Source organism: Siphateles boraxobius, unplaced genomic scaffold (genome assembly GCF_051911475.1).
Source record: "Siphateles boraxobius isolate OS27281-9 unplaced genomic scaffold, OSU_SipBor_1 13, whole genome shotgun sequence".
Classification (NCBI taxonomy): Eukaryota; Metazoa; Chordata; class Actinopteri; order Cypriniformes; family Leuciscidae; genus Siphateles; species Siphateles boraxobius.
In genome coordinates, this window is record NW_027508733.1 from 10494553 (window position 1) to 10566641 (window position 72089).

Genomic DNA, 72089 nt, shown 5'->3' on the forward strand with positions numbered 1-72089 from the left:
AATGTGGTGTTAAGACGCACGGTGTCGAAGCTCCGCATTATTTCATGTAATCTCTTCAGAATACACCCTATTTTATCAGCACATCGTATTCATTTAATCACTTTTATATGTTTGAAACATTCCGCCTTCGGAATCTTTCACTTAAAATGAGCAAGTCTACGAGGACAGGAGGCAAACAACAGACTCAAGTTCAACATGCACAGGCCTGTCAAGAAAGCAGCAAAATGGCGGAAAAATAAGAATGCTGATTTGTTTATATTTCTGTTTATTCTTTTATGTTTTCCAGCTCTTCTGCCTGTTCCTGTCATCATCAGTAACTCTTCACAATGTTATTCATCATCATCATCATCATCTTCATCTAACTGTTCATTAGTGTGTTCATCAGTGTTGAATGTGAGTGATGCGACTCTCTCCTGGTACGCAGGAATGAGTGTATTGTCCAGCTTCAGTGTGTGTGATCTCAGCATCAGTCTCTCTCTACCTCTGGAGGTGGAATATCAGGATAAAAACACCTACAGCTGTGTGCTGAACAATCCCATCAGCAACCAGACCACACATCTGGACATCAACACACTCTGTCACACATGTGCAGGTACCACAGCACTGATGAAATATGTGTGTATTTACTGACCTGGGGTGCGTTTCCCAAAGCCAACTATGGTCGCAAGTTCCGTCGTTACCAATAGAGTTCAATGGAAATTGCGGCAAACAATGCTTTTGGGAAACGCACCCCAGTTCTCTGTCTTGTGACTCATTCTTTCTGTATCATTACAGCACTGGACACACAGTCTTCTTCAGTCTCTCAGATAGTGTTGATCTCTGCCGTTGCTGGAGCTCTGATGATTGTTGTTATAGTAGTAATCTGCAAGAAACACAGAAAAACTGACCGAGAAGGCAAGTGTTTTACCTACATCTTTTAATAAAGTACTATAAAAGAATACTCTAATTGTATTACAATTATTTTCATAATTTTCGTAGTAAATGTCATCTAGTTCCTTTTTATTAGAAGAAACCAAAATCATTTTTGCAGTTATTGGGTTTGGCACTTAAATTGAAAAATGTATTCATGTCATAACATGTCACTGGTCCGCACTCTTTACTCGTCTCACTCACACAAACTGCATTAAAACACTTCAAATGCAAACACAGAAATACATTTCTACATTATTTCAAGAAACAAAACAACTTTTTCCGATTTATGAACCATCTTGCATGTGTAAAGATGCAGTCTGTTCCTGGTGTTCAAATAAACGTTGTTTTTTTTTTTTTATTATTGTTCAGCTTTAATGAAAATTATATGAAAATAATTTAATTATATATGTTGCATACTCTGAAGACCTTTGTATGCCTGTTTAAAAAGTTGTCAAATTGAAATTTTAAAAATTGCAGTGTTAAATATTTTTTAATTAATAGCATTAATGCTTACATTTCTTGATAAGAGTCTTGGTAATAATGCATATGTTGTTAATAAACAGATCTAGTTAAGATTGTTTGTTTAATGCTGCATCTTTTGCATCTATTCTTGTTTAAACAGTTCAGACTTGTGAAGAAGGGATCACTTACGCTGAGCCAAGGTTCAACAAAAGAAAAGAACAATTGGTAAGATCATTTAATCTCTTTATTTATGCTGCCTTCACATGCAATTGGAATTATTGTAAATAGTTTCCTAGTTAAAAATTGGACATGAATGCCCTTCAGGTCAAAATTTGAATGAGATGAGTTTGTAATCATGACTTCAGAAGTAGGAAGTACAACATTTTTGATAGCACATGAAAGTATCATTAGTCTCAAGGTTAAATTCAGCTGTGAGTCGCATTCAGATGTGTGGTCTGTAGGAGGGCAATGGGTCATCAAGCGAGACACCGAGCGGGTCCCCGGCGTTCACTGGCCACTTGGGACGGGTAAACGGGAGGACACTGGCTCTACACAAGGACTATAAAACCTAGCAAGCATGTTGGGTGTCGCCTAGCCTGCAGCTCTATGTATATCTGTCAGTGAGGCGCCGGCGTGCGCCAATGCCCAGGAGAAAGCAACAATTCTGGTAGAGTGAGCTCTCAACCCGAGGGGGCAAGGCACGCCTTGGGTCTGATACGCCAAGACGATGGCATCCACTATCCAGCGGGCCAACCTTTGCTTAGAGACAGCCTTTCCCTTCTGCTGGCCTCCATAACAGACAAAGAGCTGTTCTGAGGTCCTGAAGCAAAGTGTGGACGGGACAGCTAGGGCGGGTCTGCCTCCTCCACGGGCAGCACTTGCAGGTTCACCACCTGGTCATTGAAAGGAGTGGTGGAAACCTTGGGCACGTATCCGGTCTAAGGATAATGTGAGAGTTGGCCAGCCAGGCAAGTTTTGTTGACCGAAAATGCATGTTAGTATCAATAATATTATAATAATAATAATATTGTTAAAATGTAGGTATCCCCAACTAAGCAAGCTAGAGTGGCAAGGAAGCAAAACTCCATCAGGAGAAAAAAACCTTGGGAAAGTCCAGGCTCAGTCGGGGGGCCAGTTCAATGGCCAATGAACGAACATGGTTCATTAAGATTCAGGCTGAAAAGAAGCACAACACTGAGCATTTCCAGGGGGCTTCTCGGTCAGAATAACACCTCTCAACGAACAGGTTTAACTTCAGCATAAGCGCACCTTGTAGAGGGGCACTCTCACTGAAGTAATGGTGTCTACCACTACTGAGGGTAGACCACGTATGTCCTCTGCATCCCGTCTAGAAACCACACGTGGAGGTTCCAGAGGTCTGGACGTGGGTGCCATAGTGCCCTGTCTCTGAGAAAGCAGGTCCTCTACTGAAGTCTAAAACTATTGGATCTGCCCAGAGTCACTCTGGATATGCATTAACCACTCGCTAACATTTGGTCGTGACGTATGCCTAGTGTTCGCCTTAGCCAACTCATTCGCCACTTACGGAGCAAGCTGGACAATCAAACATTGACCATGATTGGCCTGGTAAAAAATTGAATGGAAAAAAACAAAGACTACAGCACAATCCCAGACGTAGTACTGAAGGAAAATGAAAATTGAGCGGAAGTACGTAGGAGGGCGGAGCCAGGCTAGTCCAGTTGGGGCAATACAGGGCAACTAACAAATCCTGCTACATGTCCTCCCTGACTTTGCACAGTGTCTTTGCAAGTAGGCTCACTGGGGAAAATGCATATTTGCGTTGGCACCGGTGTCAGCTGTGTGCCAGTGGATCCGTGCCGAGGGTCCCCTTGGTCAGGGAGTAAAACAACTGGTTATGGATCGAGTCCGTAGAGGCAAACAGATCTACCTGTGCGGCTCCAAAGAAGTTCCATATCAGCTGGACCGCCTGGGGATGGAGACGCCACTCTTCCGGAAGCGTAGGCTGTCGTGAGAGCTTGTCGGCGGCATGATTGAGCAGGCCGGGAATGTGAATAGTCTGAAGATTTGACAGCAAGCCAGGGTGATTGTCACTCAGATTGTCACTGCCATGCCCTGATTGTCACTCAGATTGTCACTGCCATGCCCATCTTGGGACTCAGCCATAAAGCTGGTGCTAAAGCCACCTCATATGAAGCGTTACTGCTGCTGCGGCTGCCATATGTCCCAGGAGCCTCTGAAAAAGTTCCAGTGTGGCCGCCATCCTGCCTTTGAACAAATTTAAGCAGTTCAACACTGACCAAGCATGTTCCTCCTTGAGGCATGCTGTCTGGTTGACTAAGTCCAACTCCGTAACGAGAAACCCTCTTGCAGCGGCATCTCTTCTCTTCTCTGATGACGAGGTCAGGGCAACCTGTCACTCACATGAGATCAACCAATAGCAAACCACAACCAGCCAACCATCCAATCAATTCCCCATGGACAAAATCAAGTCCCGCCCTAGATTTCTCTTGTTTCACTTGATATATGTCACAATATGGAAGAATAGACAATCGCAACATCCATTTCATATCAACTTTAAGGGTACATGTCTAATGTATTAATATGCACTAGGGGTAAAGAAGGGGCGGGGATAAAGTATTTTGAGGGTACTGCGCAAGTGACAAGCAGTTGTACCCCTAAAGGCACACATTTTGCATTTTATTTTCCCTGACAGTGAATAATATAACTTAATTGCAGTATTTGATTGTAAAGAATTTGTTTATTTTTTAAGATTAACAATTTTGCAACTATTGCATCACCACTTGATGTCCAATGTAAAATGTAGGCCTTGAAGCAAAACCACTGAGAATCCAATCTTAATCTACCTTATGTTATCTTAGCAGTTCGAGGGAGATATAGCCCTTTTCAGGATGTCACATTTCTAATATAATAACTTTGCTATTATTGTATCTTGTGTGATGTGTTTTACAGAAAGTTGAAGAGGAGGATCACGTAGAGTATATGCCTATTACCGTGAGAAGATCATCAAACTTCAGTCTTTAAGTATCAGATTCATACTGTACAGACATATTTGATCTTTTGGGTGGATGATCAGCTTGTGCATGAGAATATGTCTCCTGATAGACGTTTGTATTTGATGTCAGTTTGTTAGTGTGTTTAAGGTGTCAGTAATGTGCCTGTATAAATAGCATGTGGTTAAAGGTGTTTTTTCCATTCCTGCTCATATGATGCTCAGTTTTACTTCTGCTCTACACAAAACAACTTTCAACAGATTAACTCAAACCAAACGTTATATACAATATATAGTGTAAGATCTTACTGTGTAAATGTGAAATATGAAATGTCATAAATTTTGTGTATAAGAAATATTAAGATATTTAAATCGATTTGCATCTCACTCTTCAGTTCTGAAAGAATTAAAAGACCACTGCAAAATTGCTAAATTTCTTTAATTAAAAAAACTGGTAAAGTTTTTTTGTATTTAAAACATGATTCAGTTCAGTAATATCACGAGTGATGTTTTCCTGGATATCAGCATGATTTCAAATGTGATATCCACTTTATGCAACAGTTCAATAAACTATAAATTAATATTGACAGTTGTTGCTTTAATTTGCCAACGAATGTTCCGGAGCAGAACAGTTTTGAACAGAACTCTTGAATTAACCTGTTAAAAACCAACGCCCCCGGTACCGGGGGCAACGGGGCGCCCCCCCCCCCCCCCCCCCCCCCCCCCCCCGCGAAAAAAAATTCATATTCAAATTTCTAAGCAACCACTGAAATGGAATAACAAAATAGGTATCATTTTAAAGCTTAGAATCTCAGCTTTTTAATGCATCTAATCACTTTGATCAACTCCAAACGAGTGCTGAGTAATCCCTCTAAAACGGAGTGTACCGCCAGCTGGCGCCACCTAGCTTCGATAAAAAATAATAATAATATTTTGCAAAAATATTACCTTGATCAACTTAAAATAGGTGTCATTTGAAAGCTTAGAGTCTGAAATTTACAATGAATGTAGCCAATTTTATAACTTCCTAAGTAGTGATGAGTTATTTGCTGATAAATAGAAAAAATGTTTTCATAATTTATGAAGTAGTACATACTACAATATGTCAAATACATCCTACAGCTCAGATAGTCATGTGCCATATGTCATTTGAAAGGTCTCAATGAGTAGAATAGAACAAGCATAATTGTTTCGGGCTTTTTACTAAACTTGTGTGAGGTTTTGTACAAGAAGCCCCTCAAGAGACCATATGTAAATCATATAAGGATGCATAATTTAAGGCACATTTCCGTTCGTAACTTCATTAAACATACTCCGATTGTGGGAAATGACACATCATTATTTACAGCAGATTCTTACGATTAAAATGAGTCCAAACTTAACATAATCCATCACTCAGAACTAAAGATATTCCTCATGGATTTCTACCACAACGAAAATCCAAAGACGCACGTAGCCAAGCAAGGTAGCTTAGACTTGGCCTTTTCACTCGTATCTTCATGAAAGATACCCAGTAGGGGTAAAATCTTTGCGTGGCAGGGGGAGCTGCCACTCGACCAGTCACGGATATATGCGCCTGCCACTGCGTTATATGCGCCGGCCACTCGACCAGTCACGGATATATGCGCCTGCCACTGCGTTATATGCGCCGGCCACTCGACCAGTCACGGATATATGCGCCTGCCACTGCGTTATATGCGCCGGCCACTCGACCAGTCACGGATATATGCGCCGGCCACTCGACCAGTCACAGATATATGCGCCGGCCACTCGACCAGTCACGGATATATGCGCCGGCCACTCGACCAGTCACAGATATATGCGCCTGCCACTCGACCAGTCACGGATATATGCGCCGGCCACTGCGTTATATGCGCCAGCCACTCGACCAGTCACAGATATATGCGCCTGCCACTCGAACTTACACAATATGTAAGGTTAAAAAAAAAATGCAGCGCGCGTCTCGTGGTTCTATTAGCATCGCGCCGGCCACTACCAGCCACACGATCTCTCACTGTTTACATCCATCAGACACTCCTAATGATACACAAAAGCACACATACAGTGCAATACATATCTTATTTACCTACATCTCATCTTATCTGTTTTTTTATTTGCTATATTTTTACCCGTATGGGAGCGCGCTCGTGGCTAAGCGAAGCGTCGCACCAGCCACACGAGCTCTCGCTGTTTACGGCCACTACCAGCCACACGATCTCTCACTGTTTACATCTATCAGACACTCCTAATGATACACGAGAGCACACATACAGTGCAATACATATCTTATTTACCTATATCTCATCTTATCTGTTTTTTTATTTGCTATTTTTACCCGTATGGGAGCGCGCTCGTGGCTAAGCGAAGCGTCGCACCAGCCACACAATCTCTCGCTGTTTACGGCCACTACCAGCCACACAATCTCTCACTGTTTACATCCATCAGACACTCCTAATGATACACAGAAGCACACATACAGTGCAATACATATATTATTTACCTAATTCTCATCTTATCTGTCTTTTTATTTGCTATTTTTACCCGTATGGGAGCGCGCTCGTGGCTAAGCGAAGCGATCGCACCAGCCACACAATCTCTCTCTGTTTACGGCCACTACCAGCCACACAATCTCTCACTGTTTACATCCATCAGACACTCCTAATGATACACAGAAGCACACATACAGTGCAATACATATCTTATTTACCTAATTCTCATCTTATCTGTTTTTTTATTTGCTATTTTTACCCGTATGGGAGCGCGCTCGTGTCTAAGCGAAGCGTCGCACCAACCATACTATCTCTCGCTGTTTACGGCCACTACCAGCCACACAATCTCTCACTGTTTACATCCATCAGACACTCCTAATGATACACAGAAGCACACATACAGTGCAATACATATATTATTTACCTAATTCTCATCTTATCTGTCTTTTTATTTGCTATTTTTACCCGTATGGGAGCGCGCTCGTGGCTAAGCGAAGCGATCGCACCAGCCACACAATCTCTCGCTGTTTACGGCCACTACCAGCCACACAATCTCTCACTGTTTACATCCATCAGACACTCCTAATGATACACAGAAGCACACATACAGTGCAATACATATCTTATTTACCTAATTCTCATCTTATCTGTTTTTTTATTTGCTATTTTTACCCGTATGGGAGCGCGCTCGTGGCTAAGCGAAGCGTCGCACCAACCATACTATCTCTCGCTGTTTACGGCCACTACCAGCCACACAATCTCTCACTGTTTACATCCATCAGACACTCCTAATGATATACAGAAGCACACATACAGTGCAATACATATCTTATTTACCTACTTCTCATCTTATCTGTTGTTTTTTTTTTTTGCTCTTTTTACCCGTATGGGAGCGCGCTCGTGGCTAAGCGAAGGGATCGCACCAGCCACACGATCTCTCGCTGTTTACGGCCACTACCAGCCACACAATCTCTCACTGTTTACATCCATCAGACACTCCTAATGATACACAGAAGCACACATACAGTGCAATACAGATCTTATTTACCTTTTCTCACCTTATCTTGTTTTTTATTCACTCTTTTGACCAGTGCCGCGCCAGCTACACGACTGTTGCAGCTGCCTGATACTCATTCTGAAGAATGATTTTGACCACTTTTAAGTTTTGTATAAAGTCTTTTTTTAAAGTCTGATTAATTTTGTGTAATTGTATATTAATTTTAATCAATGTTTGACCAAACAATTCCCTTGATTTAATAAATAAGAAGCATAGAAGAAGGCATTTATAGCCTATAGCAATAAAATCGTGGCATGGTTTCTGTGCGATCACTTGCATTGTACGTTCCTCACATGCACAATAAATATATATATGGTGATTTGCCGGGGGGGATGCCTGAGATTTCCCCCTTTCTGGTCAATGTGCCTCTGCTTAATTATTTTTATAAATGTACCCCCCCCCCCCTCAAAGTGATCAGTGCTACTACACTAGTGGCGAGACGGATAACAAAACTTATCACGGATCCGTGGTTTGATTAAAGTCAATTTTATTTTAAAATGCGCTACTTAGATATAGCTGCCGCAGCCTCTCTGTACCACTCTGCAGACTTGATCAATGTCCCGCCCACAGCGCTATCTGATTGGTTACACCTCACGAGTAATAGCCTATCAACACTTGTGTTTCGTGTTTCGAAAGGAAGGCAGCCGCATCTTATTCAGCATATTACTGAAGCGGGAATAAACATCACAATCTGATTATCTGTTTCTATGCAAGCAGAGACAAGCAGAGTTAGTGTGTCCCAGTCATGAGTCACACTGAGAATGGCCGAAGTTACACACGGTGTTTCACTCAATTGAGGCTAAAGTAAAGGTTTTTTTATTACTCACTCACTCTTGAGCGTCTGGCGCGAGTGATTTAAATTTCAATGTAAAGACGCGTTTACGCCAGAGCCATAGAGAGAAAGAGTTGCGACACTCCCATAGACCATAGACATCATGCCATAGACCGCCATAGGAACTTTGGAATGCGGAAGTAACGCGTGTCGTGGAGCAGCCAATAGTTCCAAACACTGATAGTTCCAGCACTGAACCCCATTCATTTTCAGTGTTTCCGAAGTACGCTCGCTGGTAAATTAGTGAAATTACTGTATTTTTTTACTTTTACACACATTAGCCGACCTCTCGTGAATCTAGTCAGTAGTTATATTTTATGTAGCCAGTTTTAGTTAATGTTTATTGGAAGATAATAGGTTAATTGCAGCTATAGCCTAGCTTACATGACACTTACGTTAGCTAACTTACGGTAACTTACTGATGTATATAATATATAATATTATTAATAATAATATTTTATATATATATATATATATATATATATATATATATATATATATATATACACACACACACACACACACACACACAATTAATTTATTTAAATGGGTTAGTGTTATGTGTGTATATATGGATATTTGTCAAAATGTGTGTTTGTGTAATACATATAGGCCTACATAAATACACATGCATTCATATATATATATATATATATATACAAATAATATATTATGTGTATGGGTTAGGGTTAGTTATGTGTGATTTGAAATATATATAGCCTACATGTGTAGCCTACTGTACACAGTACATCGTGTATTTGTGTGCGTTTTCTGATGAATGGTTTAGTCTATGATTAGGGTAGGATGAAGGGGTACATTAGCCATACTGAAATGAATCCCGTTAACAGTTATTTAGCTACGTATTTAGGAACATAGTTAATTCACTCATTAACTATCTCTCCGGTTTCATTTTATGAAGTTAATATTTACCGAACATTGCTGCAAATATAGTCGTTGCTTTCTACGTTATGGGAGCAGTCCATTTCCCTCCTAAATCATTCATTTGTACATGCACAGCGTAATTATTTATATTTTATGTTGTTTGGAAATTCTGAACGGACCGCTACTGCAGACCTCTTTGCGTAAACACGAAGGTAACGTTAGGCTAAATCGGAATTTATAAGCAAGATCACGGATCAATAGCCTAATACAGCCCAGTTGTGCTAAAATAAATATCATGAGACGTCCATCATCAGATGAAAGCCGCTAAAGCCAGTGCTACTACCCATGCGAACATGAATACTAAGCTTTTCCCTCCAAAAAAGCTTATCTTATATACAGTATTTCGTTGTCACTCTGCCTCAAATGCAAAACTGACATTAACTAAATCCAATAATGCAGTAACAGCTGAAAAAGTACTTGGGTGTGTGTTTTATTTTATATTTACCGTTCAATAATACAATCGCTGCTGTCTGTCCATAGAAGAACATGACAGCCAGCGTATGTTTTGGAACTATTGGGGCTTACATGAACCACGTGGCAGCCATAGCGGCGACATCAAAGCGTGTCGCAACTCTTTCTCTCTATGGCTCTGGTTTACGCGCGTCTAGAGGTCTTTAAACGCGAGGAGTTTAGCGCGGCGCGGGCGCGTCCAGTTCGCGCGAATGAGGCGAATTGACTAACACAGATAATGCATCTGTCTTTTCTATCATTTCACTGTAGCTCAGCATCGCGATGTAAAGTTAACGTTGTTACTTTAACAGCAGCAGTAAAACTGTTTCTACCGTGATGGTTTAACTTTGCAATCAATCCGTGGTAAGCGCTGTAATGTGAACCATAAAATGAATATGAATAAAAAGGTTTCAAAACATCCCCCCTCCCCCCTCTGTTTTTTTTTTTTCACAAATCGCACCCTGATAAATAAGCTAGAAATGTCTAGCCTACTCTTGAAACAATTCAAAACGAAAAGAAATAGGCTATTCTCAAATTATGGAATCCATATTCAATAAGCATTTCTCTCCGCGCGTTCATTACAAAGATGGCGTCCTCAACTTGTCCACTGACACAGAAATCATTTTGGGAATGGGTTGGGGTGGGGGTTGTGTCACCCCGTTACTTTGAACCCCCACCTAGTGAACACAGGTAACATCGACGACCCCCACCTTCAGATGCTACATCTGAGTTTTTTATTGGTTGATTTGGATTGGCATTACATCCAACAATCTAACTGGTTGACAGCAACAAACAATGACGATGCATTTCAAGGCTCACGGTGATTTTCCATCCACCGTTTTTGCGTAAGTACACCTGTTTTTGATACAGCTAGATGTTTTGCATGCAAATTCGTTATTTACACATTTTATAGACGCCATATATTTAAACTTGCCACTGATTATCGTTAGTTGCTTTACTTAGTAGCTACTAAATGCAAAGTTATTTTTTTTTAAAAGTTTTAATGACTGAAGTGTTGATCGTTGACGCCATGGAAGGTATGCAAACTAATTCAACATTTGGTAACACTTTATAATAATAGATAGCCTATGTTTAACGCTTTAGATTACAGCTCGGAAAGTACTGCGTAATTAAGATGAATTTACAATGTAACTTTCCGTAATTGTAGTGTAGCTACCTAAGAAGTACTTGCATGTAAGTATAAAGTGAACAATATGTAAATTTTGGGGAATAAAGGGGTAACAACCAGGAGAATAAAAAAACATATGTATACTTTAAGTATTATAGAACTATATAGCCCAATTTATACTTCTGCGTCGAACTGCCGCCGTAGCTGTGTGTTGCGCGCGTACCTCTCCAAAAATGTAACAATTCAATACAATTTTATTTGTAGGCCTATAGCACATTTTAAAACAACTGGCGTTGACCAAAGTGCTTAACAAGGACAAAAGATATACAATACAAGCACAATAGCAACATAATAAACAAGAAACAGGAAGAACACACGGTAACACTTTATTTCAGTGTCCTTGTTACATATGTTACATGTACTTACCATAGTAATAACAGTAAATTATGCATAATTACACGCAACTAACCCTCAACCAAATCCTACCCTAACCCTTTAGTAAGTACATGTAGTTGCTTAATATTACTCAGTACATATATAATTACACTGTAACAATGACACCTTAAAATAAAGTGTAACCGAACACACATATCAAGATATATTAAAAGCTAATGAAAATAAATGCGTTTTCAAAAAGGATTTAAAAAGTGACAGAGTTTGTGCAGATCTGATATGAGGCGGTCAATTCTACGCGGACGCAAGCGCTGTGATTGGTCTGCTAGAACCCCTCCCTCGGGTTTAACATGCTCCTTCTGTATGAGTAGTTGCGCGTAAACGCGGACACCGACGCAGAAGTATAAATTAAAACCAACGCGTTGCCTACAGAGTAGAGGCTGCGGCGTAGGTCTGACGCAGAAGTATAAATTGGGCCAGCCGCCCGGGGGAGGAGGAAACGTTAATGTCTTTATTAATTGATTTATATAGGTGTATATTTATGGGTACTTATTCTACTACTATGGTACAACAAACTTACATTTGGGAGCAATTAAGCGAGAACGTACCTTTTTGTTATAATTGTGTACACATACATACTGTATAGGCTTTTAAAAAATACAGGATACATATCTTTAAAAAAAATATAGGGAAAAAAATATATATTTTCCCTGGGAAATATAGCCTACTTTTGTTCCATGTAGTTACAATAAAAATACATGCACAATCTAATATCACTGATTCAGATTTTTTTTATTCTACTAATTGTTACCCCTTTATTCCCCAAACTTTATAAATTCTTACCTTATACTTACATGTAAGTACTTTATAGGTACACTATAATTACTGAAAATTAGACTGTAAAATCACATTAATTACGCAGTACTTTCCGGGCTATAATCTAAAGCATTACCGATATGTTTACTCAAAATCAATTTTTCTTGGTTCATTTATTCATAAATATCTATTTCATTTTCAGCTAGGAAGTTTGAGTTTGTGACTCAACAAGAGCTTTTAAGTCTGCAAGGAGATCAGGACTGTAGCTACTGCAGTAAATCAGTAAAAGCATCCAAGGATCACATAAATCTAAAACATTTCAGATTTGCTGTCCACTATAGTGCTGGTGGCGTGAGTAAGTAAAGAATTTTAAAAATATTTGTATCTGTTTTTTTATTTACATAAAATATATGTAAAAACCATGTCGTAATGCTGATTAATATCCATAATATTCATGATCCATAATTTCCTTCCTTTGTAGAGAAGTTCTCAATACCATGTTACTGTCCTGACAAAAAGAGTGGGATAAGGAGCCACTGGCACTGTTCAAAGTGTGACAAAATAGTTATAAGATCATTCGATTTTAAGTGTCACTTAAAAAAACATGGTAAGGTTATTTCTAGCTGTGAATTGTGTACTCTATATTTTTAGATGCTTAATTTGTCTTTTTGTCATTCATTTTTGTTTTGTTTTTGTGTTGTGGAAACAACAGGTCTGGTGGTAGCTGAAAGACCCTCAGGTCAGCACATAATACATAAACATCCTACACAGTTATTCTACATCAATGTAACTGCAATAAAGTTAAAAATATCATAAAGTTATTTATCATGATCATTTCTTAGATGATGGAGAACCCTGCCAGGACACCCCTGTTGATCCAGTCCAGACAGGGAACTTGTTCTGCAATATATGTGAGATTCATTTTAGCAACACATCTAATTACAAAAGACACGAAAGACAACAGCATGGCAAGGAGGAACCAATGTTGTGTATAGATTCTTTAAATGGAATCTATGTAACAACAAAAGAGTCCCATGGGGTGAGACTACCCATACATGTGCAAAAGTCTTCAGTAATTAGTTATTTTGCTTGTGAAGTGGAGTCATGCATGGACTTCATGAACATAGCAGCAAATAGTGGAAACCCTGGGAAAGAATGCTTTCACTTAGAAAGGACTAAGACAGCAACATCGTATAGTCCCCCAGAACCACTGTGCAATGAGTCCTTGGATGAGATGATAGAAAAAGGACTGATTTCCAAACCCAGACAAGAAGAATGCACATCGTTAAACCGGAAGGCTTGCTCTGAGGATGTTGACACCGTCTTTCCGATTTTTTGGGGTGAGCAAGGGCTCTCTGAACGCTATATTTACTTTTCTGTGTATACTGGCCAAAAGGACAATTGGTGTAGGCTTGGACGAACAATCTGCACCTTTGACAGTAAAACTGGTAAATGGCACTGCAGGTGCAGAGGCACAAAATTCAAGATCAGTTGTGCCCATCGATATTTGTCCATGTGGTGGCTTTTTCAAGAACATCCTCAGCTGCTACAAAATGCAGTGGACAATTCAAATGAGGAACTTGAAGAGATGGAGGAGAATTTCAGTGCCACAGATGACATCCATCAACATTCAGAAAATTCACATAGTGGTATCATCACACAGACTAACTACTTTTGGAGTTCAAAAAGAATCCCAGAGGACCTTCCAGTGGATTTAACCACAGAAGTAAAGCCCATTCCAGAACATTTTGAACCTCAAGAAGTAGAGTGCCCATACTGTCCTGGGCCATCTCCGCCAAATCTTGAAGACAGACTACTAATCACCCGACAAGCAACTGTTTACGGCATATTCAAACAATATAAAGGTAGGATGAGTTCTGTAATTATTTACATGGTGAATAACATTCTGTTCTTATAAAGGATGTAAATTAACAAATTGCATTGATTTATTTATTTATTTTATTTATTTTTCATCTAGGTGTATCTGTCTATGCAAAAGAATGTCCTGTCTGCAGAAACCTGGTCAGGTTTCAGGAGTATAAGAGTGGGTTCCACAACTATAACAACAGAGTGTTCCTGTCAATCCCCTTATGCTCTTTTCTGACAGCTGGAATTTCAGTAAGTATGCACATTGCACAAACTTATTATTTCAATTTAAATAATTAGAGGGCATATTTCAAGATATTTAAACGGGTGGTTATGAAAACTGTTGATTAAATGTTTACAACGTTATTATATTCACTTTCCACAGAATCACATTGCTGTGGGTCGCATGATCAGAACAATGGAATCCCATTCCCGATCTAAATTGCCAGTCAATACTTTAAGAAAGGCATTTTACCATTTCTGTGCGCTAAGACAGTACTCGTACAATTTTTTTTGTTACCGATGTGGACACCACCCATACATTGTCATAGCAGATGCCAACTGGAAAGTTGCATTCGATTTACCAGGTGAGTGTAACATCTGAACAAAAAACATAATCTGTAAAAAAAAAAAAAATAATGCATTCACCTTAACACACATTCTAACAGCTTGTCAATACCCCTTTTACGTTATAATTTCTAGTCAATCTCATGAGACGCCCAGACATAGACAACATCGGCCCCCAGGACACTCAGGCTAATGTGGAAACAAGATGGGAGGACCTAGAAAAAGAGATCATTGCCACTGGATTTTGTGATGGTAGCCATGAATACCCTGTAATTCTACTATTGGCTTTAATGATAATAATGTCTATTAACAATGTCAATGTGTTACATTTGTAAAAAATCAGGGTAAAACTATATTTATTGTAGTTTTGTAGCTATAGTGGCAAAATTAACTGATGTTGATCTAAAAACTTATGTTCCTCAGATTCATCTAACAACCCTTTCACAAGTCCGCTGACATATTCAGCATTTGCACCTTGGATTGGGAAACACACCAGAGTTGATGACAAGGTTCCAAAAACTGAAATTAACAAAGGTCTCTCTCAAAGTGAAAGGGTGAACTCTGCATGCCGTGAAGTCCGGGAAGTTGATGAAGACCAGATTTTGCAAATACTGGACTCAAGATCGGTAAGATATTTAGCAGTATGCCATATATAATGAGTGCACTAGGCTCACCCGCTCATACTTACCGGAGTATTAGACGCACTTGCAGCTAATTACCTTCTTTGAACTCAAACTGAGACCCCACATGCACATTTATTCTGGCTGGCCTCACTGAAGGAATTCTGGACTCTTCCTCTCAGCTGTCTTTGTAAAGAACTTTAGTAACCTGTGATTAGCATACATGAATTGTATTCATCATCTTTGAGCTAAGTGATGATCCTGTGAATTATACTTACCTGATACGATTTCCTTCTCAATCCTCCACAGTTTTAATGTGTAATATTCCTCTTCATCCCTGTTGAGATTAATGTGTAGTTAAAGACCATCATTTTACATGTGAAAGACTTTGGATAATTATTCAAGATATTAAGAGGGTGTACCATAACATTGGTCCCACTTTACATCAGATGGCCTTTACTACTATATAATTACATTTAAATTAATAACTTTGATACAATGCAGTTATTGTTTAAATACATGTTTTTAAACTGTAATTACATTTAAAAAATACCAGCATGTAATTACATCTATAATTACACTGTTGACCAATCCATTATACCTTAACTTACTCTTAAACCTAAAAATACCACCTAACCTGTCCTAACTTTAACTGTATCCCACCTCAATAGCAGCAAAAATGTGTTGCAATACAATATGAACTTAATACTGTACGTATATTGTACTTAGTTTTTTGATGCAAGTACTAAAGTAGTTAAGGCCACCTAATGTAAAGTGGGACTTTTACCTTTATACTGACCTTGAAAACCTACCTGCCTTAAATTTTTACATAATATATATAATTTGATCCATTGAATGTTCTTTAATAATCTTTGTTTTTTTTTCATTATCATTATCCTTCTGAGAAAGTAATATGACCTGTTTGCCTTTTTAGCATGCCAGAACTTTTTTTCCCCATAAACAATAATAATCGTTTATAATTTCTCTACAGCACAAAAGAGAAGACCTGGTGAAGGCATGCAATTGTCTTGGAGTGTCTTCAACTGGCTCGATAACAGACCTTATAAACAGGCTGGAGGAACTTCTCCTTTATAAGGAGATTTACCCCAAAATGTTTGTGAAGCTGAAGAAAGCTGGAGGTAAGATATTGGTATTCCATGTCATATACATTATTTAGTGCAGGGAATTGTTCATGCTTTTCTTGTTTTATTATCCATAATTATGCAGAAAACATTTGCATAATAACATTTCTGTTATTATAACACAGGTGGAGTGTTACATATGGGCTGCACCCATGGTGTTGTATATTATGCATCACCATTATGGTGGCAGGAATCTGCACGGGACCACGGGGATGCTCTCCTAAGTTTTAAATATCCACCCACTGTGTATATCTCTGACATTGCTGGACGTGTTGCCAGACATGTGAACAATCGAACACAGCAGAGATTCTTCCAGCCAAATGATGGACGGGTATGTGCACCAACGGAAGCCAACATATCACTTGCAGCTGAAGGAAAGTTAACTGTAGATCTTGAATGGATAAAGAACATCAGAAGGAAACCAAGATTTGCAGGAAAAGCCAAAGAAATGGACAAGTTCTCATATCCACACCCTGAGACTGGGACATCAGACCGGTACTCATTGTATGACAGATTTCATCAAAAAAACCAGAAGCGCCCTGAAGAGAGACTACGCAGCCTTAAAGTGATCCCAGACCTGGCTGCTCTGATTAATTCTGCAGCAGCAGAACAAATAAACAGAGAGCTTTCCTCAAGCCGCTACTCACTGTGCCAAATGAAGGAAACCCATTACATGTTCTCACTGCGTCTCTATTTTCACCTCCACAATGAAAAACTTAATAGTTCCTTCATGAAGGAAATGGAAAAACAAAACACATCAGAGGCCATACGCCTCGGATTAAATGGCAAACTAGTATGTGGCAGAACAGGTAAGAATGTGAAAATTTAAAATGACTTTTACATTAAATTTAATACAGGTTTGACACTTACCCCTGGTTTCACAGACAAAGCTTAGGTCTAGTCTCAGACTTAAATGAATGTTTTAGCTGTCTTAACTAAAAAATAACTTGAACTGACAATTATTAGAATCAGTGTCATTGTTTTGTCACAAGATGCATACTAATTATGTTGTATTCTAGGGCATTTTCCTCTTCTAAGGCATTTTGATAAACCCTGCTTAATGTTCCATACTTATCTAAGATGTACTCCTGACTTAAGTTAAGCCATGTCTGTGAAACTGGGCCATTATGTATTAATATAATGCAACTATTCAAAATTAACTCTAGAAACATACACAAGAAAAACTGACCAAGACTCCAGAAGTCCTCAGGGTCCAGCAAAAGAAGACAGTTCTACTGTTGATTGTTACCAGTTTTCAGTGTCAATGTTTCCAGTTAATGAAACAAACAAGGTAACGTGTGCTCGTTTTCAAAGCTGTATATATATATATATATATATATATATATATATATATATATATATAATTTTTATTTTTTTTCAATAGGAAAATAAGAATATTAACATAACTTTTTCAACCTTAGGACAAAATCTCACATCTCTATTCTGTCGAGAAGAGAGACACCACTGTCATTGCTAAAATCTCTCACTACACCTCATTGGAACTACGTGACCTGAAAAGCCTTTGCCCACCTGATCTCTTGAAAGACACCAGTATTTGGATGCCATGGCTGACTGATAATGTGATTACCAATTATTATGACTAATATTAGTTTAATTTAATCCAATTGATAAACTCATTAGTGAACTGTTACTTATCTAAAATGTGATGTTAAACTTTTAAGACATGTACAGTAGATATTGAAACTCACATTACAATTTCTACAATGCATTTTCATATTGTGCTTTAAAGGCAGTGAATTGTCGGGTTGCACAAATTGCAGCAGAGACCCAGGATGTAAGTAATTACTTCATAACATATACTTTTTTCACACTACTTTTCATAAAATATTTTTTTTGTCAATTTCATAAAAGTTTATCAATTATTCCTATTGTGCGATTTATTCAACATACATGCTATATGAGACAGGTGTAGTGCATTTCCTTTATACAATTTACATGTAATTTTGTTCTATCCTCAGTGTATAGCCTTGACGACTGACACATTCATTTTGTGGCATAGAGACTGGCTTGCTTCAAAAACAGTTTCAGATTCTCATTTGAATATTCTTGAGGTACTGTACAATTTGTAAAATAAATATATATTAAGGTTTCCTGCATGTTTCTACATGTAATGACACAGTATAATGTGTTTCCTATTTCTTTCATTATAGAATGATGCACAGAAAATTCTGTTTCCAAGAATTATTGGTGGCCAGACACCAGAGAGAGGATGCCACTTCATTCTTTGGGTAAGTTCAACTCAAGAAGTGTTAGTCACACAATGAGGAAATTAGATAATAAAGAGACTGTACAGAGAAGTAAAATTTTGTAAATAAGTCAATTTAGCATTTGTAAGCGTTGTAAATTAGCCCTTTATTGAATTTCTTCTACAGGTGTTTGACAAGACAGCAAAACAAATAAGAATTTATGACAACACACAGCACAACATTGACATTTCAGCATCAGACATGGACATTCTGAAGTACGATCCATCATTTATTTAATATTTGTATACGTTTAAAAATATTGAATGACTTGGTTGCCTACTTTACATTAATTCTATTTCCCAGAGATGTGTTTAGAAATCTAGACTCCCTGGAAGGGTGGCCTGTGTGCAATCCGCAGCAATGGCAGAGAAACGATGGAAGCAGCTGTGGTGTTTTTGTTTGCACAGTAAGTGGATGGAGATTTATTTTCACTAATGTGTACATGAATTAACATTTATATAATAAATACAATGAGTCTTCAATCAAAAATTGTTTACTAGTACACTACATTATACGAAGCGCTTTACATTTTCATAGGCTGCAGAGATGGAAGCAAAAGGTCTCAACATGTCATCCGAGTTGCTCCACACTGAACAGTTGATTCACCTTAGAGTTTACCATGCTTCGTGTTTGGTTGAAAATATACAAACTGAGGTAAAGGAGAGTCCCAATTTCTAAATTAAATCATGCTTCTTTTTCTATAAAATGGATGCATGTATGGTCTGTCTAGGGTCTAAAATTTTTGTAAATTATAAACTAAATATTATAATTACTATTTTGCTTAAAATCATAAACTAGTTTGCACCTCTTCTGTTCTTAGGACTTTACACCAAAGATGACAACTTCCAAAATTAAACTTCACACCAAAGATGAGGCTGAAAACAAATGTTTGGCCCAGGAGATTGGTGTTTGTATTTTTCAAAAAACCGGGAACAAGTAAGTGACCATACTGCATTTTACCATGTTATACTATATAGATTGAATATTTATTTAAATGTGCATCTTGTTTCTTCTGCAGAACCATGCATCCAGATGTGAAGACACTGCAATGGATTCAGTGTGACATTTGTAATGAGTGGCTGCACTATGACTGTGCTGGCATAAATCATACAATGGTCACAAAGGACATGGCATTTAGCTGTGGATGTGACATTGAAACGTCATATCCTTATGAGAAGTATGCAGTTTACATTTCCAAACAAACTTCACTAACTTCATTAAAATCCATTCAATATTTTTCTTACCATCCCATTTCTTTTTACAGAACTCTATCAATTTTGAAGCAGGGATTGGTGGTAGACGTAGTGACAGATCAGGAGATAATGGTAAACAACATGAATACTTCATCACACCAATAACTGAATAAATGTGACTTGCCTTTTTTGTAAGGTGAATATTACAAGTGAAACAAATATATATTTTTTTGAATTGTGACACAATTAGAAAAATAATATATATTTGTTTCACTTGTTTCAAAGAGATACTGAATGAACCCCCATACAGTTATTTCATTACTGTATGAAATTAATTGACCATTTCCTCACATTGTAGGAACTACACAGTGGCTTGACAAGTGGCACAATAAGATCAAACAGGATGTTTTTGCATAAAAATCCAACATTTGCCCCTAAGCTGAAGATGAAACTAAATGAAAGGATTTCTTTTTTTGATGAACAACAGGTAAAACTATTTTATAATTAACAAACAATCAAGTAACTTTTGTAGGAAAACCCACAAATACAAACATTTATTTATTAACATTTGGAAATAAGCTACACTTCAGATAAAACAAATATACTTTAACAACGTTGAATGCAATGCCTTTTGCCAACAGACAGAGGGGATCATTGATAGACTTCAACAAGTCACAAAGATTGACATGAAAGAGTTAATCAATACATCCTACATTTTGGAAGTATTAACTCCTGAGGTAAATTTGATAATTTTGTTCGCCTATGACTCACTTCATGGGTCATCATGTAAATAGCCGTCCTCTCTTTCCTTTCTTGGTCTTTCAAAGGTAACCCTATTAATCATAAAAAAAACAGAGGGCTTCCAAAGGTTCCAGGCAGAAACGGTTTTGCACACAAAGGGACATTTGGCGTAAGTATGTTAAAATGGCATTTTAGTACCCTTTTTTCTGATTTTAGTATTTGCTCTATAGCTTTGTCTATTCTGTGTGTTTTATAAATCCTTAAATGATTAAACTCTTATCATTTTTACAGAATATCCAGGGATCCAGATTGGTTTTAAGGGCAAAGGGATGCCTCATTGCTGTGCCACACACATTGTGCTGTCAGAACTTTTTTCTCTGTATACAATAAATTATTACAAATAATAATTAGCCTACCAATGCTGTTTCAATGTTGTTGAATAACACAAACATTTAAAGAAATGGTTTATAAAGCTTTATAAATGGTTCACCAAACGAGTACTTAAAAAGGTAGGCTGTTTAAACAATATTTCATAAAACAATGTGTAGAGATCAGTAAGAGATCTTGTGGCTGGCGCAACGGTAAGAGCCACGAGCGCGCTCCCATACGGGTAAAAAAGAGCGAATAAAAATAAGATTTAGTTGAGAAATAGGTAAATAAGATCTGTATTGGACTGTCTGCGTGCTCTCGTGTATCATTAGGAGTGTCTGATGGATGTAAACAGTGAGAGATTGTGTGGCTGGTAGTGGCCGTAAACAGCGAGAGATTGTGTGGCTGGTGCGATCGCTTCGCTTAGCCACGAGCGCGCTCCCATACGGGTAAAAATATAGCAAATAAAAAAACAGATAAGATGAGAAGTAGGTAAATAAGATCTGTATTGCACTGTATGTGTGCTCTCGTGTATCATTAGGAGTTTCTGATAGATGTAAACAGTGAGAGATTGTGTGGCTGGTAGTGGCCGTAAACAGCGAGAGATTGTGTGGCTGGTGCGATCGCTTCGCTTAGCCACGAGCGCGCTCCCATACGGGTAAAAATAGCAAATAAAAAAAACAGATAAGATGAGAAGTAGGTAAATAAGATATGTATTGCACTGTATGTGTGCTTTTGTGTATCATTAGGAGTGTCTGATGGATGTAAACAGTGAGAGATCGTGTGGCTGGTAGTGGCCGGCGCGATGCTAATAGAACCACGAGACGCGCGCTGCATTTTTTTTTAACCTTACATATTGTGTAAGTTCGAGTGGCAGGCGCATATATCCGTGACTGGTCGAGTGGCTGGCGCATATAACGCAGTGGCCGGCGCATATATCCGTGACTGGTCGAGTGGCAGGCGCATATATCTGTGACTGGTCGAGTGGCCGGCGCATATATCCGTGACTGGTCGAGTGGCCGGCGCATATATCCGTGACTGGTCGAGTGGCCGGCGCATATAACGCAGTGGCAGGCGCATATATCCGTGACTGGTCGAGTGGCCGGCGCATATAACGCAGTGGCAGGCGCATATATCCGTGACTGGTCGAGTGGCCGGCGCATATAACGCAGTGGCAGGCGCATATATCCGTGACTGGTCGAGTGGCAGCTCCCCCTGCCACGCAAAGATTTTACCCCCTCTCCTCAAGATACATCGATCATGTAAAATGACATATCGTTATTTACAGCAGGGGCTCACGATTAAAAAGAGCCCAAACTCAATATATTCCATAAATCAGATCTAAAGATATTCCTCATGGCGTTCCAACACAAAAAATACCACAGACGTACCTAGCCAAGTGTATACTGGTGAAGCACTCGCTTTGGTTTTTCGCTTATAACTTCATGAAACATGCACAGATCGTAGGATATTGCACAACATTATTTTCAGCAGACTCTCACGATTAAAAAGAGCCCAAACACAGCATAATCCATCACTCAGATCTTAAGATATTCCTAATGGAGTTGTAACACACGCACCCCCACAGGCGCACATAGAGCCTTGTATATAGATGGAGCACTAATGCCGCGATTTCACTCATAACTCAATGAAGCATGCATAAATCGTGTAAAATGGCACCTCATTATTTACAGCAGATTATTAAGATTAAAAGATTTAAGAGCCCAAACTAACCATAATCCATCACTCAGATCTAAAGATATTCCTTATGGACTTCTAACACATGACGTTGCACTATGCGCACCAATGAAGTAGCAGTAGCAGTGATGCTATGTTGTTTTGATGTGACGTTTCAGCTCATAACTCTATGAAACATGCATGGATTGTGATAAATCGAACATCTTTATTGACAGCAGATTCTCACGATTACAAAGAGCCCAAACACAACATGATCCATTTCGTTGATCACGAGATATACCTCACGAAGTGATGCATGCTTGGCTAAAAAAACATGTCTCTCGTCTTTCCGGGATGCAATGTGTTTTCCAATGTTTCCGGAGCCATCCGTGCTTTTTTAAAACGTGGGATAACACAAAATATGTATCATCTTAAAGCTTAGAATCTCAGCTTTTTAAAGCATCTAACAACTTCGATCAACTCTGAACGAGTGCTGAGTAGTCCCTCTAACTCTGAGGGCACCGCCCGCGGAGGCCACCTGGCTGCGAAAATATTAATTATCATATTTTTCAAAAATATTGCCTTGATTAACACAAAATAGGTGTCATTTGAAAGCTTAGAGTCTGAACTTAATAGTGAATGTAGCCAATTTGAACATCTCCTAAGTATTGCTTAGTTATTTGCTAATAAATAGAATTTTTTTCATAATCTATAAAATACTTTTTTTTACTATGTACTGCAATGTGCCACAAACATAATACAGCTCATGAAACATTCACAGATCATTGAAAATGGCACATATTTTTTTACAGCATACTATTACAATTAAAATGAGCCCAAAATGAACATAATCTATTGCGTTTATGACAAGATATTCTCCATGGAGGAACAATTTTAAAAATACCCATTAGGGGGCGTCAATGACTGAACAAAAAGCCTGTCTTGGTTCCAAATGCTGTAACTTCTGATTCCTTTATCCAATCACCACACAATTTTATCCAGATGCAGCTCACATGTACAGGGAATTCACCAAAAAAGAATTTTCCACCTACCTTATTTCCTTCCTGAGTTATTATATGTCAAATAAGAAAGATATGCAAAATCATAATAAAAATTATATTTATTTTTTGTCTTTTCTCGGCAGGAAAATGTCCAAATGTAATATAATTTATATTTTCAAAAAATTTGAAAAGTGTTCTATCAAACGATACCTACCTTTTGACTCTCCTTGCTATAGTTTTGGAGTTATGAGTCTTTAGTTTTGTGTGTCACTCAGAAAACAACAATTTTTTATTGCCTTTCAAATGTGTGAGGACTAAACCAAAAGGCTACGTTTGTTCAGAATGCTGTAACTTTTGAGTACTTTATGCAATCACCACAAAATTTTATCCATATGCAGGTCACCTGTAGAGGGACTTCACCAAAAAAGAATTTTTGAGCTACCATATTTCCTTCCAGAGTTATTCTATGTCAAACAAGAAATATGCAAAATCATAATAAAAATTATATATATTTTTTTGTCTTTTATCAGCAGTTTCTCAGCAGGAGAATGTCCAAATGTAATGTAATTTATATTTTCAAAAAATTTGAAAAGTCTTCTATCAAACAATACCTCCCTTTTGACTCTCCTTGTTACAGTTTGGGAGTTATGAGTCTGTACTTTTATGCGTGTCTCTCAGACAAAACAACTCAAAAATGGCTTCAGTGCTTAACAGGTTAATGAATTTTTTTTTTTTTTTTACATTTTGGGTGGGTGTTGATTATTTAATGACCTATTTATAAAGACAGTCACATGCTTCGTTCATGAACTCAGCCAGTTTTAATCAGCTGAATGAATGATTCTATGATTCACTTAAGACATTGTCTGACCCAACTGGCATTTATATAGACACAAACACACATATACATATATACACACACACACATATATATATATATATATATATATATATATATATACATAGTATATATATAATGTTATTGTCCATCAATTAATTATTTCTCAAATATTTTTTGCAAAATCTTTCTGCTGATGTTTGAAAAATGCACAAAGGCCACAATTAAGCCTTTTCAACTCATTTCATTAATTTTATAATCAACAGTTTTTTTTGGCTAGCATTTTAACTCTCAAGAGAAGGACAAAGTTGAACCGCAAAATGTCATAGATTTTTTTATTTTTATATGCGATTACTAGGGTGATTATGGTGGTCAAAAAAGCCCTTAATTCTCTATGATCTTCGATGGTGCACTTCGCTCGTGATCGTCCCTGAGCACTTCCTCCCAGGGGAATCCCAGACGCCATTCTGAAGTGCGCTCCACTTCCTCAAGGTAGCAAGTTTACAGAAAGACCCTCGACCCCTCGATTTTCAACTCATGTACACTTCAGGCAGCTCAACATACCACAATGTAACACGATTGTGACGTCAAAACAGATCATGCTTAAGCTACTCCCACCTCACACAACCCACAGGTCTTCATCTAAAACCTCACATGTAATGGCAACACATTAAATGAAATAAACTGGCAGTGAAATAATCTAATCATCACTTTCAAAAATATGTTTTTATTCACATGTTCAGGTAAGAAGACTAACTGTTACAATTTCTTTTTGATTCAGTTTTGAAAATTTCAACAATGGTTATTATTTGAAAAAATGCATGAAGACTATATAAAAATATAAAGAAGGTAAACTGACATTTGTGTAGAAAAAGTACTGTAACATTTCTATTGACAAACAAGCATTTCTCTTAACACCACAGTTACAATATGGGTGAAAAACATTTTTCATGGCAAAACAACAAAATTACAGCAAAAACATATTTGTGCACATGCTCATTTCTGTGAAGAGCAGGTGATGCAGCATGTGTCTGTCTTGGTGAGGTATTCATGTAAATCTGGGTAAATGAACGGCTTTTTACACTTAAGTGACAACAACGGCGTATTAGGGGCCTGAAAAGACTTTTGAAAACAAGTTTCCAAGTGCAAGTTTTTGAAAGAAAAAAAAACAATACTTTTATCATCTCAGTGTAAACTACAAAAAACGTGAATTAGTGAAAACGGTAACGTCATGTGCACAAATATTATTAGTATATAGGTGCATAGTGTTTTTTCACAATGTGACATCAACAACTGGCATGACAGCAGAAATGTTTTAGTCGTTTTCACAGATCCGTGTGAATGGGGATTGATTTGACAACGTCGTCGTCAATACAAAGGAAAAACTTTTCTGCTTTTAGTGCATCATTGTCTTGTAAACGTACCCTCAGTTAGCCACCTTGTTTTAGGTGGATACATCTGGGAGTAAGAAGTTTTTTAGTTTGTTTCCTCCAATATAGGCAAGAACAAACCTTGATAAACCATGATTCCTGTTCTTTCCGAAATCCAAGCACTTGAATGTGACAAGCTCGTAATCACTTCAGTGGGAAGTAGGAAATGTCCTATAGCACGTGAAGGCAGCATCAATAGTATACAGGGCCTTGAATAAAAATGTGACCGTGGCCATATGGAATTTAAATACGTAAACACACACTGGCTTGTAGCACAAATACTGTAGTTTTACCGTTTACTTTACTCGCACATTCAAACGAAACTGCTTACTTACACATTGCAAAATCAGGTTGATATGAGAATTTAAACAGACAGGAAAAAATTGTTGGTATGTCAAACAGATATGTGCATTGATCACTTTAGTAGTTTTAAAAAACCTTAAGTGCTCTGTTCTATTGCTGGTAACAAGTTGCTTTGTTCCTCTTTTTATTACTGATATGCGGTTTAATATTTTTTTTACGCTTTTTTTATTTAACTAAAAAAATAAGATATAAAACAAATGTATATTTATGTTTTAATTCCTTATTTAAATGACTAAAAACGAATTAGTTTTTGCTGTGCTGTGAAGGTCAAATTTGACTGGCATTGGAACTAAATACTGAAATTACGGAATCGTGTCACTGTTCCTCTGTGAGCAATGAAAGTTTCTGCTGATCCTCCTCTCATGTTTCCTATCTTCTATTCAATGTGCCTTTCAATTAAAGTCACAATATTAAATTGTTACAGTGGTGTCTCACTGGCAGCTTCAGTCTCATTCTCAATAGAAAATCCATCGATGAAGAGTCTTTTGGACCTCTCTCCTGTAATAAAACACATTCACAGAAGGTAAATTATGATGGTGATGATGATTCAGTTACAAAAAAACACAATGTGCTTTTTCTTTATGTTTACTGAATGCACATCAGGCATGTTTTATTTGTTTATTTATTTTATCAAAATAATAAACTCAGGCCTGGGTCCGGTTCAGAGCCCCTTCAAATCACCATGTGATTGATTACCAAATTACCATTTTAATGATAAAATATGCTATTTAAAAATTACATTTGCCAATTGCATTTTCTTCCTAGAGAGAATATTAGGGGTGGTAAAACACGATTTCACTTTTCTAACTTTAGCTAGTGTGTAATGTTGCTGTTTTAGCATAAACAACATCTGCAAAGTTACAGCGCTCAAAGTTCAAAGCAAAGGGAGATATTTGCTTTTAAAAATTTCAATTTCTAAGGACTACAGCAAACAGCCAGTTTTGGACTACACGACATTCCTCCGGAGTTGCTGACGTCAGCATATCCCATTATTTACATAAACCCCTCCTCCGAGAATACTTAATAAGCGGGGCGAGGCCATTTTATATTGCTGTTTTGGAGATGAGTTGTCGCAATGCCGTCGAAACGCTGCTGTTATTTTCATCCGGATTGCAGGTCCACTTTGTTCAGCCTTCCTAGGGACTAGGGAGTAAGGGATCAATGGTTAAAATTTATTTTTAACTCGGTCCCTCATAATTATGACCCAAATCTCACTCTCTGTGCTCACGTTACGGAGGAAAGCTTTCACAATCTTCGCGAGTTCAATGCAGGATTCGCACAACGGCTTGTCCTGAAATATGGAGCAATTCCAACTTTAAAAACAGAAGCAGAAGCTTTTGTTTAAGGGGCCACAACCTGTAAGTATGATTTATTTTTCGTCGATGTGTTTTCCTGTAATAGTTCGTATTGTTAATTGTACGTTGTAGCAAGGAAGTAAACAAATGACAACGCTGTTTGGCTCTGCTGGTTTGTTAAATGCTCATTCATACTTAACGTTATCCGACAAACACCTAACGTTAAAAACTTTTTTTAATCTCAACAGCGAACTTGGAATTAGTGTAAATTATTCTTTGATTAGAGCTTTTATGTTTATCTACATACTTGTCTATCAAAAGGCATGCTAAACATGGTTCTGTGTTTGATTTGGCAGCCGATGTTTAGTGTTCGTTTTGGGTTAATAGTTCGGTCGACGGATATTTGTCTACAATCGTTCTAAAAATACAAAAGTAACGGTGGCATACAGTCAGAAACGATCACTATAGATCCGCAGTCTTTACTCAAAAAATCCATTTGAGGACTGTAGTAGCCTATAATTTGTTAGAACAATTATATGAAATTGTTTATGAAGCTTATTTTTTGTAATTCTATAATAATTAGTACAATTAAATAACAGTGTATCTAAAAAGTAATGAGAGAACAACAAACTTTTCTGAAACGTCGTTTAAAGGGTAACTAAACACTAAAACAACTTTTTTTAGTTAATGATCTGTAAGAATGAAGCTTCATAAATGCTGTTCATTGATTCCAGTAAATTTTTTGACATTTGGGTTTAAAGTGTTTTAATTCTACAATATATGGTTTAAAAACGTCTGAGTGCTGCTCTCTTCAGGTTGAACGGTGGCTACTGCAGTTGAATTTTCCTATTGGATGTTTGCGGTGGTTCGTGACGCAGCGGTTGTTGGTGACGTAGGCAGGTTCCATACAAAGAGATGCGTCTCAGGTGCACGCCCCCCTCCGCTGGGCTCTGCCCACTTTTCCAGCATTTTTCAAATATTGCCAGTGGGTGGAGTCAGGCTCTGACCAGGGGTTTAGTTACCCTTTAACAGCCGATCATCTTCACTAACGTTTCATTGTTTATAAGTCCGGTGACACACTGGCTGCGTGGTGTGTCCGTTTTTATTTCAGCTCCCATGTTAACAGGTTAGAGCTTGCAGACTGCCTGCGTGACACGCAGAAAATGCGTGCATGCTAGAAATAGAACCGACGCTTATTTTTCATGCGACGCGCAAGCGTGTTGGAAGCGTTTCCAGGCAAAAATAGAATAGGAAAAGATGTTATTTTGTACACGAATACATATTAATAAATTACATTTTGATGGTTGAAAGTCTAGGTTTTGACATAAATTCAGATATAAATATAATTTTAAAATAAATGAATAAATAATTATAATTTTCAAATATTGCACCTGTCAATACAGAACGAAATATTCTGTAGTCTATGTTGCTGTCAATACTGCTGACAGTGTCTTTATCAGTAGGCTTTATATTTAGGCTTAACATGAAGTAGGCTATATAGGGCTTCCACAACTGGTGTCGTCAGACACGTTTCTGGTGTGCAAAGACGCAGCTGACAAGCAACAGAAACGCCACGCTCACGCCACGCAGCCAGTGTGTCACCGGCCTAATACACCAAAGCACAAACTAGGCTACCGGTTTAGGTATGGGGCGTGACGTTTCCGGAAAACGTGCACTAGGCGGTTAGCGAATCACAACACACTGGGCCAGCTAACCAATCTGAGCCCATTGCGTAGTTTTGCGGGACTGGCTTCATAGAACCAGGAAACCATCAGACCGTTTTTACAAGGAGGGGCAGAGCAGTGTAGAATAAAGGTAAAATATATGAAAAATAATGCAATTTTTAAAAAAACGAACCATGAACACATGTTACAGTGCACCCCACAAACACAATCAAGCCTTCGAAAAAATGCGTTTTACCACCCCCTGAAGCTAAAATAGCAATATTATAGTTAAGGACAGTCTGTTAGGCAAAGTCGAATTTTGATTGGTCGTTTGATTTAGCGTGCTCCCCCACCCTAACATTACGTTAAATATCTTGCACTACGGAAAGTTCACATGAAGGCTACGGTCTGGAGTACGAACATTCCACAATTTCAAGGTTGCATATTGCATCATATCATTTCACAATGGACATTCAAAAATGGAATAAAAAGAAATAATCTACAACACCTCCTGCTACTTCCTCTGGCTCATCTGAGCTCCAAATAAGCAGTGCTGTGGACACTGACAGTGCAGGCCTGCTTACGCCACTGCCAATCCCTCAGCACGCTAAAAGCAAGGACTCGCCAACGCTGTCACCAGTGTACCAGAGGACCTCGGTAAAGACAAGCCAGTCCAGGTTTGTCTCAAGCAAATGTTTCCAAAGAAACAACGACATAAAAATGACTGCAAGCAGTAATTTTCACCAAATTAGTACAATGATAGAGAATGGCTAGAATATTAAGAGAAAGCAGATTCTGGATTTTGTTTTCCCAGTCAGAAATTTGGCAGGAGTGACTGTGTTTACAAGCACTGGTTTTAGCAATTGGAAGAATGCGACAGATACAGCGAGAGGATTTTACAGACATGCTAACTGTAAAGAGCATCTGGCATGCGTGGCTATTTGAAAAGAGCAGCAATTGCTTTGCAGATGTTGTTTATGCTCAAACAGCAACATTTCACACTAGCTAAAGTTAGAAAAGTGAAATCGTGTTTTACCACCCCTTTAAATAGCTGCCAAATGTTGGTCTCGATACAAATACAATACTAAGTCAATGTTATGACGGGGTCAGCGTTATGCCTGGAAGAAAAGGAGGCATGCAGAAACATATTCAAAACAAATTAAACAGAGAAGTGGAATTAAACAGATTAAACAGAAGAAATTAAACTACATTCTTTGTTTTAATCATCAATTACATTTGGTTATAGTGCATGCAGTTTCATCCGAGAACGCTGTTGTAGATTTTTTGGCCATTTGCAATGCACTTTACAAATTGCTGAGAAAGCCAACTGTAGCTGCACAGTATAAAGGGAGAAAAGCTTAAAAGGCTGCTGGATCAACGATGGACTGGAAACCTTGAGGCGGTGTCCGTGGTGCTGAAATAGCATGACACACTTGTGGATATTCTGAACGAAATCGCAACCACAAGAAAAGGTGCTGACGTAAAAATTTAAGCTGTTGGACTTCACAGGGCCATCACAGAACCAGAACAGACTGTTGTGGAACTAATTGTGAACAATGTGAACACTCGGATTGACAAATTGACTAAGGAGACACAGGAGCTGAGAAGCAGCCTGCAATTCTCCCAGAAGGACATTGATGATCTAATAAAGAAAAATTAGAAAATTGAGTCGGATAGAACAATTGCCTGTGCTGAAACTAAAATAATGCAGGGAAAATTGGCAGAAATGACTGAGAAAGCGGACTGCTTGGAGGGTCAAACAAGAAGGAATAACCTTGTCGTGGATGGCATTCCTGAGGCCCAGAGTGAAAGCTGGAAGGAGACTGAGGACAAAGTCAGATGTGTGATAAATGAGAAACTTCACCTGGATAGTAGTCAGATGGTGATTGAACGTGCACATAGGACTGGCAATCCATCCAGATATTCTGGAAAGAGACCTAGGCCTATTATGATTAAATTCCTCAGATACAAAGATAAAATGGCTGTTCTGGGAAAAACTAAGGATCTGAAAGGGCCTCTCTAAACAGACTTTAAACGTGAACCTGTGATAGACGCTGATGGCGTTCACATGCGCATTAAGAATTGATTCTATAGTTATGTGCATTTGAATAAAAGTGCGCAGGTTTATAGTTCCTTACAAACCATGCCTAAACAAACTACTTGTCTATAAATTTTGATGCAGAAGTTTTATTTGATCTTATCACTTTGGGTAGGTACGCGAACCGAAAAATTCCACAACGCTTTATCTGTAGAGTGGTATAGGGATCCTCCATAGGGAGAGGCTAGTTGGCACTTCAGCACTGCATTGTCATCGGGTCCAGGCGAAAGTCCTTCGTCAGATCTGGAAACGGCCTGGATCCGGCAGGCTGCGGCATCCAGATGAGTATCAGAGACCAATCTGGATGCTACTGTTCTTGACACAGAGATTTCTATTGACGGTTATAATGTATTTAGAAGAGACAGGAATAAACATGGGGGTGGTATAGCATTATATATCAGAGATAACTTCCCGACAACACTGTGCTCTGAGTTTATCTCAAATGGTTTAGAATCTTTATGGGTCAAAGTGCATCTTCCACATCTTAAACCGGTGCTGATCAGCTGCTGCTATAGGCCTCCTGGGACTGATGTGCAGTATCTGAATGATTTATGTGTGTTAATTGAAAGAGTTACAGATGTGAACTGTGATATTTTTTTACTAGGGGATATGAACACAGACTGGTTTGCTAATCCATGAAACAAAAGATGGTTTCATTGATCGATGCTTGTAATTTGTCTCAGATGATCCCTCAACCAATCAGAGTCTTTACTAATAGTGCTGGCCAAATATCTGCCAGTTGCATAGACCATATTTATACAAATATTCCTGAATGCTGCACTAAACCAGTTTCTCGATCTGTGGGTTTCAGTGATCATAATATCATAGCAATTACCAGGAAAACTAAAATTCCTAAATGTAAGGTCAATACAGTACATAAAAGGATGTTTAAGAAATTTATTCCGGAAAGTTTTTTGGCAGATGTTGGTGATATTGATTGGACTGATGTGTATGCTGCTGAGGAGCCTGATGTCACGGTTCATGGATTCACTGTCTCGCCCTCGCGCTGTGAGTATGGTTGTGTGTGTATTGATAGGCATGGCTTGTGATTGAGGCTGACGAGCGGATCAGCGTCAGCTGTTTCTCATCACGGCACCCTATTTATTGTGTGTGAGTTTGTCCTGTCTTTGTCAGATCGATGTCGAGGCTCTCTGGATATACCTGTGTCTCTCGTCCAGTTCTCCTGCCTGATCGTTTGCCCGGATCGCCTTTGTTCCTGCCTGGATTGCCTGAGTCTGTGCCCTGCGTTGCCAGTGTCCTGCCAGAGACTGAGACTTCCTTCTGAACCTACTACTTCTATTCTTTTGTGAATAAACAGTTGTTCATTGCACTTGAATACCTTTCTGGCCCTGACTGACAGAACGATCTGACCACTATGGATTCAGCAAGTACAACGGAGCTACAGAATTTCCTCACGAGCAGTGCTGCACGGATGGATCGTCAAGACGAACAAGCAACGGCTACTGGTCGTGCCATGCAAGCACTGGTAACGCAGGTGTCCGAGCTCACCACTCAAATCCAACAAATGAGAGCGTCCCCTGCGCCACCCCCGCCGACCGTTCCCCAGGACCCTCCGAACTTCCATCTGCACGAGCCGCGCATCCCTACCCCTGAGAGATATGCGCGTGAGCCCAATCTGTGTAGAGCCTTTTTAACGAAATGCTCTATTTTTTTCTCTCTTCAGCCTCTTACCTTCGTCACTGAACAATCTAAGGTGGCCTTAGTGATGAAACTGTTGTCCGGACGCGCGGCTCAATGGGGAACGGCGGTCTGGGAGAATCAACATTACTGCTGTTCTTCGTTCCAGGCACTTGCGGACGAGATGAGACGAGTGTTTGACCGCGCGATCGTGGGCCGCGAGGCAGCGCGTAGACTCACTGAGCTGCGTCAAGACAACAACACCGTGTCGGACTATTCCATCGAATTCCGCACCCTGGCGGCCGAGTGTCACTGGAACGAAGAGGCGCAGTGGGACGTATTCCTGCATGGGTTGGCTGACCGTGTTCAAAGATAAATTTACACCCTAGAGTTACCGAAGAGTCTCGATGAACTTATCAGCTTGGCGTTACGAGTGGACGCACGTCTTCAACAAGGAGGTAATCGTTCACGTCGGGGTTTGGTTCCGGAGTTTCCTGAATTCACCAGCGCCAGAGATGAGAACACGGTCAGTCACTCATTCGATCAAGAACCCATGCAGGTTGGGCGAGCTCGGCTTTCCCGGGAGGAGAAGGAACGTTGGAGAGCTAGAGGTTTGTGCATTTATTGTGGCAAGGCTGGACACTTTCTCGTCAACTGTCCGGTAAAAGACCCACCCGACAGTAACCTCCGTTCTACTGTCGGGCTGGGACTTTTACCGGACTCTCCTCCCGGTAAGACTGCAATGGGCAGACCAGGCCCACCCCTGCCAGGCCCTGGTGGATTCTGGAGCGGAGGGCAATCTGATGGACTATGCTCTGGCCAGACTTCTCCAGATTCCCATCGTCACACTCCAGCACCGCATCACCGTTAACGCCCTGAACGGACAGATACTTCCTGGGATTACTGAGGAGACCGGTGTCCTTACTATCATTACCTCTGGTAACCACACCGAGAGAACTTCCTTTTTACTCACAAACTCTCCTTTTGCACCTGTGGTTTTGGGTCATCCGTGGCTAGTACGGCATCAACCTAAGATCGAGTGGGGTCAGAATTCTGTGTCGGTTTGGAGTAATCATTGTTATGCCTCTTGTCTTGTGTCTGCGTGTCCGTCTGTCTCTGGTTCTTTGTTGCAGGAGGAGTCGGTGAATCTGTCTAACGTGCCCCCGGAGTATCTCGACCTGAAGGAAGTGTTCAGTAAGTCTCGGGCTGCTTCTCTTCCTACACATCGTCCCTATGACTATGCTATAGATTTAATGCCAGGTATGTCTCCGCCTAAGGGCAAGTTATACTCGCTCTCCGTACCTGAGAGGGAGGTCATGGAGAAATATATTTCTGATTCTCTGACATCCGGGATCATCCGTCCTTCTTCATCTCCCGCGGGTGCAGGTTTTTTTTTTTGTGGGTAAGAAGGATGGCTCTCTGCGACCATGTATTGACTATCGGGGGCTGAACAATATCATGGTAAAGAATACTTATCCTTTGCCGTTGATGTCTTCAGCTTTCGAGCGATTGCAGGGAGCGTCTCTTTTCACTAAATTGGATCTGCACAACGCTTAACATTTGGTCCGGATAAGAAGGGGGGATGAGTGGAAGACGGCATTTAATACCCCCAGGGGGCATTTTGAATACTTGGTTATGCCGTTCGGCCTGTCCAACTCCTCCGCCGTCTTCCAAGCACTCGTCAATGACGTGTTGAGAGACATGGTCGATCAGTTCATTTATGTTTACCTGGATGACATATTGATATTTTCTTCGTCTCTCCAGGAACACGTTCAACACGTCAGACGAGTACTCCAGAGGCTGTTAGAGAATGGGCTTTTTGTCAAGGCGGAGAAGTGCGCGTTCCATGCACAGTCGGTTCCATTTTTGGGGTACATCGTCTCGTCCGAGGGAATACGCATGGATCCTGACAAGGTTAAGGCTGTGGTAGATTGGCCAATTCCAGATTCCCGCAAGGCCCTGCAGAGGTTTCTGGGATTCGCCAATTTTTACAGACGTTTCATTCGTAATTTCAGCCAACTAGCCGCTCCTCTGACCGCCTTAACCTCCACCAGAACGACGTTCAGGTGGTCTAATGCTGCTGAAGCGGCATTTACCAACCTCAAGAGCCGCTTCGTTTCAGCTCCCATTCTCGTAGCCCCTGATCCTTCACGTCAGTTTGTGTTGGAGGTTGATGCGTCGGAGGTGGGGGTAGGTGCAGTTCTATCCCAGCGTTCTCCCTCGGACGACAAGATGCACCCTTGCGCGTTTTTTTCTCATCGCTTATCGACTGCCGAAAGTAATTATGATATTGGTAACAGAGAGTTGTTGGCAGTCAAATTAGCATTGGAAGAGTGGCGCCACTGGTTAGAGGGTGCGGGGGAACCCTTTATCGTTTGGACCGATCACAAGAACCTTGAGTACATCAGATCCGCTAAACGACTGAACTCCAGGCAAGCTCGGTGGGCACTTTTTTTCGGTCGTTTTGATTTTTTACTATCGTACCGTCCGGGTTCTAAGAACATCAAGCCCGATGCGTTGTCTCGTATTTTTGACCGATCCGAACGCCCAGCTACTCCCGAGTGCATTATTCCTGAGAGACTCGTTGTCTCTACACTCACATGGGAGGTCGAGTCGAAGGTCCGCACGGCCTTAGAAGGGGTAACACCTCCGCCCGAGTGTCCACCGGGTCGGTTATTTGTGCCGGAGGGGGTCCGGTCAGACGTTATACGGTGGGGTCATGGTTCCAATGTGGCTTGTCATCCAGGGGTTAATCGTACCAGTTTTTTGGTTAAGCAACGATTCTGGTGGCCCGTGATGGCTCGCGATATCCGGGAATTTGTTTTGGCTTGCTCGGTTTTTGCTCGTGGCAAGACTTCCAATCGTCCTCCAGATGGGTTGCTCCAACCGCTGCTTGTCCCTTCGAGACCCTGGTCCCACATCGCACTTGACTTTGTTACGGGTTTTCCACCTTCTCAGGGTAATACGGTCATTTTGACGGTAGTGGACCGGTTCTCGAAGGCGGCACATTTCATTCCCTTACCCAAATTACCTTCAGCTAAGGAGACAGCGGTTACTGTGGTTAATCACGTCTTTCGCATTCATGGCCTCCCGATAGACGTGGTTTCCGACAGAGGGCCCCAATTTATATCCAAATTTTGGAGAGAGTTTTGTAGATTGTTGGGGGCGAGTGTCAGCTTGTCTTCTGGGTTCCATCCCCAGACTAACGGTCAAGCGGAGCGAGCCAACCAAGATCTTGAAAGGGTATTACGATGTTTGGTGGCCCAGAATCCTTCCTCCTGGACCCAACAGATCTCTTGGGTTGAGTACGCTCACAACTCGTTACCAGTCTCATCCACGGGTCTCTCTCCATTTCAGTGTAGTATAGGTTACCAGCCACCCCTTTTTCCTGGTCTGGAGTCCGAAGTCGCGGTCCCCTCTGCTCACGCCTTCGTCCAAAGGTGCCGCCGAACTTGGAGAAGAGCCCGTGAGACTCTCCTCCGAGTGGGAGCGCGCACCAAGGCTCAGGCCGATCGCCACCGACTGAAGCCTCCCGAATACGTCGTTGGTCAAAAAGTGTGGCTTTCTTCTAAAAACATTCCTCTCCGCTCCGTCAGTAATAAACTAGCTCCCAAATTTATTGGCCCGTTCTCTGTCACAAAGATTCTTAGCCCTGTGGCAGTCCGCCTCAAACTTCCTCCGGCGTACAGGAGGGTTCATTCCGTTTTCCATGTGTCCAAATTGAAACCTGTATTTCATTCTCGTATTAATCCGCCTGCCCCAGTTCCCCCCCCCCCCCCGCCGCGCCTCGTAGATGGGGAACCTGTCTATTCGGTTCGTCGTATTTTGGACGCAAGACGGAGGGGACGCGGATTTCAGTACCTGGTGGACTGGGAAGGTTACGGTCCGGAGGAGAGAAGTTGGGTTCCGGCTAGAGACATCCTGGATCATTCCCTTATTGATGATTACAATCAACAGGTAGGTTCCTCTGGGAGCGCCAGGAGGCGCTCCTAGGAGGAGGGGTACTGTCACGGTTCATGGATTCACTGTCTCGCCCTCGCGCTGTGAGTATGGTTGTGTGTGTATTGATAGGCGTGGCTTGTGATTGAGGCTGACGAGCGGATCAGCGTCAGCTGTTTCTCATCACGGCACCCTATTTATTGTGTGTGAGTTTGTCCTGTCTTTGTCAGATCGATGTCGAGGCTCTCTGGATTTACCTGTGTCTCTCATCCAGTTATCCAGCCTGATCGTTTGCCCGGATCGCCTTTGTTCCTGCCTGGATTGCCTGAGTCTGCCCATCTGCGTCCCTGCGTTGCCAGTGTCCTGCCAGAGACTGAGACTTCCTTCTGAACCTACTACTTCTATTCTTTTGTGAATAAACAGTTGTTCATTGCACTTGAATCCTATCGTTCTTTCTGGCCCTGACTGACACCTGAGGCCTCCTTAAATATCTTTATGGATAGCTTTATGAAGATTGTTGATAGGCATGCCCCTATGAGAAACTGTATTGTAAAAGCGAGACCAGCCCCATGGCTGAATGGGACTATAAAGAGCCTCATGAAGGAAAGAGATAAAACCAAATCTATATTAGTAAGGACTGGATTGGTGGAGGACAGATTAAAGTACTGTCAACTTAGAAATCAGGTGACAAAACTGAATAGATCGATGAAAAAAAAATATTATATGAAGAGAATAAATGATGTAAAGCAAGATGGTAACGAGCTCTGGAAAACCCTTAATGAAATAATGGGGAGACGGACAACTGGAGCGAATTCCTTTGTGGAATCAGAAGGAAAATTTCTGACCAGACCAGCTGATATAGCAAATTATTTTAACGATTTCTACATAAATAAGGTCCAAGCACTAAGGCAGAAAAATGGACAATATTGATTCTAATTACATAAAGCTCATAAAAAATAATGTGATGTTAGATAAGAGTTGCACTTTCCAGTTTAATAGTGTAGAGGAATGGGAAGAAAGGAAGTTGTTGAAGTCCCTGCCCGAACACAGTTCGGTGGGTACTGACATGCTGGACAGTAAATTACTTGGTCTGGCAGCCGACTATGTTTGCCGTCCGTTATGTCAAAATTTAAATGCATGCTTAATGAAGGGTGTTTTTCCCACGATCTGGAAAGAAGGTAAAATTATTCCCTTACCTAAAGATGGCAGACTAGCATTCACTGGGAAGAACAGTAGACCTATCACTATTCTCCCAGTTCTTAGTAAACCGATGGAGAGAATAGTTCACTCACAAATACAGAAATACTTTAAATGTAATGGCTTGAACTAAGATTTCCAACATGCTTATAGACATAACCATTCAACTTGTTCCGCCCTTACAGTAATGACAGATGACTGGCTCAAGGAAATTGATAAGTTAAAGATGACTGGTGCAGTATTACTTGATTTTAGTGCGGCATTTGATGTCATAGATCACAATCTACTCATTGGTAAACTAGAATGTTATGGATTTTGTCCAATTGCCATCAGATTTATGAAGAGTTATCTCACAAGTAGGACGCAAAGGGTTTATTACACTGGTAGTTGGTCTCGCTCTAAGGTTTTGGACTGTGGGGTACCGCAAGGGAGCTGCCTTGGACCACTTTTATATGCCAATTTTACAAACGATTTACCATTAGTTTTGTGTAAAGCTACTGTACAAATGTATGCTGATGATTCCACATTGTATTATGCTGCAAAAACTGTCAGTGAACTGGACAATGTTTTATCAGCTGAGTTAAATATGGTTTCTGATTGGATAAAAAGAAATAAGTTGGTGCTGAACATCTCGAAAACCAAATCAATTATCTTTGGATCGAGTCATAAACTGTCATCAACACCAAACATGAGTTTGAACTTGTCTGGGGAACCTATAGAACAGGTAAATAAAGTAAAATTACTGGGCACAACAATAGATAGTCAGCTGTCATGGGCAGAACATATTGATATCATAGTTAAGAAGATGGGTTGTGGTATCTCTATGTTGAGGAAATGTCTTTCTTATGTCCCTACACACATCGTGGGACAGGTGGCTAAATCTTTAATCTTATTTCACCTGGATTATTGTGCCCCTGTATGGTCATCTACATCTAAAGGTCAACTAAATAAATTACAAACTGTCCAAAATAGAGCTGCCAGGTTAGTATTACATTGTCCTATAAGAACAAATATTATCAGTATGCACCGTCGACTATCATGGCTAATGGTGGAGAAAAGACTGGTTTTTAATACAATAAAATTTTTCAGTAAAACTGTCATTTCTTCTCAACCAGTTTTTTTTTATATAATCAAATTGTTAGGTGTGATCAGGTTCTCTTACGAGAGGTTCTCTCGTATTGCGTAAGTTTAGCTTACGCTACGGGAAAGATTCATCTTCTCGAGATATTGAAGCCAAAAATTATCCTAATTTTGTATTCATTGTCAACGCAGTGCAGCAGCTAGCAGACCTAGAGCAGGCCATCTCGCGTGCTCATTGGCTGCCCTGCGGGCAACTGCTGCAGCCTACCAGTGAGTCCGGCGTGACGCGCCTTCATAGCGTCACAGCCTGCCAGAATGGGCGTGGCTTAGCGTATAAAAATAGGGGCTGTAGGCTGACTTCCCTGATTTTCGTCTCTTCAGCGAGCTCTTCGCATCGCTGGATCTGAGAGAAGCCACGCCGCCGTCGAACAGCGAACAGCCAGCTTAGGACAGCGCTGAGGAAGCCGGCCGTCTTCGCCACCTTCAGCCATCCGTGCGAGCTACGCTATCCGGCGACGTATCCTTTTGCCTTGCTAGAATATCTAAAATTCTAAAAGAGCAGCGAGTGTCTTTTTAAAGATGCCTCGCACTTCCTGCGGCTCGTGTAGAGCCCCCCTCAGCGCCGGAGACCGCCATTTGATCTGCGCTCTCTGCCTGGGCCTGGAACTTGCAGAGCTCGCCCTCGCGTCCGGGGGCTGCGAGCTCTGTCAAGCGCTTCCGCTGCTCTCTGCATGACCCGGACGGGCATCAATATACGCGACGTACTGGATGAGTGGTTGTGGCAAGGGGGGCGTGGTTTTGCGGAGTCTGTAGCGGAGAGCGGGGGCGGAGCCGAGCGGTGAGTAAGTAGGTCAAGTGCAAAATGACGAACACCTGTTTCTGAGTGCAGTGATTGGCGTGGGGAGACTGCATAAAAGCCAGCTCGTGTGAGAGAACGGGAAGAGAGAAGGACTGGGACCTCGTGCATGGAGAACTGGACTAAGAAATAATGGACTGAGTTTATGCAGAGCGAAAAGAGTGTTTTGAACGTTGCTATAGAATTCTCTATGGTGAAGGCGCACCTCGCGCACATTGTTTGTTCAACACAGTCTATTAATAAAATCGTGTACGAGTTCCAGTATCGCCGACCCTTGTCTTCTTCCATCACACCCACACTGAACCAACACTACAGTGGTAACATAGATATGGCGTGGTAAGAGCAGAAATTTTTATAACAGTTCTGCTTGACCAACGAACACGCGGCTAGCTCTCTTTACGTTACAAGAGAGCTACCCCGCCCTCGCGTCCCCGTTCGCGCGTCATGCAGAGCCCTCTGGAGCTCTCTGCATGACCCGGACGGGCTTGCGCGCCGCCGTTGAAATGTCTCGCCCTGTCAGTCCCCTTAGATAAGGCTGCTGCAGCGGTGTATTTGGCAGCCAACGGGCCGGAAATGCAACCCGCTCGCCTGCACACATCCGCCGTGCTCACGGCGACCCAGAGAAATCTCAAGTGAGTATAATACATGTCAGGTTAAGAATGTAAGTTACGTGCCCGCTCACGAGTGCTCACGCTTGCTAACACAAACCTCCGAAAAGACGCGCGTGTCCCGCTGCGGCCGAACCGCCGTAAAAGTTTATTTCCCTGTCAGTCCCCTTCAAACAGGCTACTGCAGTGGTTCATTTAGCAGCCAACGTGCCGGTTTGTTCACCCTCTCGCCTGCACACAAACGCCGTTTTCACGGCGACCCAGAGAAACCTCAAAAAGAGTATAATGTCTGGTCCGGCTCACGCCGTCTGTGTTTTAAGTGTAGTGAAAGTGCCCACGCCCCAGTGTTCACCCCTACACACAAGCACTTCGAATCTCGTGTCACTCACAGAGCACACTCTCATAAAGCGCAGAAAAGCCGCTTGAGTGTTGAATGTAAGAAATGTGTCCACAGGTCTGTGCCCACTATCTGCCCGCTCTGTTACACGAGCAAAAAAGCAGGTTATGAATGTAAGTCTCGTGCCCGCCAGAGAGCGTTCACGCTTGCTAACACAAACCTTCCCCCGGGCTCCGCCCGCGCGTTTAAGTGTTATCACAAAAAGCAGGGTATTAATAAGACACTCCCCATCCATTATGATCGGGGCGTCAAATACACTTGTAAGTCTCGTGCCCGCGCTCACGCTTACAGGAAGCTTTTACGCCCGGAGCGCTGCTCGCGCGTCAAAAAGTGAAAAAAGAATGTTCCCCAACCCTTATGATTGGGACATCTCACATAAATCAGCCGGTTTCGGTTTTCAGCGAGCAGCCATTGCCCAGAACCGAGAGCGCGCGCGCCGCGCTTTCAGCTCCGGTTCAGTTTCACAAGCCCGCAAATGGCGGCGAATCTCGTGTCACTCACAGAGCACACTCTCATAAAGCGCAGAAAAGCCGCTCGAGTGTTGAATGTAAGAAATGTGTCCACAGGTCTGTGCCCACTATCTGCCCGCTCTGTTACACGATCAAAAAAGCAGGTTATGAATGTAAGTCTAGTGCCCGCCAGAGAGCGTTCACGCTTGCTAACACAAACCTCCCCCCGGGCTCTGCCCGCGCGTTTAAGTGTTATCAAAAAACGCAGGGCATTAACAAGACGCTCCCCATCCATTATGATCGGGGCGTCAAATACACTTGTAAGCCTCGTGCCCGCGCACACGCGCTCACGCTTACAGGAAGCTTTTCCGCCCGCAGCGCTGCTCGCGCGTCATAAAGTGAATAAAGAACGTTCCCCATCCCTTATGATTGGGACATCTCACATAAATCAGCCCGTTTTCAGCTTTCAGCGAGCAGCCATTGCCCAGAACCGAGAGCGCACGCGCCGCGCTTTCGGCTCCGGTTCAGTTCCTCAAGCCCGCAAATGGCGGCGATCTGAACCCGGAGGCCATTCGCCCCCTAGAGGCTCACATAGCTGCGTGGGAAACTATCCCAGGGATTTCAGAATGGGTGCCGAGCACAATAAAGCAGGCTATACACTTCAATTCATTCGCCGTCCCCCGTGCTTTCGAGCTCGGACCGCGACGATAGTGAATGCGGAAGTAGCACACCTACTTCACGCAGAAATAGCAAAGCTGCTGTGCAAAGGGGCTATAGAAAAGGTGCCGCCTTTTCTGAGCGAGTCAGGCTTTTACAGCCGTTATTTTCTCGTACCCAAGAAGGACGGAGCCTTCAGACATATCCTAGATCTGTGACATTTGAACAAAGTGCTTGCGAAAAGACTGTTCAAAATGCTTACGACCAGGAAAATCCTCGCGCACGTACGCCCGAGGGACTGGTTTATTTCTCTAGATCTGAAGGATGCCTATTTTCAGATTCAGATAATACACCGGCACAGGCGATTTTTGAGATTCGCCTTCGACGGTCAGGCTTATCAATACACCGTCCTGCCGTTCGGCCTGTCCCAAGCACCCCGTACATTTACGAAGTGCATGGACGCGGGGCTCGCCCCCCTGAGAAGTCAGGGGCTGTGAATAATGAACTATCTGGACGATTGGCTGATATTGGCACAGTCAGAGACAGAACTGCTATCTCACAGAACAGTGCTTCTCAGTCACCTGGAAAGCTTGGGTCTCACGGTCAACTGGACCAAGAGCTCATTACTGCCCAGCCAGTCAATTTCCTTTTTAGGAATAGAACTGGACTTGGTAACCATGACGGTTCGTTTATCGACACAGCGTGCGCGCCGTGTTCGCCACCTAGCCGCATCTTTCCAGAAGGGCAGCTTTCTCCCTTTGAAAACATTTCAAAGGATGTCGGGCTGTATGGCATCAGCTGCAGCGGTGCTTCAGCTGGGCCTACTGCGCATGCGCCAGCTCAAACGCTGGTTGAATGTTCCCGCGTTCCGCCGAGCCTGGGTTTCTGGCGGCCAGAAAATCAGAGTGACTCAGACCTGCATAGCGGCTCTGCAGCCCTGGTTAGTAGCCGACTGGTTCCAGCAGGGAGTGATGATGGGAACCATCTCTTATCGGAAAGTCATTTCGACAGACGTATCCAACTCGGGTTGGGGCGCGCTGTTCGAGGGCAGACCGGTCTTCGGCCAGTGGTCAGACCAAGAGAAGTGTTTTCACATAAACTGTCTGGAAATGATAGCGGTCGTGAACGCGCTGAAGCGCTTCCTCCCGTTCATACAGGACCAACATGTTCTCGTCCGCTCGGACAACATGTCTGTGGTATCCTATGTAAACCGTCAGGGCGGTGTCAGATCCAGAAATCTCTGCAATCTGACGGAACACCTCCTTATTTGGTCTCAGATGCACCTGCGCTCGCTGAGGGCGGCGCATGTGCCTGGCCATTTGAACGACGGCCCAGACAAACTGTCCAGGGACAATGTTCCCCCAGGGGAATGGTCCCTGCACCCCCAAACGGTCCAGAAGCTGTGGCGCCTATTCGGCAGAGCGGAAGTCGACCTATTTGCGTCAAAAGACAACGCTCAATGCCCGAAGAGAAGGCTCTACGTGTCTAAATGGTCGGTGTTCTCCAGATGGTGCACCGACAGGGGTCTGGACCCACGGACATGCTGGGTGGCGCACCTGCTCACCTTCCTACAAGAGCTGTTGGATAAGGGGAGGTCCCCATCCATGCTCAAAGTGTACATGGAGGCCGTGGCAGCGTTCGCAGAATCGACCAGATGATGTTGCCACGTCCAAATTCAAATGCTTTAAAGAGAACAGTTATTTATCGTGCCATTAATCATTGGAATAATTGTCCATTGAATATACGTAAAATGAATGGCAAAGTCTCTTTCAGGTACCATCTGAGAATGCACTATTTAGAATTGTGAGTAGGGAATGTATGAATGTAATAATTATGGTAATATTGTAATAATTTGTTCTGAATAATGTTTAATGATGTTTATAATGATGTCTACAATGTTTTATTGTTTTTTTAGATGATCATTGTTATGTAATTTATGTATGTGATGAGGGGGGCGTGGTTTTAGCGCCGTCTGTAGTGAGAGACAAGTCAGAGGGCGCGGCGGTGAGTAAGTGGGTCAAGTGCAAATGATAAACACCTGTGTCTGATTGCAGTGATTGGCGTGGGGAGACGGATAAAAACCACAAAGTGAGAGAATGAGGGGAGAGAGAAGGACTGGCGACTCGTACGTGAGCAGTGTTGAAACTGGGACAGCTGAAAGCAGCGTGGAAGGAGTTTGACCGAAGCTGTGGAGAACGTTGAAGCTGAACCAGCGTGGAAAGAGTTGTTATTAGAAATATTGTGTTGCTGTAGTACTACTACGGTGAATGCGCTGTGTGCGCAGCAGTTATTGTTTTTGTTGAGAAATAAAATCCGTACGAGTCCCAGTCTCGCCGACCCTGTCTCCTTCTTCCTCCATAAAGACTAACTTTGTTACACTGGTGCCGTGACCCGGATGAAGAAGGAGATCGGCCGCCACCATGCAGAACCCGTCAGGAACGCCGTTTGCGGACATCATTCAGTCACTCGCGGCTCTTCAAAGAGAACAACATCAGGCCCTGCTGAGCGTTAAGGAGGAGCATGAGCGGCGCTTTCAGGCGCTGCTCCAAGGTCAGCAGGAAGACCGCGAGTTGTTCCGGAGCTGTCTGGACCGGGAGACTCCGGCCAGCCCCCCCCTAGCAACAGACTCGGCCTCGCCGCTTACCTTATCGAAGATGGGTCCTACTGACGACCCGGAGGCGTTCTTGGACCTGACCCGGGGCTGGCCCAGGGCAGACTGGCCTCTGCGTCTCATCCCGCTGCTGTCAGGGGAGTCGCAGGTTGCCGCCCACCAGCTGCCAGTCGCGAGTCTCCTGGTCTATCAAGACCTACGGCGCAACATCCTGCAACGGGTCGGTCGGACTACGGAACAGCATCGCCAGCGCTTCAGGTCTCTGACACTCGACGAGTCCGGCCGGCCCTTCGTGATGGCGCAACAGCTCCGGGACTCCTGCCGCAAATGGCTGATGGCCGGGGGAAGCGACGTCGAGCAGATTATCGACCAGGTGGTACTGGAACAGTTTATAGTGAAGCTCCCCAAGAAAACTGCACAGTGGGTCCAGTGCCACCGCCCGACGTCGCTGGACCAGGCCATCCAACTGGCGGAGGATCACATGGTGGCGTGCTCTGGGGTCGGCGAAACCCTTCCATCTGTCTCTCTCTCCCCCTCTCTCTCTCTCTCTTCCCCGGCCTCTACCCCCTCCCTTTCTACTAAGCCTGTCCCCCTTCCTAGGTCGCGAGGAGGCTTCGCACCCAGGCCAGCGCCGAGGTGGAGGTCTGGGTGGTCCGGTGACAATGGCGCGGCCGGGAGGACGGCGACGAGGGGGACACCGGCTGGGGAACTTTCCACCCTGGCGCAGCTGGCCCCTCTCTCCCCACGTCAATCCCTTGCCCCGCTTCCTGCCGCTGGAACAGCGGTAAAACCTGGGCCGGCCTGTTGGCGCTGTGGGGACCCGGGCCACTTCATCGACCGGTGCCCGGTGATGGAGGTGGGGACACTGGTTCGGGTCCCCGATGCGCCAAAGGCCGCCCCCGATCAAGCCGGCCCGTACCAAATACCAGTGAGTATAAAGGAGGGTACTTATCAGGCTTTGGTGGATTCAGGATGTAACCAAACCTCTATTCATCAAAGCCTGGTTCGATCTGGGGCATTGGATAACAGCCGCGTGGTTAAGGTGCGGTGTGTGCACGGGGTGGTGGTGAGTTATCCCTTAATGTCGGTAGAAATTCTATTTAGGGGACAAAAGCATAGTGTGGAGGTCGCAGTTAACCCGCACCTCCGGCATCCGCTAATCTTGGGAACGGATTGGCCTGGTTTTAAGAAGTTATTGGGGGCTATATGTGCGGATGTCTCTTGGGAAAAGAAGCACCAGGGGAAGACAGCGGTGATTCAGGTGGGGGATGCTGTACCGGGGCCTCTGGGTACTGCTGTAGGGGAAGAGAGCACTTTGGAGGGAAATATCCTCTCCGAGCGCGATGATTTTCCCCTAGAGCAGTCCCAGGATGAGACGCTAAAACGCGCGTTTGACCAGGTCCGTTCCATCGACGGTCAGCTACTCCACCCGGGGCAACCGCTCTCTTACCCCTATTTTTGTGTGATTAAAGATAGGTTGTATCGGGTGACCCAAGACGCCCAGACAAAGGAGGATACAACCCAGTTGTTAGTACCAAGGAGCCGTCGGGAAATGCTTTTCCAGGTGGCTCACTGTAATCCGATGGCCGGTCATTTGGGGCAAACGGCGACACTAAACCGTCTCATGGCCCGATTTTTTTGGCCGGGCATTCACGAGAACGTGCGCAGGTGGTGCGCGTCTTGTCGTGAATGTCAGTTGGTTAATCCACCGGCCAACCCAAAAGCACCCTTATGCCCCCTTCCACTGATGCAGGTCCCCTTCGAACGAATTGGTATGGACCTCTGCCATTAGAACGGTCAGCACGAGGGCATCGTTTTGCGTTAGTCTTGGTAGATTACGCAACATGATACCCGGAAGCAGTACCGCTTCGCAATATCTCCGCTAAGAGTGTGGCAAGCGCGCTGTTTTCTTTAATCTCCCGGGTGGGGATCCCTAAAGAGATCCTCACCGATCAAGGCACGGCGTCTATGTCACGAACGGTTCGCGAGCTTTATTTAAATGTTGGGCATTAAATCGGTTCGCACCAGCGTTTATCACCCACAAACGGACGGCCTGGTCGAACGGTTTAATCGTACTTTGAAAACCATGATTCGTAAGTTCGTTCACGAAGACGCCAAAAAATTGGGATAAATGGTTGGAACCCCTTCTGTTTGCTGTACGCGAGGTTCCCCAAGCCTCCACGGGGTTTTCCCCCTTCGAGCTTCTTTTCGGTCGCCAGCCCCGTGGGGTGTTGGATGTACTGAGGGAGACTTGGGAGGACGGACCATCCGCTAGTAAAAACGAAATTCAGTATGTCCTGGACCTGAGAACAAAACTCCACACATTGGGGCTGCTCTCTTTGGAGAATTTGTTACAGGCCCAGGACAGACAGAGACAGCAATACAATAGGGGGACTAAACTTCGTCAATTCACACCGGGAGATAAGGTACTTGTATTACTTCCCACGTCCAGCTCGAAATTACTCGCAAAGTGGCAAGGGCCATTTGAGGTCACACGGCGAGTTGGTGATCTCAACTATGAGGTAATTCGATCGGATCGGGGGGGGGGGGCGTCAGATTTACCACCTCAACCTGCTTAAAAAATGGGTTGAGGCTGAAGCAGTGATGCTCGCGACGGTGGTGACTGGAGAGGAGGATCTCGGGCCAGAAGCGAATATCAAATCCCAGTCATTCGCTCTGGCTCCCTCTGGTGACCACCTCTCGCCCTCGCAGCTCGCTGACATCACAATCTTACAGGCAGAATTTGCCGATGTGTTCTCGCCCCTGCCTGGTCGAACAAACCTCATTCAGCACCACGTTGAGACAGATCCGGGGGTCGTGGTACGTTGCCGCCCGTATCGTTTACCTGAACACAAAAAGAAAACCGTTCAGGCCGAATTAGAGACAATGCTGGACATGGGGGTCATAGAAGAGTCCAACAGTGACTGGGCGAGCCCGATCGTTTTGGTACCCAAACCTGACGGTTCGATTCGGTTCTGTGTGGATTATAGGAAGGTGAACGCGGTGTCTAAGTTTGATGCGTATCCAATGCCCAGGATTGACGAGTTGCTTGATCGGCTTGGTTCTGCTCGCTTTTATTCGACGCTGGACTTAACAAAAGGTTATTGGCAGATCCCCTTATCTCCAATATCTAAAGAAAAAACAGCTTTTACCACGCCGTTTGGATTGCACCAATTTGTCACACTTCCGTTCGGGTTGTTTGGGGCACCGCCGACTTTTCAGCGTTTGATGGACCGAATTCTCCGGCCGCATGCTGCATATGCCGCTGCTTATTTAGATGACATCATTATTTATAGTAATGATTGGCAGCGTCATATGCAGTATCTGCGTGCTGTCCTGAAAACGCTGAGAAGAGCTGGGCTCACAGCCAACCCGAAGAAGTGTGCAATTGGGCGGGTTGAAGTAAGATATCTGGGCTTCCACTTGGGACATGGACAGGTGCGTCCCCAAATTGATAAGACTGCTGCGGTTGCGACCTGTCCGAGTCCTAAGACCAAAAAGGAGGTTAGACAGTTCCTGGGGCTAGCGGGATACTATAGACGGTTTGTTCCCAATTATTCGGACCTCGCTAGCCCGCTGACTGATCTAACTAAAAAGGGCGCTCCAGATACGGTTCAGTGGACGGAGCAGTGCCAGCAGGCTTTTACCAACATAAAGGCTGCTCTGTGCGGCGGACCGCTTTTGCATGCTCCTGACTTTTCTCTCCCTTTTATCCTACAGACGGATGCCTCGGACAGGGGTTTGGGCGCGGTCCTGTCCCAGGAGGTGGAGGGGGAGGAACGGCCGGTGCTGTACATCAGTCGGAAGCTTTCTGAGAGAGACGATGTACAGCACCATAGAAAAGGAGTGTTTGGCCATCCGTTGGGCTGTTCTCACCCTCCGATACTACCTCCTGGGCCGGGAGTTCACCCTGTGTTGGGACCACGCTCCCCTTCAATGGCTCCACCGCATGAAAGATACCAACGCGCGGATCACCCGTTGGTATCTGGCTTTACAACCCTTTAAATTTCAGGTGGTCCACAGGCCGGGGACGCAGATGGCTGTGGCCGACTTCCTCTCCAGGAGGAGGGGGGGGGGGGGCTGCAGGCCGGACGGTTCCCCGGCCTGAGTCGGGCGGTGGGGGTATGTGATGATGTGATGAGGGGGGCGTGGTTTTAGCGCCGTCTGTAGTGAGAGACAAGTCAGAGGGCGCGGCGGTGAGTAAGTGGGTCAAGTGCAAATGATAAACACCTGTGTCTGATTGCAGTGATTGGCGTGGGGAGACGGATAAAAACCACAAAGTGAGAGAATGAGGGGAGAGAGAAGGACTGGCGACTCGTACGTGAGCAGTGTTGAAACTGGGACAGCTGAAAGCAGCGTGGAAGGAGTTTGACCGAAGCTGTGGAGGACGTTGAAGCTGAACCAGCGTGGAAAGAGTTGTTATTAGAAATATTGTGTTGCTGTAGTACTACTACGGTGAATGCGCTGTGTGCGCAGCAGTTATTGTTTTTGTTGAGAAATAAAATCCGTACGGGTCCCAGTCTCGCCGACCCTGTCTCCTTCTTCCTCCATAAAGACGAACTTTGTTACAATGTACTTTTATTTTTATTTTTTCTTGTGGACCCCAGGAAGACTAGCTTCTCACTTTGGTGACAGCTAATGGGGATCCTTTTAACAATAAACAATAAACAGAACCAACTTTCAAATTTCTTGTCTGTGTGATGTACAAAGTTTTGGGCCTGATGGATCCACCGAATAGGATGCTGTAAGCTGAACAAACAGATCTAATGACGGCAGTTCGGCTCACTGGCAGTGCTTCTTGCATTGAAAGTCTACGATCAGATGCAGAGTTTGCGAAACTGTGGGCTGAAAGTATAGGTGCAGAAAATGCGATTCCTGCCCCTCTGAAACAGCAGTGACAGGCCAGCAAGACTCTGCAAGACTACATTGTGGTTAAAAGTGTTGGTCAGCGTGAAGTGAATATTGAACAGGAGTGCAAGCAGCTGTTTTTTAGCATTATTGACTGTTTTGGGAGAAATGTCCGTGCGTTTCAGCAAACGTAATAGCATCTACATGGCAGCTTTGGATGCACTGGTCCATGGTAGTGAGAACTTTTTGAATGCAGGGAAATTGCAACTACTACTGGATTTAACGAACACTGAAATGGTGGAGTCTCATTTCATCGTTGCTCGTCCGTTTTGACAAACACTGTGCACAGCCCAGAACGAGAAAGTGACATTGGTCAAATTTCTTTCAAATTACTACAGCGTTTTTCAAGCCATGCCAGTGGTGCTGACTGCATGCCTTAAAACACACATTAACATTTGGGGCCTTGACTGCTATGTGCGAGAACTCTTTCTCAACGCTGAATAATTTATTTTCTGAGCACCGACACAGCATGTTGCATAAACGAAAACCACATCTGATCCAGCTGGCATTTCTAGTATCTGTCAAAGATACTCAGTACTAGGACCATTGATGTTCACTCTGTAGATCCTACTCTTTGGAGATATCATTAGGAGGCATGGCATTAGTTTTCACTGTTATGCTGACGATACTCAGCTCTATATTTCTTCACTCCCTGATGAAACTTACTAATTCACAAAATTAACGGAATGCATAGCTGATATAAAAAACTGGATGACTAGCAATTTCCTACTACTTAATTCTGAAAAAACAAAGGTTCTAATTATTGAACAAATAAACGTCCTCACGTAATAACCTAGAATACTGTCTAACACTTGATGGCTGCTCTGTCAAGTCCTCGTTGTCGGTTAGGAACCTGGGTGTGCTCTTTGATACTAATCTTTCATTTGAAAGTCACGTGTCTAGTATCTGTAAAACCGCATTTTTCCATCTTAAAAATATATCTAAATTACGTCATATGCTCTCAATGACAAATGCGGAACAATTAGTTAATGCGTTCATGACATCAAGGCTAGATTATTGTAATGCTATTATGGGTGGTTGCCCTGCTTGCTTAATAAACAAACTACAGCTGGTCGCATTAGTTAGAGTCCTTACCAGAACCAGGAAGTATGACCAAATTAGCCTGGTTCTGTCAACACTGCATTGGCTCCCTATTAAACATCGTATACATTTTTAAATATTGCTTATTACTTACAAAGCACTAAACGGTTTAGCTCCGCAGTACTTGAGTGAGCTCTTAACGCATTATAGGCCTCATTCCCTTCCCTTTACCTCTGTACAGACAAAACGTTGTCGGGATAATTCCGGTTCAAGTGGCTACGTGGAAGCGATAAATAATTCTGTTTTATACATTTTTAAGGCTTGAAAAGTAGTTTGTTGAGGGTTGGTTTGTAAAGAAGGACTACATGTATATTCAAACGCGCATACCTATAGACTAAACAATTGATGTGCATGTGCATGTGCACGCCATCTGCGTTTTCGTGGGTTTGCATTTTTGAGGTTTGCGCAGAGATAACCTTTTTTTCAAAATTTCCTATTATCTCTCTGTATTTCAGAAAGAACACGCCGGAAATGCGTAGGAGGAAACGAGATGCTACCAAGCCGATCAATCACAGATCTTGCGGTCTGCGTCGTCACAACGTGTGGTTACATTTTTGAGGAGGTGCACTTCAGGGTACGGCGAAGGGTATGACGTATGGTATAAATTGGCCTTACTGACTGCCCTTGACTGATTGTTAGTGGGTCATACTAGAACTTAAGACACTGCCTTAACATAATGGCTATGTTTATGTTTCACAGACAGGGCTTAGATTAATTCAATTCAACTCACATTTATTTGTAAAGCGCTTTTTACAATACATAGGGGAGAGCCGGGACAGTTGAAACACTTTTCAGTTAAACTTAGGTTTCTAAGATAAGGTTACAGACAGATTTTTTTTTTTTTTGTGATCAACAACTCTTTTTTTTTTTTTTTTGTGATCAACAACTCACATATGTGTTCTCTTAGTATCATGTATTATTCGGTAAGAATATAGAATGATTTAAGTAAAAAATTACTTTGAACGGTAGTTGTGCTTCGTTTCAATCGTCCCGCCTGAGCGGGGCGATTGAAACACATGGGTGGGACGGATGAAACATAACAGTTTAAATGGTAACTATTCATCTAATGCTTGTTTTTATGAACAATACCTGACAAGTAACTTATGTACAAAAATATTTTGTCATTTATTTTAATTTAAAGGTTCATATTAACATTTTTGTTCTGTCGCCCAATAAACAATAGGCGATGAGCCTATGCACATTTTGCGTAATCTTTCTAATAGGCTATTTTGAAGAAGACATACAAATCCGTTCACAATTCATTTTCTTACATTTCTTCCTTGAGTCATATTGAGTGTGTGCCAGTTGAATAGCCAGTTATTATGAAGAAAATTAGGTCAACCGGAAGACGATAAATTGAATTTATTGAAGATTAAACACTTTTTCAACCGTCCCTGACAGCGCCTCCTGCCAGTTAAACCTGTTTTGCACTTAAACTAAAAAACTCTGATATTACACACTTAAAGGTGTGTTGTAGTACAAATACACCTTCCGTATTATCATTACAATGGCACATGAAAACATAAATACAACTCGTCAGTAAAAAAAAAGTACTGCACGAAAGAATTCACTAACTGCACTCAAAAACAGTTTTCCGGCTCTAACAACATGTCTTTAAAACGGCATGACGTACAGAAGAAATATTTTCGCGGGTCTTGTAGGCATTGCGTGCTGTACGTGCTGACGAAATTTGACGTACATGACGTGAGTGGTTTTCAAGGAAATCTCAATGTCTCATCCGTCCCGCGTTTCAATCGTCCCGGCTTTTCCCTATTGTTTCAAAGCAGCTTTACAGAAAATGCATTGTCTATATAACAATTTAGAGTGATCTGTTAAAGCCAGGATTAGGCCTCATTTAGAACATTTAGTAGCTTGCCTTAGGAAAAACTTTAACGCTGTGCATCTTGAGACAAAACAATGGCACTGACATATTAAAGGATTTGTCTGAAGCATCATGTTTAAAATATCAACTACTCAGGAATAATTGTGATGGTTATTGCGAGTCCTAATTTGAAACACTAAACTTTTAAATTACAGTTGAATCTTGAACTTACCAACATTATTCGTTATCGGTGGTCTTACTTGCTGAAAAATTTTGTACTTTTTGTTTTTATACCATTTGGTTTCTTTCAGAGTTAATTTGAATTTTATTATGTCGGCACTGCATCACCGATCTGCTTCAATACTGATAAAAAATAATGAAGGACAATAATTTACAGTTTACATTTGATACATAATGATCCTTAATCAGTGTCATAACGGTGTACTGTAAATATTATAATTCTATAATAATATAAAATGTATTAACACCACTGTTCTTTATAATGAAGTAAAATGGTATGAGAGCAGCGCTGTCTGTTTCTATGCAATGATTTCTGAATCAAACCACATGAAACAAACAAACAAACAAACATGTTGAAAACTCACAGATCTGAATCTGTTCGGATCAGGTAGAAGGATGTTCACAGTATCTCACCTGAACAGGATTGCGTTGCATCCTGATGCCTGTTTGATCAATAACAAACTCAATTAAACTCATTACTTTGGTTAATTAGAACAAAAAAACATTTTACATCTGTCAAAGATTCATCGCTGCTATTTAAATCTTGGTAAATCAGCAACATGTAACACTCACCGTTGCTATTAGCTTGACGCTTGCGATAGTGAATCACACAAGCAGCAACAAGCAGCAGAACAACAACAACAACAGCAGCAACACTTATTCCTGCAGCAGCAGCTGAAGACAGACCTGAATCTGGAATAATAAAGACAGTCATTTATCATAATCATAAGAGAATCATAATCAGTTTTACTAATATCATCAGTTTTACTGATTTATACCTTTTTACTTTGGTCATCAGTTTTATGATATTGATTTAACTTATAAATGGTTATAGTTCACTGAAACAATTTTTTTTTTCAAAAACCAAAACTAAAACTATTTACACTGCTACTGATAGAAATATCATAAAATACTTTCAGTTTTTGTTTTTAATACTTTCACTTTGACATGTGACTTAGACTATTTTTAATTTTAAAAAACAATTTTGTGCATTGACAGACAAATCAAAATGTCTATTTGTTTCTCAGATTTACAACTTAGTTGCATTATTAAATTTACCTTTCAAGATAAATGTTTATATAAATTGTATTATTAAATTTACCTTTCAATATAAATATGATTATTTAAACAATAGTGTGTATGATTATTTAAACAATAGCTTTAACAAAGTGTGCTGTTTTAATGAAGATGATTGAGATTATTTTAAGCATATTTTATCATGTAATCAAAGCCCACTTTTGGCCACAATAAAAATATTACTGGGTTGATTATACATTGTGATACTAACCAGTGACAGTAACAATGAATTTTTTGAAACTGGTGATGCTGAGGTAACGACGGATGCTGCTGCTGATCTGTAGTTTATATTCTCCAGAGTCTGTGTTTCTGGTGTTTGTGATGGTCAGAGATCCAGTCTGATGATCCAGCTTCAGTCTGTCTCTGAATCTCTCGGTGTCATTATTACATTGAACATCTGTACAGATAACACTGAGATCTCCAGGGATTTCAGCTAAGAGAATATCATTAAAATACCACGTCATCAGATCATCCAGTTTTCTTATTACACCAGGATCTAAAGTTACAGATTCTCCCTCCTTCACTGACACGGTCTTCACTTCATCAGCAACGGGAACATCTGAAAAACAAAACAACAGCTGCTGGATGACCCTTATTTATTTTTTATTTTTTTCGGGGGTGGACTACACAATGTGAAAGAACTGTGGAGATTAAAGTTTTTGCACATGCAAGTATGAAACACAATATTTATGTATGTTTTGCACTCTAAAAACTGCAGGGTTAAAAAATAACCCAACCTTAACCACACCGCTGGGTCACTATTGGACAGAACATGCGCTGGGTTGGTTTGACCCAAGTTCTGGGTTTTCCGATTTAAGCCATATTTCTGGGTCATTCATTTGACCCAACCAGTCGGTGAAATTAACCCTCTTGCTGGGTTAAGTCTTACTCATGTGCTGGGTTATTTCCTGTCTCATTGCCTTAAAAAAAATTAGTAACAAATATTTGTTATATTACGAATGTAAAATAATTATTGTCTCTGTAATACAATCAACCAGAGAGGCCACTGTATATCTGATTTCGATCTCATTTAATTGCTAAATCTTTTACATATTTAATACATTTCTTTAATATTTTTTTTGTATAAAAGTATTGAATTCAAATGTTAAGGTTCATTAAGTAAGGTCATACACCACTGAAAACATAGTTATGTATATTATATTGCATTTCTGTCTACAGATACATCCTAAATATTACATCCTGTCTACATCCTAAATATTACACAGTGCACCTTTAAAAGTCATTAAGGATTTCATTTTAACTCTTATACGATTACGATTTTATTTATTAAGATGTGTTGATTTATTAAGAACAGCAACAAACATTTAAAATGCGACTAAATATCACGTGGGCCTGAAACATCTGTTGTCCTGTTGTTGTGTCCTTTTCCATTAATTTGAACAACGGTAGAAACCGGGGGCTCAAAATACAAAGTTCAGGCATTGCTCAGTAGCAAAAAAAAAAAAAAGGTCAAATGAGGATTTAAAGGAGAAGGAAAGTTTTTTTTTTTAAGTACTCACGGAAGAGATGAGTTTTCAGTTGTCAGCATACATTTTGATGTATGCGAAGTTCGCCAAACACCATGATTTTGAGGCGGAGTACGAAAAGGGCCGCACATAGCCAGCGCATGTGCTTCAGTTTGTGTGCAAGAGAGATCTCAGGACTGGTGGGAACATACAACACGATCCCATGAAAGGTCGTATCTATACCACTAATTTATTTCTCGTCCCATTTATACGCCAAAAATAGTTATGAGTGCATGATACGCACTGTAAACCCCTTGGGTAGGATTAGGGTGGAGTGTGTGCGTATTACACGCTATTAAGTGCATATCATATGCACACAGAAACTATTTTTGGCGTAAATGGCACGAGAAATAAAACTCGTGCTATAGATACGCACTTTCATGAGATCGTGGCGGGCTTTGACGAGGAGCAGTGGGTCCTTTGGCATGCCAACCTTTGATAGGCCTATGTTGTGTCAACGTGTTTCCAATTCCTCTCCTACAAGGACAAGACGTTTCGCAGATGCGCTTCTCTCGTCATTAAACCGCGGATACTTTGCCTAATGCCTCTGAAAATAATATCTGCCTGTTTACATGACAGTCGCATTGGCACATATCTGATTTATATCTGATTTATTTCCATATGAACGAGGCCTGAAACCGATCTCGAAATATCCGAATGCATGCGTTTTTTCCTGTTTACACGATCGGATCGGTGTCATGCCTCGTTCACATGTGAAAATAAATCAGATGTGGACACACCTTGACACAACATATCAAAGGTTGGCTTGCTCATCCTAAAATTTCGGACCCACTGCTCCTCGTTAAAGCCCGCCACAATCTCATGAAAGTGCATATCTATAGCACAAATTGTATTAATAGTGCCATTTACGCCAAAATAGTTGTTGCGTGCATATGATACGCCGTTTTTGCGTGCATGGCGTGTAATACGCACGCACTCCACACGCCTAATCCTACCCAAGGAGTTTATAATAAATAGCTGTGTTACATCAAATCCTCATTTAAACAGCTAAAAGGCGATCAGAGATGGTCTCATCATGTTTCCATTAAGTAACTCACCAAGAACAGTAATGTTGAAGGTCTTTTCACTTATGGTGCTGTTGCTGATGATCTTTAGTTCATATTCTCCAGAGTCTGTGTTTCTGGTGTTTGTGATGGTCAGAGATCCAGTCTGATGATCCAGCTTCAGTCTGTCTCTGAATCTCTCAGTGCCTTCATTACACTGAACATCTGTACAGACGAAACTGAGATCTCCACTGATTTGAGCTATACGAGTGTCATTAAAATACCATTTAATATCTTCTTGCTGGTTTGTTTTAACACCAGTGTGTAGAGTGACTGAATCTCCATCCATCACTGACACTGCATCTGTATTAACACTGAAAACACCTAGAGAAAAAATTAACTGGATCACAAATTATGTAAAATTATACAACAGGAACTTCTTTTTCCTTTTTCAGATCATAAAGATTGTACAGATAAATATGTCTGAATAATTCATAATGTATCACATGCATGCAAACAAAGACAAAAAGAACTTAATTGATCAGTGGTTCTCTTGTTGTTAATGTTGTTGATCTCAGCAAAAGGTTTGCTTTGCTTCTTTTATTCAGTTAGTGTGAGGCTACAGAGGTTAAACTGTGGTTTAATTTAACTGTCCATGTTCTTTCTCCGTCCATGCAATAAATACACGTAATAAAAATGAGCGCACATTTTTACTTGAACTTCTCAAGTAATGTCTTTTGCGCCATTTCAAAGGCGGCAAAAATTATATTTCAAAACAATGCAGACGATATCCTCGCGTGCACGCTAGAACCACGTGCGTAAAATGCACGTGCATTTACGTAAAATTACTATCACAATAACAAAGGGTGAAAGATTTCTTACCAGACACGAGAAAAACACTTAATGTGAGCAAATTGAAGACTTTCATTTTCAACACTTCTTCCACTGAGAAAAATAAACTTTTGTTTCTAAATCGATGCACGTGAAAGTGAAAGTATTTAAATAGGCTGCTCAAATTCAACCTCTTTTGTTTTGTGGCTGGTTTTTGTGTGTGACTGTATACGGGGCTGGTTCTATGAATGGTCAGGGGCAGGGCTGTGCTGCATAAAGGTTGGGCGGGACCAAAGCTAAACAAAAGAATAAATCCCCACCATTCATCACTTTACTATTTAGGCTTAGGCACGAACGACCACACAATATAAAAAAAAAAAATGAATTGGTTGATTATCCACAGCATGGAGCTCAGGTCTTCTGATAGAGAAATTAATAATAAATTACGCAAAATGATCTATGACATTTTGATTATTTTATATCACCGTAGTATGAGAAAGGAAATGAAAACGATGTATCCCTTTTGTTATCAGTAACATGACAAGACACACTTAGGCCTATAGTTACAAGGTGTTATTGGTCATGCATTTGTATGATAACAAAAATACTATTTGTGTGTATGAATCTTTCATTTTCTTCACTACATTGCAAAGCATAATATCAGACTTTTTGCAACACTTTATTTCAGAAAAACAATCTCTTCCTCGTTATTTTAAAGTGACGAAATCAAGAACTTTTTATCTGACTGTACCTGCCATGATTAGGAAAGAAAGTACTTTTCAGCAAACAGTACTTTTTCCTATATAATTATATGTAATCTACCCCCTTTTCAGCTGAAAAGACCTTCCAGGGCCTTTCTGACTCCGTCAGTTTTTGTTTGAGAAGTAAACGGAGAAGACAATGAGTTGTTTGGGCTGACAGCACTAATCACATAACCATAATTGTTTTAGTTTTAGAAAAGACTATTTTTCTTTTTATATTAAAGGTTTTTTGCATCTTTGCTACCTCCAAAGATATTCTGTTCAACCTACCCATGAGGAACATTGTATTCTTGAGGTTGCTCTCTCATAAAGTTCTCAGTTATGCTCATGCTGCTGATTTGAAAGGCTGATGGTTAATGGATATTTATATACATTTTTATTATTAAATATTTCAATTAAGTGATTAAGAAAATACTGATGGAACTTTACTGTAATCATCAGCATGTTTATGACCAAAGGCAAATAAAATAGAAAAAAAACCCAGATCATCAGATCCCGCTTCCAATGAGCGTGCTTCGCGTCCACGCGCGTCAGAGCCCGCCAAGATGGGCGTTTCCAAGGGCTATATATTGGGCGCCCCGTCGTCTGAGTTCTTTAGGTTCAATCGACTGAAGCAAATTGACCAAGCACAAGCACGGCAGATTACGCAATACCTGTCCCTCCTCTCAGGGAACCGAGGTTACGTTAGTAACCGAGTCGTTCCCTTTCGAGAGGTCTCTCCTATTGCGTAATGCTTACGCTATGGGAACGCCATGTAAAACGCTGTGCGTGCTGACTTCACTTCTATTAAGCCGGAGGCCGGTGCCTGAGCTTTATAAAGGCGGGCTTTATAAAGGGACAACGTGGAACGGCCCAAAGGGCGTCCAAAGACACACACAAGCACATTTTTATGTACTGTCATGTATGAAAAATCCTCCACATCAGATTCAAAGATGTGATTCTATGAGGGAGGAGACAATGCTCAGCATGTACACACCCCAGCCTATGCATAGAAGTAGTTGCATAGACCTGTAGGTTATAAAACCTGATAAATGTGGACGGTGAGGCCCAGCCTTCAGCCGCACAAATATCTTGAATGGGTATCCCACTCGACCACGCCCACGAGGAGGCCATGCCTCTCGTAGAGTGAGCTCTGATGCCCAAGGGGCACTGAAGGCCCTTGGCTTCATAAGCCAGCGCTATAGCATCAACTATCCAGCGCGATATTCTTTGCTTTGACACAGCCAGACCCTTAGTGCGGCCGCCAAAGCATACGAACAACTGCTCTGTCTGTCTGAACAGGGCAGAACGTTCCAAATATACTCTGAGTGCCCTGACCGGGCAGAGTAAATTAGCGTCACTTTCGTCTGCTGGGGACGATAGCGCGGCCAAAGATATCACCTGTGCTCTGAAAGGAGTAGAGAGCACTTTAGGAAAATACCCGTGTTTTGGCCTGAGGACAACCCTGTTGTCGTTAGGTCCAAACTCCAGGCAGGTAGCGCTTGATGACAGCGCGTGCAGGTCGCCCACTCTCTTGACCGAGGCGAGAGCCAGCAAGAGAGCAGTTTTGAGCGAGAGCTGTTTAAGGTGCACAGTTCGGAGGGGTTCGAACGGGGCACGCTTAAGTGCGTCCAGGACCGTGGCCAGGTCCCAAATCGGCACCGAGGGGGGGGGCGTGGGGGATTTATCCTCCTGGCGCCCCTCAGGAAACGAACAACTGGGTAGTTTTTCCCTAGTGTGCGTCCTTCCACCGGTTCATGTGATGCCGCTATGGCAGCCACATATACTTTGAGCGTGGAGGGGGTGCGGCCTGCCTCCAACAGCTCTTGTAAGAAAACGAGCACACTCGGTACTTCGCATGTCTCAGGATTCAGGTTCCTGGACTTGCACCAGTCACTGAACACCTTCCATTTCTGGGCATATAAGCGCCTCGTAGAGGGCGCTCGCGCCTCAGTGGTGGTTCTCAACACTCCACTGGGGAGGTTCCCGGGAATCCGTTGAGGGGCCACGCATGGAGGGCCCACAGATCGGGGCGGGGATGGAGGATCATCCCGTTGGCCTGCCTGAGGAGATCTAGCCTCAGTGGAATCGGCCATGGTGCAGATTGTATCATCTGCATCAGTTCTGGAAACCAAATCTGGTTTTTCCAGAGTGGGGCTACCAGGAGCACTGCACATTTCTCCTCCCTGATCCGACTGATGACCTGAGGTAGCATCGCAACCGGAGGGAAGGCATACAGCTGGCGGTTCGGCCAGACTTGGGCGAGCGCGTCCGTGCTCTTTGAAAAGAAGAGAGGGCAGTGCGTATTTTCCTTGGAGGCAAAGAGGTCGACCTCTGCTCTGCCAAAGGTTTGCCATAACCACTGAATCGTCAGGGGGTGGAGAGACCATTCTCCTGGGAGAACTTTGTCTCTGGACAGCATGTCCGCTCCCTGGTTCAGAACACCTGGCACATGCGCTGCTCTCAGCGAGCGCAGGTTGCGCTGGGACCATAGGAGGAGCTCCCTGGCCATCGAGTGCAGGGAGCTCGATCTGAGTCCACCCTGACGATTTATATGTGAGACTACCGTCATGTTGTCCGTTCGGACTAGGACGTGCTCGTCCTTCAGGTACGGGAGCAGGGCTCTGAGAGCCAAAGCGACCGCTTTCAATTCCAGACAGTTTATAGATAGGCGCTTCTCCGGGTTTGACCACAAGCCGGAGACAGGCCTGCCCTCGTAAAGGGCCCCCCAACCTATTTTGGAGGCATCTGTCGTGATCATTTTTCTCCTTGTGTTCACACCCAAACTCATGCCGGACTGATACCAGTCGACAGCTTTCCAGGGCGTCAGGGCTTTTATGCAGCCATGATTTGCTCTGATTAAAAAGTGGCCCGAGCGCCACGCGTGAGTGGGGACACGTCTTTTGAGCCAGCGTTGGAGAGGACGCATGTGCAACAATCCTAGCTGGAGTACAGCTGATGCTGAGGCCATGAGACTGAGCATCCTCTGAAACCGCTTGACGGGGGCGCGCGCGCCCGCTCTGAACGATGTTGCAAGGCGCCGGATAGTGAGTGCGCGCTCTGATGAGAGGCGCGCCGTCATCTGCACTGAGTCTAGCACTATTCCCAGAAAAGAAATATTCTGGCTGGGGGATAGCATGCTCTTTGCAAAATTGATTTTTAGACCTAGGCACTCTAGATGACTGATAATCCAAGACCTGTGTGTCACTAACTGGCTCTCTGATTGTGCTAGTATTAGCCAATCGTCGAGATAATTTAGTATTCGCACTCCCCGCTGTCTCAGGGGGGAAAGTGCTGCATCCATACATTTCGTAAATGTACGGGGTGCCGGTGACAGGCCGAATGGTAGTACTGTGTACTGGTATGACTGTCCCTCGAAAGCGAATCTCAGAAATGGCCTGTGATGAGGCGCTATTGGAATGTGAAAGTAAGCGTCTTTCAGATCCACTGACAGAAACCAATCCCTCGGGCGAACTTGCGCGAGGATATGCTTGGTAGTTATCATTCTGAACGAACGAAGCTTTGTTCAGATGTCTGAGATCTAGAATGGGGCGGATACCGCCATCCTTTTTCGGGACGAGAAAATAGCGGCTGTAAAAACCTGCCTCGCTCATAGAGGGGGGGACTGTTTCTATAGCGCCTTTCTCTATCAGTTTGAGCATCTCGGTGCGTAGAACATGTGAAACATCTTTTCTCACTTTCGTCTCTACCACTGCTGTGAAGCGGGGCGGTCTGCGAGCGAATTGAAGCGAGTAACCGTGTTTTATTATGTTCAAAACCCATTTCGGCATGTCGGGGATATTTTGAATATCCCCGCGCCACTTTCATAAAACTTCCCGCTCGTGGCGGGAGGTTTTTGGCCATATAAACAGTGTTTGTGAGTTGGGGTGCGTGCATAACAGCGGGCACACGCGCTACTCTTATACAACTTCCCGCTTTTACTGGGGAAGTGTTTATAACTGTGGGAACAGTGCTTGTGTGTAGTGGTGCATACGTAACAGTTGGCACACAATCTACATTTATGGGGCGTCCAGCCTGAGCTGGGAAAACATTTGGCACTGCGTTGACAGTTTTGATATGTGGGAATGCGCACTTTGATGTGGACACGTGACCCTTTAATGACACAGGCAGAAAATAGCTCTTTATGTGATTTCTGTGTGTCGCCGTAAAAACGGCGTTTGTTTGCAGGTGGGCGAGCTGTGTGGCTGGCACATTGGCTGCTGTATAGACATTTCCAGCCGCCTGTAAGGGGACTGGGTAATGCTTTAGACGTTTTGGAGAGAACGGTCCGGCTCTTGCGAGACACGCACTCTCCCTTTTCCTCCCTGTAGCTAGGAGGACTTACGAGGCTCTGGATTCAGCACAATCCTGGGCCGAGGTCCCCGTCGCTCGGGCGGTTGCTTCCTGTTGGCAGAGCGCGAGCGGCGTCGAAAATCCGTTTCAGGTTTGGGCTGAGAAACGGGGGGCGCCGTCTTAGCTCGCTGCTGTTGAGAAAAGACGCCTTATCTGCATCCTTCATATCTGTTAGCGTCAGCCACAGATGGCGGTCAAGGACAGTCAGGTTAGCCATAGCACGGCCGATGGATTGGGCAGTGACTTTTGTAGCTCGCAGCGCTATGTCAGTGGCGCTGCGTAGGTCCTTAAATGCCTCAGGCTCGGGTCCAGACTCATCCATACTGCGGAGAAGTTTGGCTTGAAACACCTGGAGGACAGCCATAGAGTGAAGCGCTGATGCAGCTTGGCCGGCGGCGGCGTATGCGCGACCGGCGAGAGCTGAAGTGGACCGGCAAGGCTTCGAGGGATGAGAAGCTTTAGCTTTCCATCCAGCGTTGGAGGGTGGACACAGATGATTGGCCACAGCCTCCTCAAGGGGTGGAGTCCCCTCATAGCCTCTTTCTTTCGCGCCGTCCACGGAGGAGAGCGACAAAGAAAAAGAAGGCTTCAGGCGAGCAGAGTGCGGGGCTTTCCACGACTTCGTGAGTTCGTCGTGAACTTCCGGGAAGAAGGGGGAGGGTCTTTGTCGAGGGGCCTGCCGGCGCCCCTGCAGGAACCACTCGTCCAGTCGGCTGCGGGCGGGTTCTTCCGGGGAAGACCAATCGAGCCCGAGGTCTTCCACCGCCTTAGAGAGAATGCGGACGATCTCTGAGTCCATGCTGGAGCCCGCGCTCGTGCCCGCTAATGTCGAAGGCGCGGGGTCGAAGGACGAGCCCGGCCAGTCGTCGGATGCAGCATCACAGGAAAAACTGTCATCCTTATCTTCGTCATCCCCTGACGCGCCAAACGAGACGAGCCCCATCGCTCCGCTGGAGGGGTGCTGGTCCGCCTGTGTGAACTGGACTGGCGGCGGGGAGTCTTCGGGTGGCGGTGAAGCACGCGGGGATTGGCCCGGCGTGACATCACTGCAAACCGCGTGCTCCGGCGGCCTCTGTGAGCGGCGTTTTTTCTTTCGTGGCTCGACCAGAGGAGATGGCAGCACGGAAGAGGTGGGCTCTTTCGCGGTGAAAACGGCGAAGCGAGCGCGCAGCTCGGTGAGGCCCAGGGCGTCACACTCGGGACATCCGCCTCGAGTAAGGGCAGCCTCTGCGTGGTCCGGTCCCAGGCAGCGGGCGCAAATGATGTGACGATCCCCGTCTTGAAGAGAGCCTCGACACGAAGCGCAGGAAGGCATTTGACGCCTTGAAAAATTGCTCTTTTAGAAAAAGTGTCGCGGGGGCGATCACTGAAAGCTTTGAAAAGGATATAGCGATGATGCGCGCCGGATGGCTTAGCAGAAGGGCGATCGAAGGCGGCTGAAGGCGCCGGCGTCCTCGAAGCAGTCCTGCTGTAGGCTTGTCGACGGCGGCGGCGGCGAAAAGACTCCAACAAATCCGGAGGATCAGCAAAGAGAAGGTTCTTTGCTGAAGGAGATTAAATCTAAAGAACTCAGACGACGGGGCGCCCAATATATAGCCCTTGGCCACGCCCATCTTGGCGGGCTCTGACGCGCGTGGACGCGAAGCACGCTCATTGGAAGCGGGGTCGCCCCGTCATTGGTTTGTGCAAGTTGCCGCAGCACAGCCAATGACCGAGCTGCCTCACTCATTGCTGTATGCTGTGCAGCTGCAATGCGTTTTACATAAAGACTTCAATATTTCTAGAGAAAAGGAGTTTTCCCATAGCGTAAGCATTACGCAATAGGAGAGACCTCTCGAAAGGGAAATATATATATATATATATATATATATATATATATATATATATTTATTATTATTATTATTTTTATATGGTGATTATAGCCTAAATCAGAGCAGTTGCAGCCACCAAAAGAACAAGAGAACATAATCCTGCTAAAGGACCTGAAGACACACCTGAATCTGTAGTGATAATAATATCATCATAGACATAAGCTGATAATATGGTTTACTGATATGTTGGACTGTTATACACTGGGTACATCAGTCATTATACTTGCATACTCTCTTGAGTGTACTTATTTTGAATAAGTTATTACTTCACGACTGCTAAAAACATTCTATATAGTATGAGTGTGTGTGTAGTATGAATGTAATCTGGACGTTCTTCATTCGCTATGTTGTCATAATCATGTGATCTACCAGTGTCAGTTACGATTTCCTCTCTTGTGGCCTCATGGGATAGTAAATGTCCATCATGTGCTCAGAATCTCGCTGGAAGAAGTAGGTCGTCTTTTTACCTACTCTTTTAAGTGAATTCAGACATACTTCCCTGGTGAAAAAATAAAAGCTAAGTATACTTGCAGCCAGACTAATTATCAGTATACTTCAAGAGTGTTAATGACTAGTTCATTTGAAGTGTGCCATTTTGAAACAACTAATTTTGTACTAAGTATATTTTATGATCAATGATCGCTTGCTCGCTTGACACTATTCCAAGGACTCATCCCAACTATTATTTCCTCTGAACTCTTTAAACCCCCTGGATTTCGCCTGAGGAGGCCCAAATGATTCACTGTCACCCATAACGCTCCTAAAAGCCCATTGCAGTCCAGAAGCCGCCTCCTCCGTCCCTGGAAGTTATTGATTAAGGTGTATGTTAGTGGTTGGCTTCCCACTCTGATGTTCATCTTCGCAGGAAGCACATAGTCTTAGAGCTCAAACATGACAATCTGGGGCTCAGGTCAGGAAGCAGACAGACTGGCTAAACCGACCGTCTGCTAGCTGTCTCACGTCACTGAGGTCAGATAAATCCCATCATATAGAGACTCTTTCACCTAGATATCATCATATAGAGACTGTGTCTGTTCCCCAAATTAGGACATACAAAAAACTCCGAAACCCATTTGAGGGTAAAAATGTAATTGATGTTCAACAAATAAAAAGCAGATATAATACGGATGAAAAATTATAAAGCTTGGGTTGCTGAATATTCGTTGCCTTACTTCAAAAGCACTTATTGTTAATATTTTGATTACAGATTATAACCTAGATTGTGCACACTAGATTCTGTGTTTGACAGAAACCTGGCTAAAACCAGATGATAACATTACTTTAAATGAGTCCACCCCGCAAGATTACTGTTATGAACATGAGCCTCGTCTGAAAGGCAAAGGGGGAGGTGTTGCTGTAATTTATAGTAATATCTTCAGAACTACTGAGAAGTCAAGCTTTACATATAAGTATTTTGAAGTGTTGATGCTTAACGTAACACTATCTAGTGTAAATGATAAATCACGTTTGAGATTTGTCCTGGCTACTGTATCCAGGCCACCAGGGTACCATACAGTGAGGTGGGGTACTTTATCAAAATATTTGCTGATTTTCTATCAGAGTTAGTACTCGCTGCAGATAAAGTCCTAATTGTTGGTGATTTTACTACATGTAGATAATGAAAAATATGCATTGGGATTGGCATTTAAAGACATTCTGAATTCTATTGGAGTTAGACAACACGTGTCAGAACCTACTCATTGTCGTAATCATACTCTAGATCAGGCATTCTCAACCCTGGTCCTCGAGGGCCACTGTCCTGCAGAGTTTAGGTCCAACCTTGAGCAAACTCACCTGCCTGTAGCTTTCCAGTAATCCTGAAAGCCTTAATTAGCTGGCTCAGGTGTGTTTGATTTAGGGTTAGAGCTAAACTCTGCAGGACAGTGGCCCTCGAGGACCAGGGTTGAGAATGCCTGCTCTAGATCTTATATTATCCCATGGAATCAATGTTGATGCAGTTGGAATTCTGCAGCAGAGCGATCAAATCTCAGATCTAGTCTCGTGTATACTTCATTTAGCCAAGGCTGCAAAGTCAACTCCAAGTTACAAATATGTTAGAACTATCATTTCTGCCACTAAAGATTGCTTTATTAATAATATTCCTGATCAGTTTCATCTCCTCAGCATCCCAGATAGCTTAGAAGAACTCAATATTGCGACAGAAACTTTTGACTCTCTCTTTTCTATCACTTTAGACACAGTTGCTCCTTTGCGCTTAAAGATTAAAGAAAATAGTCCAACGCTGTGGTACAAGGAGCACACCCGAGCCCTTAAGAGAGCAGCCAGAAAAATGGAGCGCAACTGGAAGAAAACAAAACTAGAGGTTTTTTTTGCATTTCATGGAAAGAGAGCATGATTGCGTACAGAGAGACCTTAAAAGCTGCTAGATTTGCTTGTTTTTCAACCCTATTAGAAGAAAATAAACAAAACCCTAGGTATTTATTTGAAACAGTGTCTAAATTAACGAAAAAAAAGCTTCAACCAGACGTTTCCAAGCAGCACAGCAGTAATGACTTTAAGAACTTCTTTGCTTACAAGATTGATAATATCAGGGAGAAAATTATAACTATGCAACCGTCTACTACAGTATTGCATCAGGCAGTGCATTGTAGTCTTCCTGAGGAAAAATTTGATTCATTCATTGCTATAGGATAGGGTGAATTTTCAAAACTCGTTAAATCATGTACATCGACAACATATATGTTAGACCCTATACCGACTAAGCTATTCAAAGAGATGCTTCCAGAGGTCATAAATCCTCTTCTTAATATCATTAATTCATCTTCGTCATTATGGTACGTACCAAAAACTTTTAAGCTGGATATGATCAGACCGCTTGTTAAAAAAAGGATTTTTAACATTACAAGGCGAGGATTTTCAGTCAGGATTTAGACTGTACAATAGTACTGAGACAGCTCTCATCAGAGTCACAAATGATTTGCTCTTATCATCCGATTGTGGTTGAATCTCTCTATTAGTGTTACTCGGTCTTAGTGTTGCATACCATTACCATTGACCACAACATGCTTTTAAGTAGACTTGAAATTGATTTTGGCATTAGTGGAATTGCATTAGCATGGTTTAAATCATACTTATCTGACCATTTTCAATTTGTAGCAGTAAATGAAGAGATGTCTTATCGAACAAAAGTTCAGAATGGCGTACCACAAGGCTCAACCATAGGACCATTGCTGTTCACTGTGTACATGCTACCCTTAGGGGATATCATTGAGAGGCATGGCATTAGTCTTCACTGTTATGCTGATGATACTCAGCTCTATATTTCTTCACGCCTTGACGAAACCTACCAATTCACAAAATAAACGGAATGCATAGCTGATATAACAAACTGGATGACTAGTTATTTCCTACTACTTAATTCTGAAAAAAAAGAGATTCTAATTAATGGACAAAAAACTTCCTCACATACTAACCTAGAATACTGTCTAACACTTGATGGCTGCTCTGTCAAGTCTTCGTCGTCGGTTAGTAATATGGTTGTGCTCTTTGATACCAATCTTTAATTTGAAAGTCGCGTGTCTAGTATCTGTAAAACCGCATTTTTCCATCTTAAAAAATATATCTAAATTACGTCATATGCTCTCAATGACAAATGCGGAACAGTTAGTTCATGCGTTCATGACATCAAGGCTAGATTATTGTGATGCTATTATGGGTGGTTGCCCTGCTCGCTTAATAAACAAACTACAGCTGGTCCAAAACGCAGCAGCTAGAGTTCTTACCAGTACCAGGAAGTATGACCATATTAGCCCGATTCTGTCAACATTGCATTGGCTCCCTATAAAACATCATATACATTTTTAAATATTGCTGATTACTTACAAAGCACTAAATGGTTTAGCTCCGCAGTACTTGAGCGAGCTTTTAATGCGTTATAGTCCGTCACGTCTATTACGATCACAAAATTCCAGCCAGTTGATAATACCTAGAATATCAAAATCGACTGCTGGCGCTAGATCCTTTTCCTATTTAGCACCAAAAGTTTGGAACAGTCTTCCTAACATTGTCCGGGAAGCAGACACAGTCTGTCAGTTCAAATCTAGACTATAACAACACATTATAGACGTCTATAATTCAATGTTAGGCTGCATAAATTTGGTCAGCCGGAACCGGGAACACTTCCTATATATCCTTATGCATTCATTACATCATAAGAAGGATCCATCTATGCTAATATTAGTCTCTCTGTCTATCCCGAGGTTAACCGCAGTCCACCGTATCCAAGCCGTATCCAGATGATGAAGGACCAGCGCCTGGACACGTCGACAACGCAGTCCTGAAGTGTCCACTAGTCTCTCCTCTGTGAAGGCCTTCTTTCCTTTACCTCTGTAAAGATAAAACGTTGTCAGGATAATTCTGGTTCAAGTGGCAACGTGGAAGCGATAACAAATTTTGTATTATACATTTGTGAAGGCTTGCACCTTGGAACCTATTTCATGGTTTGCGTTCTCAAGCCACCAGGCACTGTTTTGTGCAAATGAGCGGCCAGATCGCATTAAGGGTTTTCTGTTAGAACAGTTCCGATCGTTGCGACAGAAGTAAATCAATCAAAACTAACTTTAGCTAGACAATAACTTAATTCTAGAGCTGCTGTAAAGCCAAAATAAACAAAAATCTGTCACTTTAATTTCCTATTATCACTGTAAAGCTGCTTTGAAACAATCTATATTGTTAAAAGTGCTATATAAATAAAGGTGACTTGACTTGACATACTTGCCATAATAAAGCAGTTCAAGTTGATTACTTACATCTCTGTCGTGTTCTGACTTGGTGTGTCAGAACACCTGGTACACTGCTAAACACACCTGAAACCAGCCCTTATCATCTTTCAAGGTAGCCTTGTAAGGGGTGTACAGTTAAAGACCCAGAACCAGATATGAAGAATGAAGACCCAGAGTCAGAATTATAAAAAATAAAAGAAAATATTTACTGAAGATAGTTTGCAGTTAAATCAGCAGAAGTCAGCTTCAATACTCGCACAGGAGTTCGTAGGCCGCCCCGCTTACAGTTACAAAGATCACAGCAGTTATACGATTTCCAAGGTCTAAGCTACGTCATTGCTTACAGGATGAATGATTCTCATTGGCTATGAAATAGATAAACACAGTAATTTTCCACACATATACAGATAGACTGAAGCATATCTCCATCGATTATGCAGCTGAAGTTATGCACGTCATGACCTTCCAGGTCGCAGATTTGGGTTGCTGGGCGCCAGCATGTCCAGAACAACAACTCAGTCAATCTCCAATAATGCCAGTGGTTCCTTAACCTGTAACCAAGAAGACTAACACACACACCGACACACAGCTTTTCCAAGGTTGGATTTGGCCAGGCTCTCACTATAAACAGGAGAGTCCTCTCAAAACATCAAGATAATGCGTTCTTTCTCTCAAGGATAGCTAAACTATAGTCTTAACTAGAAAGAAAGGCTTTAACAAAGAAATAGCCCCTTAAACTATTGGCTTCAATGACCCCTATATGTTTTAACACATTGAAGACCTTTCTCAAACACAAAACAAGTCCCTATTTCATTTCTGGAAGCTGTGTTAAATAAGCAAGCACTGCATTCAGATATCAAATACAGACATTAAAGAATACATGAAAAGAACATTTCAGTAATCACACTGGTAACTTATATAAATAAAGTAAAATCTCCAGAAAAGTCATTCAACTCATTTGATATTTAGAAGGAAAAATATTGATTAATACCTTAATTATAATCAATCATTACATATACATTGAAGCAGCAGTGGATTCCAATCCACCCCCTTCAGCCTTCACTACACATACTTTGTTTTCAATAACAAATGTACATTATTATACAAATAAAACTTAGCTATACTTTGTACAAAATACTATTGTTTACTATAATGTATTTTGAAAGTATCCCTTTCAATGCATTGTTATAATGATCATTTCCAGAACACAGTTAAAATATACCTAAAATATATTTTTAATAAAGTGCAAGTAAATACACTATTAAAAAATAAACTTAATTTTCACCTCAAGTATATTTTTAGAAAATGTATTTTTAGAAAATATACTAAAGTACAATTATTTTATAGTGTGTTAAAAGTTGTATTGTAAAATAGGTAAAGGCATGATGCTAATATACTTTTAATAAATTTAATGATAGAAAAAAAATGTGTTAGTACATTTGCAATGTACTATTGAAAAAGGGAATATATTTCAAATACAATAAAGTATACTTTTTTTTCACTAGGGCTATCTTGTCACATACTGTTTTTCACCTAGGGAAGTCTGCCATTTAAGATGTAGCCTTGGTGTGTGTTATGACAACCATGACCTGAGGCCACCTGCACAGTTTCAGCTACCTAGTGGTAAGGATATACAGGTGCTGGTCATATAATTAGAATATCATCAAAAAGTTGATTTATTTCAGTAATTCCATTCAAACAGTGAAATTTGGATATTGTATTCATTCATTACACACAGACTGATATATTTCAAGTGTTCATTCCTTTTAATTTTGATGATTATAACTGACAACTAATGAAAACCCCAAAATCAGTATCTCAGAAAATTAGAATATTGTGAAAAGGTTCAATTTTGAAGACACCTGGTGCCACACTCTTATCAGCTAATTAACTCAAAACACCTGCAAAGGCCTTTAAATGGTCTATCAGTCTAGTTCTATAGGCTACACAATCATGGGGAAGACTGCTGACTTGACAGCTGTCCAAAAGACGACCACTGACATCTTGCACAAATAGGGTAAGACACAAAAGGTCATTGCTAAAGAGGCTGGCTTTTCACAGAGCTCTGTGTCCAAGCACATTAATAGAGAGGCGAAGGGAAGAAAAAAGTGTACAAGCAATAGGGATAACCGCACCCTGGAGAGGATTGTGAAACAAAACCCATTCAAAAATGTGGGGGAGATTCACAAAGAGTGGACTGCAGCTGGAGTCAGTGCTTCAAGAACCACCACGCACAGACGTATGCAAGACATGGGTTTCAGCTGTCGCATTCCTTGTGTCAAGCCACTCTTGAGCAAGACACAGCGTCAGAAGCGTCTAAAGACAAAAAGGACCTGACTGCTGCTGAGTGGTCCAAAGTTATGTTCTCTGATGAAAGTAAATTTTGCATTTCCTTTGGAAACCAAGGTCCCAGAGTCTGGAGGAAGAGATGAAAGGCACAGAATCCACGTTGCTTGAAGTCCAGTGTAAAGTGTCCACAGTCAGTGATGGTTTGGGGTGCCATGTCATCTGCTGGTGTTGGTCCACTGTGTTTTCTGAGGTCCAAGGTCAACGCAGCCGTCTACAAGGAAGTTTTAGAGCACTTCATGCTTCCTGCTGCTGACGAACTTTATGGAGATGCAGATTTCATTTTCCAACAGGACTTGGCACCTGCACACAGTGCCAAAGCTACCAGTACCTGGTTTAAGGACCATGGTATCCCTGTTCTTAATTGGCCAGCAAACTCGCCTGATGTTAACCCTATAGAAAATCTATGGGGTATTGTGAAGAGGAAGATGCGATACGCCAGACCCCACAGTGCAGAAGAGCTGAAGGCCACTATCAGAGCAACCTGGGCTCTC

The 72089-nt window shown here is 42.3% G+C and overlaps 2 protein-coding genes across 3 annotated transcripts; one reads left to right on the top strand and one right to left on the bottom strand.

Moving 5' to 3' along the window:
• Positions 1-11166: 11166 nt before the first annotated feature.
• Positions 11167-21271, top strand: LOC143736378 (uncharacterized). Its single transcript, XM_077227119.1, has 23 exons — positions 11167-11173; positions 13293-14339; positions 14453-14592; positions 14726-14927; positions 15043-15159; positions 15331-15533; positions 16519-16666; positions 16795-17478; positions 17836-17960; positions 18091-18249; positions 18420-18464; positions 18649-18741; positions 18841-18918; positions 19063-19151; positions 19240-19342; positions 19474-19590; positions 19757-19872; positions 19955-20113; positions 20201-20261; positions 20488-20616; positions 20771-20866; positions 20957-21039; positions 21162-21271. Exons 1-23 carry the CDS (start codon positions 11167-11169, stop codon positions 21187-21189), a joined length of 4029 nt encoding a protein of 1342 aa, XP_077083234.1. The 3' UTR covers positions 21190-21271.
• A 4192-nt stretch (positions 21272-25463) lies between these two features.
• Positions 25464-57760, bottom strand: LOC143735232 (uncharacterized). 2 transcript variants are annotated; one of them, XM_077225332.1, is made up of 6 exons: positions 57595-57760; positions 56767-57096; positions 54394-54741; positions 53679-53798; positions 53471-53548; positions 25464-27043 (listed from the first exon to the last, which is right to left on the bottom strand). In XM_077225332.1, exons 1-5 carry the CDS (start codon positions 57638-57640, stop codon positions 53490-53492), a joined length of 903 nt encoding a protein of 300 aa, XP_077081447.1. In that variant the 5' UTR covers positions 57641-57760; the 3' UTR covers positions 25464-27043; positions 53471-53489. The 2 variants fall into 2 exon arrangements, with proteins under 2 accessions (XP_077081447.1, XP_077081446.1); XM_077225331.1 differs by having other exon boundaries at positions 53520-53548; positions 57595-57757.
• Positions 57761-72089: the final 14329 nt, after the last annotated feature.

Bases quoted from the DNA above. Each gene is read 5' to 3' on its own strand.
- LOC143736378 (XM_077227119.1), top strand. The intron at 14,928-15,042 runs GTGAGTGTAACA...TATAATTTCTAG, and splicing joins AGTTGCATTCGATTTACCAG to TCAATCTCATGAGACGCCCA. The intron at 20,867-20,956 runs GTAAATTTGATA...GGTCTTTCAAAG, and splicing joins TGGAAGTATTAACTCCTGAG to GTAACCCTATTAATCATAAA.
- LOC143735232 (XM_077225331.1), bottom strand. From the start codon at position 57,640: ATGAAAGTCTTCAATTTGCTCACATTAAGTGTTTTTCTCGTGTCTG. The intron at 53,799-54,393 runs GTTAGTATCACA...TTATTATTCCAG, and splicing joins ATTCATTGTTACTGTCACTG to ATTCAGGTCTGTCTTCAGCT. The intron at 53,549-53,678 runs GTGAGTGTTACA...TTGATCAAACAG, and splicing joins GCGTCAAGCTAATAGCAACG to GCATCAGGATGCAACGCAAT.